The sequence below is a fragment of the Larimichthys crocea genome, chromosome XIII, assembly GCF_000972845.2.
Source record: "Larimichthys crocea isolate SSNF chromosome XIII, L_crocea_2.0, whole genome shotgun sequence".
In the NCBI taxonomy this organism is placed as follows: Eukaryota; Metazoa; Chordata; class Actinopteri; family Sciaenidae; genus Larimichthys; species Larimichthys crocea.
Window position 1 is genome coordinate 3,665,426 of NC_040023.1, and position 72,089 is coordinate 3,737,514.

General features: G+C 39.8%; 1 protein-coding gene across 1 annotated transcript; it reads right to left on the reverse strand.

Annotated features, from left to right (window-relative positions):
- Positions 1-739: 739 nt before the first annotated feature.
- Positions 740-57,220, reverse strand: LOC104928575 (CMP-N-acetylneuraminate-beta-galactosamide-alpha-2,3-sialyltransferase 1). Its single transcript, XM_010742883.3, has 7 exons — positions 56,839-57,220; positions 22,770-23,430; positions 19,959-20,152; positions 8,112-8,291; positions 5,020-5,065; positions 3,834-3,953; positions 740-3,573 (listed from the first exon to the last, which is right to left on the reverse strand). The coding sequence occupies exons 2-7, from the start codon at positions 23,058-23,060 to the stop codon at positions 3,400-3,402; spliced, it is 1,005 nt and encodes a 334-aa protein (XP_010741185.1). The 5' UTR covers positions 23,061-23,430; positions 56,839-57,220; the 3' UTR covers positions 740-3,399.
- Between the last annotated feature and the right edge of the window lie 14,869 nt (positions 57,221-72,089).

Below are 72,089 nucleotides of genomic sequence, written 5' to 3' on the forward strand. Positions count from 1 at the left end.
CCCGCACAACATCTGCATCTTCTGAAATGTATTATTTATAATTAATTAACCTCCCTGACCTTTTCCCCCCACATATTTCAACAAACAAAGCTCCAAATGTGTTTTACCACACTGTGGGAGTCCACTGAACAACTGAATAATGCAAGATTTCATTATCAGTCTCTCCCACGCGTTGGTAAACTTCTTGAGTCTACAGAAAATACACAAGTATCAAACATAGATTTTTCAAAAGGTGCTGCTTTAAATGGGTTTTCTAACTATTCAACAATAAATGCCTCAACTCAATGAAAAAGTAGATTAAATACAGGTGAGTGACAGACATTGTATTCATGTTTAAACATGATCAATCAATACAATTTTATCAGTTAATAAGTCATCCCATCAGTCATGTAATGGACAAATCAAGCAATGTTAATGCTGATACATGTTCTTGTCCACTAGGTGGCAGTGTCCCCTGCAGTACAAACGCGGGCCACTTGTCGCCTACAAGGTGGCTGACAAATTTGAACTGAACAAATGTTGTGGTTCCTCTTCTTAGCAGCCTCCTCTCACGTTGAGCGGAAAGCAATCATGAAGACACTAACAGAGCAAATGTCCCATTATGTTTCAAGGCACATGGAGCAAATCATAGCCTATTAGAGAAGCACCACCGAGCTCAATTTCCTGACGAGTCCAAGATAATATTCGCAACCATTCAGATCAGAGATTTGTTGGTGCAAATGATAACGTAGAGGCAGGATAAGAGCATCTGTGTTTTCTTGAAATCATAAAGCATTTAGTAATTCACACATTCACACATGTACAACACGTTCAGCAAGTGCATCAAGCCTGGAAAAAAACATAGTGTTTCGTCAAAGATGTTGACATACCTAACCAACATGTACAGTATATAAACAATTTTTGGACTTGGTAAGATGGTAATACTAACACTGAATACACAAGAACAACATAAACTTGTTAAAGTGTCTCACAAATTTGGTAACACATAATGATAATGATTACAATATAGCACAATTTGAATCCTGGTGAAATTAAGTCTTCAAAAACTCCCATCAAAGGCACTTACCACCGACTTTTCACGAAAAAATATATGTCACAATGTACATCCAAAATGTATCGTACATCATTGAATTTAATGATAAGGCACCCCTGTGTAGGCTGTAACTTACATTATACATGAAGAATGTCCACAACTTGATAAAGAACCTGGAGCATTTCAAACTTTTCTATCATTTTTTCATAGCACTGAGTGATGAATATCTCATCAATGATTTCACTATAGCAAAAATCTAAATCCAGGTCTCCTGTAGAGCCAATGGAAAGTCCAAAAATCAATCTTAAAATTATGGTTTCTCATGAGACTGCTTGCTTTGTAATGAGCTATGTAGTTTATAATCTGTAATCCTTCTTCTGTAATCCTAATTTCTAAAACAGTATGATGCTACCACTGCTTCAGTACAGTGCTGATAGTCACAGCTACTTTCCAAAAACAATTTGAAATGTAGACTTGTCATATCATAGTACACCTATCCACTTTGTGTCAGTCCAACTCAGATGAACCCAGCGATGCTTCTGGATGTTGTTGATATATGGCTTTCACTTTGCATTGTAGAGTCTTAACTTGCATTTGTAGAAGAAGAACTGAACTTTGTTCACTCACAACAGTTTTTATGAAGTTCCCAAGCCCCCATGGTAGCATCCTTTTATATAATTGTGTTGGTTTTTAATTCAGTGCTACAGGAATCTAAGGTCATTGGCATTCAGTGTTGGTTTTGGAAATTGTTTGACTATTAACTATTTGCCCACACAGTTTTTCCCAAAGTGCTGGACCTTGCTTGTGAAAGCCTGAACTTTGACCAACCTGCAACCTACAACCATTATACTATTTTAAGCATTCTGCAACTTTCTCAGTCTTTTGTTTCCCATGTCAACTTCTTTTGTAATGGTAGGCATAATATTCAGAATATTAAAAAGCAATGAAGTTGATCAGTTTTCAATAAATTATTACAATTCATTCTGAATGTATATACCAAATTCCATCGCCATCTGTTCAATAGTGAAGAGATATTCCAGCCAAATCCACAAATGTCAACCTGCTGGTGGTGATAAAGGAAAAAGTCAGGGATCAGGAAAGTTACTGAGATTCATCCAATGGGGAGCATGAATGTATGTATGAATGCAGAAACTGACCAACCAACATTGCCATCCCTATAAAAAGTAGACAAGGTGTGTTTGTGGGGACTGGTTTTAGTATTTTTGGACTGAATATGTTAAAATTTGAAAACCCTCAGGTTATAAATAATGGATTTAAGATTTCACCACCAGAATGTCATTTCTGGCAATGTGGAGAGGACTTTCATGTTGAGAAATATTGAGGGAATATTCTGTAATAAAATAAATCAATTAATAAATGAAATATGGTCAGTTTGAATAATTTTAGCCACTTCATTGTTGGTGCGTGGTTAAAACTTTCTAAGTGGGGTCGATGGTGTGTTGGAGGGACCTGGGCATTTCTAAAATCCTGGCTTTCGCTCTGTGGGTGTAAATTATAGCAAAATGTGTTCTTTGCGAATGATTTTGGATTTTGGCCTATAATTTGCAGCTGCAATCAGACAAGCAAGGTACGAGTAGCTTTGTAGTGCAGGTTGTTTATGAGACTTTGAACAGAATCGTTCAGTGTGATGAAAAAAGAGCTGATTTTCTCTCATACCTGCGATTATTACAATGTAAAACTCCTTCACTGAAGTGATATTTACATCATAATCAATAGTGTGTTTTCTGTGAAGCTAATTAAAATGTTTGCTGCTGCAGGACGCTCCTCCTGCATGAATGACAATGATAGACGCTGCATGAAATCCTCCTTACTTTGTCTATACATCAACAGAGCCATTAGTTGTGAGTCATTATGGCATATTGTCTGACTACTCTTGTCAACAGGGCTTATTTTGTGTCAATGACCAATAACACACAAAGCTTCAGGTAGCCACAATGCCAAATATCTATAGAAAAGAGAACAAAAAGAGTACACTGCCCGCATACTATGTAATAGTACAAAAGCTTTTTCTGTATAGCATGCTTGTTGATGACAGATCTTCTCGTCTTCTTTTTCTTCACTCCCAGACACATTTGAGTTAGGATTAAAGATTTTGAAACAAGTGGCAGTGTTGCTTTTGGCTTGTTGATCATTCCCAGGCAAAAGCTCTGTTGGTTTGTCAGTAGGGCGGATGTTTCTTAAACAGTAGATTAAGTGAGGAAAAGGAAACTGGACATACCAGAAGAGTTCAAGCGAGAATGTCTTTGGAAATCATGATAAAAAATATTGTCCTTGCGTAAGAGGGAGGAAAACAAACATTAAAAGGTTAATTTGGTAGGCATCCCACTGCACGTATGGGCTCGGTATCATCTGCCTTTAAACATTTGGATTTTGTGCTTGTCTGCCAGCAGCAGGGTGACATTGTATTCGTAATCTCCGTCATGGACTCCTGTGTGTCGAAACGCTCCGGCCAAATGGTTCTCCTCCCAGTAGTGGTGCCAGTTTCCATACTGGTCTGCACCAAATCCAAACACGCTGACCTGGACCAGACGAGGAGCAAAGGAAGAGGAAAACATCATCATACACAAGCTTTATACACTTCAGCTACATTCACTCATCTGTGGATTTGTTTAATTTTCCACATCACTTCAGATGCACATATTTTGAATTTTTTCATCCTGAAAATGCAACGCAACAAAACATCCAATGAGTTGTCCTTGTAAAGTTATTCCTCTCCACTGAGGGATTTCAGTTGAACTTGTTTGTCAAAGTCATGCCTAATACATGTGGACTTTCTTACCTCATCACATATGTGGATAGCGAGCAGCAAGCTGAGGAAGCCAGTGGAGGGGTATCTTCCATGGCCTTCAAGCCAGGACTCATAAACATATTTGAAAAATGTGGGACTGTAAATCAGCACCTGCAAGAGTCACAGAAATTTCTGCTACTTATTCATTTACAGAGACAGAGATTATATATATTTAATATTATAGTCAATATAAACTTTATACACTATATATATGTAGTTAAAAGTAAAGTGTAGTTTGGAGAGCTTTGGTGTGGGGCTGTTGTTACAGTAACGGTTTGCACTCGGCCACTTAATGCTACAGCAGTGCAGAGACTGATAAGTGGCTGATGGTATGCCACTCTTTTTTAGTAGCATGTGCTGACTGTATGTGGTATGTCACTGCTCTGCTGCTGTTCTACCGGCTTATGGCACTTCAAAACACTGCTTTCCACTGATGGATACCAATTTAACTGGCATATACCGATATGTGTACCACTCTTGTTTTTTATATGTCAATTCTTAGTGTATGCCACTGTGACTAGTGTATGTCATTACTGATAGCACTTCCACTTCCCACCATCAAATTTGATTTGATTCTTACTGGCATATGCCACTGCTGTGTATATGCTTATTGCACAGTATAACTGTTGCTCTAATGATGCATACCACTGAAATTTTATGGAACATGAAGACATTTTTGCATTAATGCCGTACAAAGCTAGATAACGATGATAAAGTTACACCTAGCTGTGCTAGGTGTAAAGTGGCACCCATCAGTATAGGACAAGTAGCCTGCCATCTTTTTCCAGCACAGCAGCAACATACCATCATCAGCAGTGGCATATTCCATTAAAGAATTGTCATATTCTGGCAGGACAGGTATGTGTGAGTGACAATAAGCGATATGACGTTCTGCTAAGTGCCACATACCCCTCGAACTGTAGCAACATAATACTTATGGTATGTGAAACACCCAGTGGTAGAAGAAGTAGAAAGATGAGTCTCAAAAAGATCTGCTACGGATCAAATAAGATGTGCATTCAAAATAAAATGTTCAACAATCACTTGTGTCACGTTTGGGTGTCCACATACTTTTGGCCATGTATATATCTATATATAATGATAAAGAGCATAATGTCCAAACAAAGGTGATGCCATGGTTAATCAAAAGTACTGCACAAACCTTCATATAACTCACCTTATCTTTGTTTGCCTTTATCCTGGATGAAACAGGTATATATGTGCTGTAACAAAAGAAAATACCAGAAGCTTAAAATCTGGCCTTTAAACCTTGAAAATCCTTGAAATGCAATTCTGCTTCTTTGTCTACAATCATTGGTATCACATCTACAATCTCACTAAAATCTGCCCATCCATGATTCGAATCTAATTTAACTAAGGACATGTCTAAAAATAAACACCAAGTGTCTTTCCCTATTCCAACTGTATGAGGCTGAAGCTGATTAAACATTACGGGCAGATTTAGAGGTCATCACATCACATTAACATATGCTCACCATCGAGGCAGGCAGCAGGGGCGCTGAGGGGGCTGTAGCACCCCCTACAATCAAGTGTAATAAAAACCATCAGTTAAACTTATAATGACTTTCTCCTTATTACTGGGATTCACTATATTTGTGTAGTGCACCAGTATTTGTAGTAGAAAAGAGGTTTTATTTTTATCCATTGTAAATCATTGTACTTTTTCTAACATAAAAACAGATTTAAATAATGTTGACGCTACACTGACTTGTAATCACGTGAATGGTGTCCTCTACGTAACTTTGTTCCCCGGGTATGATCACCTGGAAGAAGTATGTAACACTTAAACTCAACTCAAACTACAGATACTGTTAGTTAACATTTGCTTGCTTTGTTAGCCAGGCTTCCTAGACTCAGAGCTTTGAGTTCAGAGCACCAGGCGGTGTTAGAGTTTGTACCACTGGTGATTTGGAAGAGGAGGCTTTCATGCCCGAGGTGTAGGGGAATGTTAATGGGGAGCAGAGCTGGTGTCATGCCAGAACCGGAGCCCAGTGAGCGGGCATATTTACCACAGTGGTATTGCACTCTGAAACCGGGGGTGCTAAAAATAATAATAAAATAGACACAGAGACAAAGACTATAAGAGAAATGAATGACCCTGGTCATTTGAATGAATGTAAAAGCAGGATTTTGTATAACGTCAATGAAATGTTTCGCTCAATACCCCCAACTCTGACTCACTTCCAGCATAAATTCTACAACACGCTTTTGCAGACTTCATGGAAAAACATAAAGAGATGGCATACTAATGACTGAAATGAAAAGTAATGACTATATGGTAAGATACAATCCAGACAAATGTTTCCAATTAAAGTAGGGTTTATCAAGGCTATTGCCTCTGCAGCAATGAGTCTCATTAAAATTCAAAGATTGTACAGACTGGTCCAATGCCGTTTAGAAATGAAAATGGCATGAAACTGTACAAAACGGCGAATGAATATGAAAATAGCCTGTCAATCGTCTGGTGCATTATATTATTACACTACTTTATACATCCTAATGTTAGAAAGCAAATCCTTTAAGATACACAGGGTTGACATTTTTGTATAGAGAAGTGTTTAAATTTAACCATTATGATTCAACGTCAGGAGTGTGAATGTAGTCCAAGAACAGTCAGTCCTGCGACACCCATATTATTCAACAAGACTAGAAAATGTATCCAAATAATTCACAACACATCAGTTAAGAGCTGATGGCTGCTGGTCTAAAGCTGATATTACTGCCAGTAAAGTGAATTTTAATGATGCAGAATGATTGCTTTGGCAGAGTTAGAAGACAACTGCGCATTCATAGGAAACATTTGTTTGGATTTACTCGTCCTTCTACCATCTAACATGTTGGCGTGTTTGAGTTATTGGCAGTGGCATGAATTGGCAGGGGGCTTCATTTTTTTTCCTGGATGTCCAGTAATCAAGCTAATGATTACGGGTCATTGAGAATGAAGCAGCTGAAGGTGAAATTTACTGGAAGATTAAAAACTGAGTGATTATCCTTGTACTTACGGCAATCTGACAAATAGGAATACTGAGCGGGTGTGATTGTTATGACAATCTGGTGTTTGGAGAGTGTAAATGAATCTGGGAGTGCGACATATGCATGATGAATTGTAATGCGTTCGCACATTATAAATTTAGAGGAGAGTTGAACTGTAGTTTCACTGAGGAATGATTAAGTGGGATATTTTTTATTTTGTCCGAAGATGATACGCCAAAAAAAACTCAGTGAGTCTCTTGTATTGATTGCAGAATTTATATTATTTGGCAGAATGCTAATAGAAATTCATATAAGAGTGATGTATATTTACTTTCTGCTTTAAAACATACTGCATAACTAATGGCTACAGAAACTATGCTTATGTATCCATGACTGTAAAGACAATTAAATTAAACAATGTCATTTATAAGCGCACATCGTCCTTATCACAATTATTACGTACGAACATATAACATAACAACATCTAAAAGTTCCTTGGTTGCAACAAGTACTGCCCATCATACTTCTGAGAAATATAAGATAAGATGGGGGCAACACAAGAATCACCTTGTATTTGCAGTTTGTTAAGCCAGGCCATCCTACCCGAGTATAAATCTCACAATGGTGAGTCAGAGCTTTGAGGGAAGCGTGATAAACTGTATTTATCATATGCAATGCCTGAGCAGTGACACGCATCTACAGAAGATCCCCATAATCTAATATTGGTAAAAATGTGGCAGCAACAAGTTACTTTTTTTTTTTTTTAGATCAAACTTGTTTCTAAATAGAAACCTAATTTAAGCCTCAGTGTTTTTTCACCAAACACCCATCAGCATGTGGCTCCAAAGTCAGAGAATCATCGATCAGAACGTTAACCCTTTTTAATGAAGTGAAGATGGCTCGTGTTTGCAAACAGTTCCCATTACACATCCCGCAGACACAGGGCAACATTAGTATTCATTTAGAGTCATGTTTCTGGCTATCTAGTCCAATATCAATTTCAATTATCAATCATTTTAGCTCGCTTGGTGTTTCAGTTGCTTAATGCTCCACTATGTTCACCGAGTAGTTGCTAATCTTGTCTTGTCAGTGGTGTGGTGCTGGGAAAGTCTCTGTAAAAATCTCTGTAAAGCTGAGGTGAGCTGCAGACTCAGGTGATTATTCTTTGTGCGTTTGTCACTAGAAGCAACATTGTTCATATTACACTATCAATTCATCCATTCCTAATATAAATTATTGATTAGAACAGCTTTAACATTTCATAATTACACTTACTGTTTAATGGTACCCGTGGTCAGAGCACTAATGATCCACTGCAGGTCCAGAGTCTTGAAAGGAATCAAGACCAGACTGGTGGTGTTGTCCAGGTCTATGGCACTTTCAGGATACATGACATGATGTGTTGTTCTTGCACCCACGTCCTCTTCAAAACCAGTGGTCGGAGCCTGGTTCATTCTGTGGGGACAAAGAAGCAGAGATTTTTTTGTTTGTTTCTGGTCTATTTTCCTCACATCCTCCTGCCATCTTTATCTTCTGCACAACAGCTCAAATTTAGGTTTATTTCACCCACGTCACAAAGATGGGAAACAATTGGCTTTAGTCGTACTAATAACCACAATCTACAAATAGTTTTTTGTTAAAGCCCCAAGTCAGCTAAACTACATGGCACCGAGACATGGAAAGCCAGACGATGATCACTATTTTAAGACAAAAACAGAAAACACAATTGGTCCTGCTTCACCATGTTTTGGACATCCAAACACCCATTCAGTACAATCCAGTGTCCATTTGAGCCCAACAATTACCGGCTGGCAAGCTAGGTGAAGGGTCCTTATTATAATGTCCAACAATACTCGCTCAAGCTGGAGCAGTAATTGGCAGGAACATAGTTTGACAGTGGAAATTGGTTTCGGTCACTGGAAGGAGGTGACATAGAGAGGAAAAATCATGAATCTGACCCCCCGTGTGACTAGCATCACCTGTTTGGGTGCTACGGTCAGAGCAATATCATCTTCCTCATTACCGACTGTGAGATGACAGCTATATAACAACTTGACATTTTCAACCTGAGCCTGTCAAGACTCAAAACGACCTCCTGCAGGAGGCATTTTGTAGTTAGGCCTAGTCCATTTAATGAGATTTTTTTGTTGCAACTGTAATATTTTCTCTCGGGTTTAAGTAATCACCATGACCTTGAGCACTTGGAAATAACTGTTCCTATTAATTAAATTAGTCAGTCACCGCCGAGGCTAAAAACTTGTTGTTGAGGTGCAGCTTCTAGGCTATAAAACACTTACATCAAAGAGCAATAAGAAGGGTACTGTTGTATATCATCAATAAAATCATGTCAAGTATTATTTATAAAGGCTATTGGCAATTTGTCTCAGATGGGCACCGCAATTTTCTAATTATAACAGCATCTAACCTTGGACTGTATTTGGATAAGACTCCACATATCACCTATATTTTGTCATTTTGTAATTAAATCTGCATTTAATTATTTCCTGGCCACTTTGAGGGCAAAGGAGACAATAAATACAACTCTAACATTTTTTAAAGTTTTAATACATGGTATGGGAAATATACAGTGTTCTTGCTTTAACTGATTTAGTTTTAACTGATCTTGCTTTTAATTGTGTTTTAACTGTGTTTTAATTTGATCTTGTTTTAACTGGTTTAACTGGTTTTAACTTGATCTTGTTTTAACTGTTAACCATTTGGGCTATTTATTGTATATTGTTTATGTTTGTGAGCTATTTGCTCAGTCAAGGTTTCCCTGAATAAAGAACGGAATAAAACATTGTAGGAACTAGCAGCTAATGTAGCTGTCAAGATATTGCCTATTCACTCGACCAGCATATATGCAGCAAAATTAAGCTTCCACTTGGAGTTTTGTTTCTTGTTTCGATCCTCAACAACTGCTGAGGGACATATATATTTTTAGCTCTTTAGATCTACTGTGTTCACCAGCTAGTCACTAAATTTTCTGCTTTTTGATGCTGGACAAAATGAACAATGTGTTTATCAAAGGTTTATCAGCGAAAACAGCTGTGTGTGCTGAATCTTGAAAAAGAATAGTACATTTGCAGGTGATAAAACCAAAACAGTGAGCTGAAAGTTGCTAAAATGATGAAGGGAATTGTAGTTCAGTGACTCTTTGGGTTTCATATGGACATCATCATTTTACCCTCTGCTGATACAAACATATTGAATAAGGCGTCTTTAAATCTATAAAATACTTAATTTGTCATGGTTTTGAGTTTCTTCTTTAGTGTTTTCTGTTTTATTTTGTATTTCTCCCCTCTGCGTCTTGTGTTGTTTTGTTTCCCTTTGTGTTTCCCGCCAACTTGGATCGTCTGCTTCAGCCTGATTAGTTTCACCTTTGCCTGATTAGATTTCACGTGTGTCTTGTTTTTTTATTGGACTTCTGTTGGATTTATGGATTTAGCTTGTTTTTGTCTGGACTCACCACCTGCCTTCTGTTAATTTTGTGTTTACCTGCCGTAAGTCATTAGAGTCTCCCTTTTTGTTCACATTCCAGTCTGCTAAATGAGACATAACTATTTTAAGTTGTTCATTCAGAAGGTTATTTAATTTCAGTGTTTCAAGTCAAAAATATATAATCCAGTACCTAATAGAAAACAAACTGAGAGGGTGTGAGCTCAATCAACAACTTAAATTAAAAACATATATCAAATCAGCTTATTAAAAAAACACACACACACATGATGCACAGCTGTCTTTATGCAACAGATAACTGAAGCAATGCTACAGCTGTGAAATGGTTGGCGGGGCACTTAGTCCCAGAGGAGATAAGTGTTGTGTCACCACTAATAAAGCTGCAGCACCAGATGCAGTTATTAGAAACACTGCACTGATTATTGTGATATTGCATCTTCAGTTTTAACATTCAGGGGGGAAAAGGAGCCGTACTTTACAGAATAACAACTTGTCATTTTATATGAACAGACTGTTCGATCCATCAGACATAGAGAGAAGGAGGAGAAAGGGCAATTGGTATACTCTCCTTTAACAAGTAATGTGTACCATTTCCTTCAGACCAAACCAGGTTCATGACTTCAGCTAAAACTGGAAGACGAGAAGTATTGGCAAGAGGTTTTATGGTGCAATATCTCAGCGGAAGAGAACATTTTTCTGATAGAACTACGTCTGTGGATTTCTCTTTTAATGGTAACTATGGCTCCTGGGAATTTAAGAATTGCTCAGCAAATGGATCCCAGCCGTCCAGAGCAGATGAAGAAGTATGGCAACGAGGGCAGAGGAACACCACGCCACATATAAAATAGTACAATGTGAAGAATCCATCACTTTTGCTGCACAATCAGAGATATTCCACTGTAACACCACATTACTCTGCGTTAGTACTTGCAGGTATAGACTACAGGCTTTGATTGATTTTGATGTGATGTTCTTCTCAACTCACACATGGCAGAGAAACAACAACTGCCTTATTTTCTTCTTCTACTGTCCAAAGTATAAGTCATTTGAGACTGTACACAACAGCGAAGAAAAGGCAAGACACTTCTCTATTGTAGTACAAAACAGGCTGGATTTCTGTCACATACTTGTGTCGTCCTGCCTGTTCTTTCTTTCTACCTTTATTTGTACAGCTCTCCTGGCCTGTCTTTGGTTTGAATGCATTGAGCACAATAAAAAAAACACAAAACAGAGTCAGGCTAATTTTTTCGTGTTACTCAAATCTGTATGGTTCAGGCCATTATTCAGTACAATGTGAGGGCACTCGCCAAGTTAACTTAAGTTGTTAAATGGATTCAGTGGTCTGCTCGTTCACTTAATCTTGCGGGGGCGTGCGATGTCAACTGCTCTACAGAGGTGAATATTTCAGATTGGTCTAATCAATATTCAACTTCTGCTCCAACTCCTCTCTGGCACTGGAAATTTACACCAGATGGACTTGAAACAAACTGGAGCAGATGTATCGAGCCTTTGAAAAGCCCATTTCACCAATGAGATGGCAAACAAGGCTTTAAAAAAAATCTGGTATAAGAAAAATAGAGCCAGAGAAGATGAACACTTGAAATATTTAAGTGGAAATATTAGGATCAGTATTTTAACCCATATGTGGTTTTATTGTGGCTCTCTAATATAATACAGGTGGAGAATCATAAAGCCTATAGAGGGTCTGTAATACCCTTCCAGAAAAAGCTTTACGCCGCGACGGATGACTCATTTTCAGGAATGGAGTGAAATTCAAGTGGAGGTCTTTTCACTGATGACAGATATCTTGACCAGTGAATTATAGCGGGGCTGTATGGAGGCTAGTGGAGGAGAAGTGTCAGTACTGTGAGCATCAATCAACTTCACTCAACTTAAATGACTCTTAAAAGCTCAAGTTGAAGCTTTTCACTGCAAAAAAAAAAACAAACACTGTTTGTGTGTCTGTGGATATTTTGAGACATCACTGGGTAAAATCAAACCAACAACTCTGAAGACTCAGACTGGATCAACTGCACCAAAAACATCAATGACTTCATTAATGAAACATCACTGAGGCAGGTATTTTAATTGTCTAACAGGCACGAGCACATCTGTCAGTGCGGATCATGGGCTGCTATTGTGATGTCCATGCAGTGCTTCATCTATTTCACTGACATCCGGCCTCAGGGCTTGGTTTGTTATAGATAAAATATAACAGCCAGGGGAACCCCTAACGGGGACTACTCTTAGCTCTTTTTGACAGGAAACTCAAGAATTTAGATGGATCAATGCCCTCTTCAAAGCAACCAGACTCCTCTGACAAAAACATTAATTTTACCGAGCAGAACACAGGAGTAGAGTTTGGTGTTTTAAAAGTTGGCCAGCAACTCCTGTGTTTACAAGGTAAAAAAATATCGTTTTTGTCAAAGGAGTCTGGTGGCTTTGGAGAAAGCTAGGAGAAAAACCTTTGGTTTCACTCAATGACAGTATAAACAATGGACACAGCAAGAGTGAGGTCACCAGTAGGTTTACCTAAGCGCTGTTTTGAAGCCAAGAATCCATGTTGGATGCACTGCTTCTTCCGCCTCCCGGTTAATTTAAACATCGCCAAAGATGTGGATCATCGGCGGACCAAAAGTGGGCCAAATGACGCCTGGATGCTCTAATAAGCCGTCTATCAAACGGCAACGCCTGATTGACAGGAATTACAGGAATTACAGTTTTTAGCCCTTCCGAATTGGTTTCTTTTCCCAGCATCGGAGGTTGTCACTTGGTTTTACTTTACTCCTTGTAACTGCCACCACAGCTTCCACGTTAAATGAAAATGGAGGCAGTAGGATGGATACGCCCATCGCTATTGATAGCAATACTAAAATAGCCCCCATCCCCTATGCAAAATGTCAAGCTGAATAATTAAAGTCGAAACTAAAATGGCAATGCAGTTTGATTATCAGGCTATTGATCGGTGGGTATAGGTTTAAAGATTCTGTAAAGAAGTCTGTGTTAATTAGTGAGAATTAGTATCTTCATTCAAACAGATTGTTAGTTTTGACATTCAAATATTGTTGGGCTGACCTTTTTGTTTGCTGGTTGAATTCTCTCTCTCTCCCTCTCTCTTGAAAACTGAAACTGTGATGCTAATAAATGATTAATGTTATCTTTAATGTCATGGCTGTTCGCTTTTGCCTGTCGGACATTATTTGTCTAATTATTATTCATTTGTCCTTAAAAAAAAATGCCGTGAAAACCATGAAACACAGTACTCCATAACGTGGTTCAAGGTGCAGCCGGATCACGCAGCATGACATAGCCAACTAACACTTTAAAGGTCAGTGGTATTTCAGCACTGTCTCATTTCTTCACAGCCTCACTAGTGCGCTCCTGTTACCACTACTCTCCTCTGTAAGCCAGACTGTGTGTAAATTTTCAAAATGCCTACGGTGTTCCAGCTGACTAATAGTCATGATGAGGAATGAATGCTGCGTACATTTCTATCAGGTAAGTGAGGCAGTGGGGCCAGAACAAAGCAACAGATGAGATGAGATGAAGGCACAGAGTCCCAGGTGTGGTTTCAAAGCTTCAGGCTTTGTAATTAACAGGGCAAATACTAAACATGCATTCAGTGTGGCACTCAAAGTGGTTTTGAGAACAGTGTGGTTATCCTGCAACCACGGCTGACGTTATCCACCTGGTTTTTAAGTGTGGGCTGATGAAATACCAGGTCTGTGGACCAGGAGACCAAGAGAAAGGTCTTGTTGCGATCAATTCTTGATCTCATAAGTATCCGGTGAAGAGCTGGAAGAGTAAAACCATCGAAAGTTTAATGCTCAGCTCTTCCCCAGACTGCCAGCAACAATGAAATTCCTTTGCTGACTGACTGATTCCTCTTAATTAAAGCCTCACCATGCCTTACCTCGCACAGCTCGTTAAAGGATCTCGCATCTCGCACAATGTGGGAACACATAACAAGTACTCCTTTCGCACTGTATATCACATTCGGTGAGCGTTCGCTTAACGAGTAAGCCGGTAGTTGTGTTCACACACGCACTTTTGCTGACATTTTGGGTGCTCTCACCTCTAATTTAATCTCCAAAAAAAAAGTGTTTTAGTGCCCTGCTGGACTCACTTGTATCTACAGTATGCAGCTGGATCTTCAGTAAAATCAGCAAGCTATACAAAAGGCTAATTATAATTCAATATTTCCTTTAATAAATATTTGATTTCTGAAAATTTGCACTTGCTAGTAATCCAACAGGCTGCCATTCATGTTCTCTTTTATTCTTGTTTGACTCTGTGCGGTATGAAAAAAAAAAGAAAATCTAATTAAAACAGATAATAATTCACTCACCAGCAGGAGCAAGTAAAAAAACACTCAGCAAGAAACAACCTTCACTAATACATTTTAATCTTTCTCATTATTATGTTTGTTAGTTGGGTGAGCAGTTAGGTCAAGGTAACTGTACGGAAAAACAAACAAAGGAAGTGCAAGTAATTTGAAAAAAACATCAATTTAAATAGGTGCTAATTTGAATTCATATTACAAGACAGACATTCAATAGATGCTCTTAAGTCGGCGTGGGTAGCTCTGAACTCCGTTTTTCTTTGTGGCACAACAACAAATAGGTGAGCAAAGGACAGAGTGGATTGCAAAGTGGGTCGAAAATGAAGCTTGCATTAGAGATTTTAGTGATGGTGGATCTTTGAGAACACCTTTTCTGTTGTGCTGCAATGATAATAATGATAGTAATAAGGAGGAATAATTCAAACAGAAGCTTCAATACTTTAAGCTTTAAGGCACTGATTACAAACACAAAATGCAGTCCTTACTGAGGCTGTTGATGATAAGAGGTACTTGTAAGGAGCGCTCCGGTCTTTCGTGGGCCCCCGGGAACATATCATTATGTTAATAACACTCTCACAAAGGAAGTAAAAATTTCATTTTCTGAATCTTGTAAACAATTTTAAAAAGGTACATCATTACTGGTTGCTTGGCAAACTAAGAGGACAACCAAAGCTAGAAAGCTTGCGTCTTATTTGTGTGAAAATCATGATTCTAATGCCAGTTTCAAGCTGGGTCTTTGAGTCACAAATGTGCTGCGCCTACCTATTACATCTGCTGGCTTTAAGATCCATCTTAATGAAGTTATTTGCAAGGGCTTACATCATCGTGTCGAATATAAGCTTGACTGATCCTCAATTTAGCAGAGTAAATATGAATGATGAGACAATCATATATCCGCGACAGACTACTTATTTTCCGATCAAATGCGTCGGCGTGCCCATGGAGCATACAGAAGAGCTGAGGGGGTGCGATTGCATATGATATCAGATATTCTGTCCTCAAAAGAGACGTGAGTTATTATACTTGTGAATCCGTCTTTGTCTGAATTTCATAAAAATATATATTCTGGACAGTTTTTGCCCTCAAGCATGTTGCCCAAGTTTTGTGGAATATATTCAACACCTTAGTGTGAATCTTCTTGTTTCAGTGTAGCTACGGTGACCTTTTGGCTTAACGCCATGGCTTCCAACCAAGCATGACTCTGAATATGATGCTCCGACTTGAATAACTAAAAAGAAAACAGCGTATTACCATAGCGCTTCTGCGGGCAACTATTCCGGTAATAACTCTTGGCTTGGTCCTGTTCCTGCCATCCGATAATTGAATTGGTAGACAATGCCATGCTGCTGTCACAGCGGGAGCTGGCAAAGAAGATAAGTGCAGTAATGTGCCTTTATACAGAGGCAACATGTCACAGCAGGTTGACAAAGCCATGCTGTGATAAATTAAGAGCCATGCGACAATACTGCGTGATATTTGCTTTTGGATATTTAAGTGGCGCTCTGGTTACTCTTGATAAGATCTTCGTGTCAGCCACATCATCATGAAGCCCGCTTGCCATCAATCTTCCTCACAGTGTCAGCTCTGCTCTGCGACGATAGAATAGGCTCACTTTATTTATTTTTTAACTAAATCAAGCTGAAAAAAAAAGATTTAAATAGTTGACAACGTATTTAAACCTGCACTCATTCCTACCGATAGCAGCATGAAGGACGAGTACAGCATTTTGTTGCCACTTCCTGACGAATTTCTCCATAAGGCTGCATGTTAAAATGTCCAACTTCACAGCAGAAATACAGTAAACATGTTTACAGCCCGGTACAAAAAACAATTTTTCTGTCTCTAAAGCTAATTTCCCCGTTCATGACAACTGTGCTGAACCCAATCAAATTATATTCAGGCTTAATGTGATGCAGAATTAACAGCGTTGCTAGTTTGATTGACAGGTGCGTGTCATTACAGACGGCTCGTTTGAGCACCCAGGTGTCATTCGGGGGCCCGCCTCAGGTCCGCTGATGGTCCCTCTTTGCCGATTTCTAGATTAGCCGGGAGGCAGAAGAGAGGCAGGGCTGCCAGCATTTTGAGCTTCAAACTGTAGCTCTTCAGAAGCCTAAGGTTGCTTATTATTTACTTACTACAGAGAGATGTTCACAATTCCGACAGAAACAGCAACACTGCACAAACAAGACAAGTGACTCGCCGAGCCTTCAGATCGACATCTTCTTTCACAGATTGTTTACGTGTGTTTCCAATCAGGGAACGCCTATGGAAACTGTGCTATATTTGTGACAAGAATTTAAAGTACTCTGTGTGCACACAAGCAGTCACTCGCATATTCTCTTTGTTGTTTGTCTATTATAGTGCTTTATTTAATTAAGTCCAATTAGTCTCTGCTGCATTATTGATGCTATATTTAGACACACTTTTTGCTACTCCCTACATCTTTAAGTTGCACTTTCCATTAGACTTAATTAATCATGATGCAAGACAAGCATCTACCGGTCCAGTTTTGCTTGTTGTTTGGTCCAAATTGCTCTTCCTTATCTCCACTATGTGTCCGAGCTACAGGAGTAAGTGTGATTTCACTATCTCTGTGTCTTCAGCTCCATAAATGTAACTTTATTTTCACATTTCCTAGATAAAAGCATCGACTTTGTGTCTAAAATGTGCTTTTTATCTGCAATCAAATACTCGGAATGGGTATGGTGTGTACTTTCCCTAAGATAAGATGTCCAAAAAAATGTGCTTTTGGCAAGCGTACGCATTGGCCTGTCAATTAGCATGCCTTAGAAGAACAAAAACATAATACAAATCGAGTTTGAATTAATTCTTCAAACAGCACATCTGTTAAAAAGAAAAATAAATAAATAAATCAAAAGACACAGAACTCATTTTGTCCGTCAAAGGCAGGCACAAAGGCTCTTTTTACGACTCAAATCTATTTTACCATTTCAATCTGTTGAGTAAACAACAGGCTTTAGCCCATAGGCCAATGGTGCTTAATATTCATAGTCTAAAAAAGGAAGCTATAGAGGATCTGGTCGAATCACATTGTGGATCTTTGTAAAGCATTGGTTTTCAGTCCCCGTTCACACTCACTGGACTGTGTTTCCAGATAATTTCTGAGCTGATGTCCTATAAATGTCATTGGTTTGAAGCCTTTAGTTTAAAAATGTGTGTTGCTCACGATAAGTATCCTCTACAGCCGTTTACATCATCCTGCTGCCTCCTTAAGGCCATATCTGTGCAGAAACAATCTTAGGATACTGATTGAATTTTTATTTGTTATAGTATACTTGTAGTGGTTATTGCGTTCTCAGATTGTAACATTATTTAAAATTGTCATATAACATTCTGAGGACAATTCAGGGAAATACCGCTTTGCATATTCTGCTCCTGCAGCCCTTAAACAAATCCTGGAAAAAGACAGCCAAGACTCGAAATTGTGACTTGTACAGCCTTGAGATATTGCCTGAACATTGAACTGAAGTCTGAGGGAGAATGTTTGTTTACCCTTTGACATCTAAATTAGCTCAATTTTAACTTAAAGTCAACAGCTTTGCAGCAAAAAGCACAAAGCACAAGCCTTCTGAGAAAATCTCCTTGTTGTGTTTTACATCAATTCATTCTCTGCAGAGCTGCAATTTGGTGTGACAGATTACAGAGAGTGACAAACTCCTCTCTTGTTTCTTTGGCGCCCTAAGGCACGGGGAAAAGCATTTGAATAATCAAACCCTATTGTTTTTATCTTGCTGCTTTGTTAGAATAATTCTGAAATGTTTATCGAATGCAGAACAAGGGCGTGTGGAGTGAAATCTCCAATCACACGTCTGAGCTGAGTGCAGGCTGAGATGCAGCAGAAACAAAGGTGAGAGAGAGAGAGCAAAGTGAAAGCTTGTTCCAGTGTCTGTGACTGAATTCACTGATTATTAAATAAAAGAATATATTGTTCTATACATATAATATGATGGATATGTTGAATATTTGTTTTAGAACAGATCAAGTACAAAATAAAATGGAAATGAAAAAAAAAGATAGATAGATAGATAGATATACTTTATTTATCCCAAGCTGGGAAATTATATATATATTATATATATATATATTAAAGTATATATATATAATATATTATATATATATATATAGATATATATATATATTATATATAGAGATAATCTAGATAGATAGAAAAATAGAAAATCACACTCACCTAAACCTTTAAACTAACACAGATGGACACAGGTTGAGCTACACATCTGACATAGCTCATGATTAATCAAATTATATAAAAATAAATCAAAAGATTAACTCATAATGAGAAAATCATTAGTTGCGGACATGGTTTATTAGGAAGTGGGTCTTATTTTTGTAGATTTAACCGTGTAACATAAATGCACTCACAAAGAAATCTATAGTGTATGAGGCAACATCAGCTTTTTCACTCCCACGTTAACCCACCGCTGTTACATCCACATACATCCTGTTGTTGCTCTCTTCCTCTCCTTGTGTGTTTCTCCCTCTCTCCTAGGGGCGGGCCCCAGTCGCAGGCAGCTGCTGCAGCACACACCTGAAGCTCATCTGGTCATTACTCCTTCTGCTGAAAATACACCGCTTCTCCACTCACTCTTTGCCAGATCTTTACAGATTCCCCCGACCTCCAGCCTGAGCCCTTCCCCTGTTTTTTTTGTGTGTGCATAAACTCCGTACCACTTGTGAACCCAGCGTCCGCCTCTTTGGTCCGCTTACCACCCGTTGTCACAACTGCATTTGAAAGGCGATTAGTAAAATACCAAACATGCATCACTGTCCCAGTTCAGCTTTGACTTACTGTACTTGACTTACTGTAATACGACTACCGAGGACGCGACCCAACCCACATTGGTGACTATCCTCTAAAAAATATCTCATATTTTTTTCCACTTTTTCTAGATTGTAGCGTACAAATATTATATCTTTTACATTTTTCGTATTTCTGTTCCATTTTATTTAGATATTGAGTTTAAACAACAGCATAATGAGCCTCGGACATGACTCAATGGTGACTACAGCCCTGAATACAGAATTGTTAGTGAGATTTCAGGTGCATTCACAGTCTTACCTCCAAATAAATCAACTTAATTGTTTGTTTATCTCAGCATTTACTTTGGTGGGGAAAGTGTCATCATAACTTACAGATTTTTTTGCCAAATCTAAAAAAATAAGTTGAGAAACTAAAATTCCTTTAAAAGACAAAAAAAAAAGTCCAAATGTCACAGCAAATGTCAAAAGTGTGTCACTGTGTTATCCTCAAAATCAAACCACAGACTGAAATGCTAACTGACCTTATGATGAAGTCGCTGGAGTCGATGAGGCTGCCGTACTGGGACCCCTTCAGGTTCCCAGAGTTCCCCACCACGGCACAGGTCCTGCAGCGCTCGGGGCTCGCGTCCATGTAGAGCACCTCATCAGGGATGACTTGGAACAGCTCCTCCACCACTCCACTGAAATTGGCTGGCTGCCTCTCTGACTGCAACCACTGGTGACACAGCAGAGACAGGCCTCAGAGAGAGCCACGGCTCCAGGGCCACTTTAAGTAGAAGTGATTGAACAAGGGCAGCCGAGCTCGAGACATCGAGCACATTTCTGAAATAACCTCAGGGACGGCTTAGCTTCATCTGCTGGGGCTCTTTTGGCCTGGCCTTCTTCTGGTGGCTTTGAACTCGGAGTGACAGCAAATAAATGCAGGAATGTGTGTTCACTGTAAACTCGCACATATTGTGCTGTGGCAGCTGGGAACAGATCGGATACAGAATGTTCTGCAACAATCGCTTATTTCAACGCAGAGCTTTAGTGACTCATGGTATAAATATCATTGTGAAGGTTATTCCACCTGATTTTTGGGAAAACAATGTAAATTTCATGTAGCATTGAAGTTAATATTTACTAAAATATAGCGTTTAATGATAAGACTAAAACCCTGCTTCATTACAAACATTACAAAAATCCCAGATTACACATATTTTATTCATTGAAGTTACATTTCATGGTATATAACACATAAGCTCTGACATGGAACAAAGAGCCCAGCTATACCTGAAAGGTCATGCCCTTGCCTTGCAGCAGCGCATCGCCTGAACCATCTGTCCTGGCTACTGTTGATATGTGACACTTGCCTCATCAAGCTCCCTGTGAGAAGCATTTCCTGAAACGACTAGTGACAGGAGGCAACCTTGCAGTAATTTTTCTATTCTTGCCTCTAATTGGACATGGTGTGAGGTGAATGTGGGAATACCTAAGGCGCTGGATGCCTTCCAGACAAAGATAATTGTGTGACATAAATTTTGTGAATAGGCTTTTCTAAATTAGAGAGCTATAATGGCAGTTATAGAAAGCACAGTATGTATTGGCTGGATAGAATTAAATTAGGGCTGGTACCTAATTAGTTATATAGCTGACGTGAATTATAATTTACAAGAAAGTGGATTTAAACAAGAGATCCTCCATAAAACACTTTAACAGCTATTGTATCTAATAATTCTGAGTTCATTTTTATGTTTGGCGCGTTTTTATGATCCCTGTGGATGACTGGCCAAATGTAGGTGGAATTACATCCATAAAGATATTTTCAGTGAAGCTGAAATGGATGGTTTGATATGAGGAAATGTTTTAACAGTAACAGTGAGTACTAAGCTTTTGTGCCAGCCACTCTGAACCCAAAGGTTTTCCCCTCAAGCAGCCATTTAAGAATGACATTTAGCAATCTTACAGGTGACAAAATCCATCATTGAAGAGTCAGAGACCACAATTTCTGCAGTGTCAGGCAGTCGTGTGAAAATATAAACTAAAGTAAAATGAGTTTGGTTCTGGATATTTGTCAGATATACTTCTTGTTACTTTAATAACAAAACAATACAGCTGAAAATGCATTAACATACTAGCTCTAATTGGAAAGGATTGTTTTCATTAAACCATACCATCAACTCCAGAGTACATTACATATTGTTCAACATTTAAATATAATAATATGTTACGACTCTTCCATTAAGTTGGGAACAATTTATCACAATTTAAGCAACAGAGGCAGAAGATATTCTCAGAGACAACCTGACTTTAGTCCATAGTATGGATCAACCTCCTAAAACTGGATCCTACACTTCCCATAACGCAACACAAGCATCTTCTCTTAGAGCCTGCGTGACTAATAAAAGCTCACCTCTTTTAAACTCCACATCCCTGGTTTATATCACTGGCTGAGTAGCCTTAACCATGACGACTAAACTGATCTTGATGTGTAAACGTTAAGTGCAGAGATATACTGCCTATTCTTGTTCATTAAACTCAATAGATCAAGAGCTCTATACATCGATATTGCAATCTTCTTAGTATGATGCTAAAGCAAGCAGAAACTTAGCTTACCATAAAGACTAAGACGCAGGTGGAAACAGCTGACCTGGTTCTGTCCAGAGGTAAAAAATACACCCACCAAAAATACGCTGCTACCAACATCAGTTATTATATATATATTATATCATCGGTACAATCTTTAATTCTTGTTGTTACCATGAGGTTACGAGACAATACGATTTATTTTGGGGGGCAGAAGAAAGGCATTCCAGGAAATGTTGGTGAGGCAGGTGGGAAAGTGGGCAAAGTAGAACACTTCATGCATAACTGAACATTAATAATTTGAATTAATGATCATACAGCTAGTAATAACTGTAGTCAAAGCATGACACGTGGCATGTCTGCAACAACATGAATAATGCACATCGCAAAGAGCGAGAGAATGGTTATAGTATCACCTATGCAAGGAAAATAAATCTCTTTATCCATAGATGTGCAAACGATGGTGAAACTAAACATTTTCCATATCCACCATCTCATCTTCACATCAAAAGATGAACAAATTGTGTGTGGGAGTTTGCTTCACAACCTGATCCTGGTGAAGATCTCTTGGATTTGAAACAATCAATGTGGCAAAAACAAACACTTCTTAGGAGCATTGCAGCAGTGTGTGATCGCCGTTCTTTATTCATGATCTCTCTTTCTCTCAGCACTTCATCTGCTCTCTAAAGCTGAGCGTGCATGATTCCTCTTTCTTTTCAATCCTCTGTAACACCACAAAACCCATAAACACATCCTGTGGATCTTACCTGCCACCATTTAAAGGTTTCATCAGAGAGGACGCTGTTCTCCCTGGTCATGAGAGGTTGGATGGACTGATTGAAGCGCTCAGCAAACCATGGGTCATCCTCCAGCTCGATCATGCACTGTTGACAGGCGCACAGCCCTTTGGAGAAAAAGTTATCCGACAGGTGAAAAGCGTACTTGAAAAAGTAGAGCGAGGGGTCCCGGAAAGTGTAACTGAACAGGAATGTAGTGAATGTAATGGCGCAAAATAGAAGAGCAAAAGTCCTGATTTTCCTCCGCTTGAGTAGAGACATGTTGCCACAGTCAGAATTAGTTGGCTGGGAACTTTGGGAGTGCAATGGACAAAAATAGCATCATGATAAATCTAGAGTCCCAAAGGTGTGAGAAAAATGCAACCCTGTTGACCACATGGTGCAAGAGGCTCAGGCTGTTGTTCTTATTGTTCAGGCGACACAGGGTTTGGGTTCACGAATGTCCCTAATGAAATCCATCCATGTGGTTTCTTTGCAGATTCATCAAAAAACAAAGAACCGTAAATCCACTGTGTGACTCTGTCAGCTCGATGGCTCCCGGTTAAGCAGATACAGCCAGTTTCACTGACCACTCAGATGTTGACTCTGTGGGGTCAACGACTGATGTGCCATCCATTCTTTAATGATCCACCTAGAGGGCAAATAAAAGGACATTTTTGTGAAACATGTACTGGGAAAACAAAGCAGCCAATAGATCTTCTGTTTGATTTTGAAGACATAAGGGAGGTTTAATTCTCCCACCCAAAATAAATCTGTGCATTCCAAGAAGAACATCACACATACTTTCTTGGCTCTCGAAAAGACCATCAAACACCAAAAACATGTCTCGATTGATTGCGAAATTATTATGAAACAAACAGACAGCAAGCTTAATCAGCGTACAGGCCGACTGTTAAGAATATGTCAATAAGTGGAAACAGCTTTTGTTAACCGAGATAAAAAATGAAAGTCCGAATGCACGCATTCATTGACAGACTGGGATAGTACCAAAATGAGTCATTGATCCAGTGTCACATTCACAGATGTTCAAGAAATTGAAAAGTGTACATTGGGTAAAGAGTCCAAACATGTTATGCTGTTGGGTTATAACTTTTGCAGAACTTTTATAACTTTCTTACTTTGGGTACCGCAGATGCCAGGGGTATGTGGAACGATTGTAGCTCAACAAATTTAATTCATTAAGTATATAGGAGTAAAAAACAGAGCAAAGTGGAGATACATAATAAATGTAGATGCTTCCACACGGTTGCACTGCAATTAAGGTGGGGGTCACACAACACAATAGGTGGTGTTCATGCTGGGAATGACAACAATGAAGTATCTTCGAGCCACCAACCCAAAGTGTTGGTACCTGTCGTGTCTTCGAGCCATTTTATTTCCCAGTTATGTTGGTATTTGACAGGCCGGAATGAAACTCAACGATCAGACATCTTTTTCCGACCTTTAACATCCAATCATGCTGTGCATTATGTATAAAAATACAGAGCAGGCCCGGTTAATTCTAATTTGTATCAAGATGGGAAGAGAAATAGATGTACGTGACCTTGTAAGAGGTTTCACCGTTGGTTGCATGTTTCAATAGGAACAGTGGCTAAGGTGAAATCTTAATTTAGATCTACGAGAGAGGTATCAGTAATAGGGTTGAAAATTGTGGTCGACAGCGTACATTTGAAGTTGATGCTCGTGCATTAGTGCGATATGTAAAGGAAGAACAGAAGAGCAATTCGGTGATGGACGTGATCAGACTGTAAGCACACAACACAGTCCATGGACAATTACATAGAGAGGAATATCATCGCCGGGCTGCAGTGCAAAAAGCCCTCATTACAAAGATGAATGCACTATTGAGAGTTCGGTGGTGTAAAAATCATCGACAAAGGTCTACAGAGACATGGAAAAAAGTGATGGGTTCAGATCAGTCATGATGGAGGCTGCAAGAGACCATGTTGTTCATGTTAGTGTTGGCAGATTCTCTTAGCATTTTTTCCCTTTTAAAATTTCACACATTTTAAATTATGAATTGGGTTGACTTAACTGACAGGGCTGTGGGACTAGATCTAACAAGAATGTACCACTCTAGTCTAGTGGTATGATCTGTGTTTAAACTACTATAGAGTCCTACGATAGAGTAAGTCCTGCTGAGTACAGAATTCCCAGAATAAAACAGAGTATGGACCTGTTTTATTTTGTTTTTTTTTGTTTTAGTCCCTGGCTTTTCATGAATGACAAAGTAGGCATACCTCCTGGGGTTCCATTTTCAACATGAAAGGCCACCACTGCTTTTTAACAGGGCCCGGGTTTCATTCTGAAGTGCAGCTGTGTTTAGGATTCAACAAATGCTTCTATATTCTATATTTAGCTATCTACGTTTGAGATAAAATGCTTATCATCGCTGCACAGCGTGAGAAACATATCTGAAAAATGAACCCAAGAAAACATGCCGCCTGCCCTCTGCTCTTAACAATTTCTGAGTTAGTCCTCCATATAGAAGATTTGTAGGGAACTCCATTACGACGAGAGAAAGGCTTTGGGTTTTTCCTGATTAGAAATTGATCAGGTCATTCAAATTCCACCCTGGAGGGACGCAAAGAGGATTGAGTTTAAAACTGGCTGGGAAAGACTACGTGGCGACACAGCTTGCCTGTTGATTTCACTCTCACTATCAGGGCAGAGTCACTATCACACAAACTGTACAGCCGTTTATCAGCAGCACTGGCACAGGCCAATGCACAAGGAAGGCTTATAAGTGATCCTGTCTGCTGTTTGGAGCTCCTTAACTCACAGCAGACTGCGGATTTGCATAGAGTCCAAGGTTGGTTATTGTCTAAGGCAGCAAGTTTGACAGGGATACCTGGGGACACCGATAATGGACACTTCAATGAACAGGCCTACTTCAGTAAAGCAGCCTGTTGACTCCACTCAGTTTGAATCCCCTTGGCATTAAAGGTCCAGGTAGATGTGAGAGCAAGCGGAATATATTCTCAAACAGGTGGCAACTCCCCACTTTTGACAACACATCGACCATCATCTCGCTCCCCTGACCTTGTTCGACTGAAGGCTGGCAACCTTGCGCTGATCAAAGTTCGCAAAGCTGAGACAGCAAAGCGTCTGTTCACACTTCAGAGGGGAGGGAGAGACGGGCGGGGGGGATAGAGAAAGAGAGGGGGGTGGAAAGCAGAGCAGCAGTGTGTGCGAGCTGTGATTTTCAACCTAATCTTCATTTTTGAGACGTCATCAACTTTGCAGGGTGTAGTTACAGTCAAGTGTTTTCAGTTTGTGTTGTGTGGAAATTGTTTTTCTCCCCAGCTTACCTCTGCTACTTGTGAGCAATTTGAGAAATCAGAATTCTGCAGTTTTGAAGACTCCTATGTATTATATACTTGAGAAAGGTATTTCTGCTGAGCTCAGAGAGTGTGCTTGCTGAGTTGAACCAAGCCTCTCAGCGGGAGTTATCTCTTAGAAATAACCTTGATACCTGACACACACAATGGACCTTGATGGATAAATGGAATCAATCAATTTAACATGCCAGCGTCACGTCTGTATATGCGCATATATGAAAGATCACACGAGCATTGTGGCTCTGTAATGATCCTGTTATTCATAAGTGGGCAGCAGGAGTAACAGATTACTATAGAGTTGGATAATCTGGACACAAAAGAAAAGGTAGCGTAGGTAGTGTAAGACGTAATCAGATTACAGTTCTAATTGTATGTTTCCATACGTTTTAAAATAAAGGATGATACACCACCTTACACATGTGCAGTGTCACACATTACAGTCATATACAGTCGTGGCCTCAAGTGAAAAATGTGCAGAAATAGCAGAAAAGGAGAGCAGCAGCATTACAGCAAAGAGCAAGTTATGCGCTCCAGCTGTGAAAATGGTCGAGAAGCAACTGCCTGAAGTCACTTAACGAAAAGCAAGTTTGTCTTTAAAAATATACTGAGTACAGGACTCATTTTAAGTGCTAACAATTTCCCCATTTGCTTTTCTAAGGTTACATTGTTCTGTTATTTTATACAATATTTAAAAATCATCTTACTCCTTTTCTCTTGGCTTTAGTTGCATATGTGGTTGCTGAGTGCATTTTCTAACAGGTAATTGGTACTTGAATCGGATTGCATTACACAATTTAATACACTTTTAATGCTATACATTTGGTCATTTTTCTTGGTTCAGGTGCTTCCAAATATGCTTCTGTATACTTATGTGTAAATATGCTACATTCAGTTTTGTCTGTTTTTAGGACCAGCAGTTTGCACAGGGTGTGAAACACACTCTGTGAAACCGTGAAAGTGGCAACATCTGGTGCTTCATGTGATTACACACTACAGAAAACAATAATAATATTATATTCCACATTCAAACAGACCTTCTTTTTTAATATGAACATTAATATGCAAAAGGTATGAATAAAAAAAACTTGAATCTTTGATATCATCAACATTTAATATCTGAAACTGCACCAGATGGGATGAATAATAAAAAATGTTAAAGGCAACACAGAAGAAATCCAGAGGGACTTTCTGTGACATTTCTGCTTCATAACTAATAATATCAGTCAGAGAATAAAAAATTAAAAAAAGCTCCAGATTTTACATGTGATGGCATCACATCTATGACTTTTCATGCTGTAAGCTCTGGCTTTGGTGAGGAGTATTTCATTTGCACAGTGTAAGCTCTGGCTTTGGTGAGGAGTATTTCATTTGCACAGTTATTGACTCTCAGTCAGTGCTTTATTTTGATAAAAAAAGAAAAAAGAAACGGGAGGCATGGTTATGTTTCTTGCTCAAACACATACAGAGGATTCTTTAAACACAGAGATTGAAAGGTGTGGGCAAGGTCTTCTCACAAGATTGAAATAACTGAGAAATAGTTCAGAAATCAGCTTACACATACAAACATACTGGGGCAGCCATTGAAATGAAGATGGATTGTATGAAGACACATTGCTAATGACAATCACTATTTAAGCTCTTAAAACCGTGCAGCTAAAACCATGTTCATGATAGAAAAGCATCTAACAGTCTTTTTTTTTTTTATTATTCAATATTTTTCAAGCAAAGGTTTATAAGGTTTTCAGAGAGCTGGAAACAGTGTGTGACCGCAGGTTTTATGAAATCCTTTCCAAATACAGACAATATAGGAAATGCAGAGTGGTCAGATTTAAAATGCAGCTGACATTTCAAAGGTGAGAGGTTTCATGTTTGCATAAACAATGTGTTATACATTTTTAAAAACCTGGCATGCTGCGCTTTTCTAGCTATTGATGTTTGCAAGTACTGACTTGTGTATGCGACCAGCATCCTTGCGCAGGTCATCCAAGCAAACTGTAAAAAAAAAAAAAAAAAACGCCATTTGTTCTTGTTTTAATTGAGGCTGGAGAACACTGCGGCAGCTAGTAAAGACAAAGAACAATAAATTAATCAAGTATTGTCTCTGGATCAAAAGCCTCGACACCTTCAGAGCTGTATTGTTTTCCCAAAAAAATAACAATACAAAAACTATGCAGCCATGCCAGTGTTTTTTTTTTTGAGGTTGTAGTTACACATGGTGGTGATTTAAACTAAATGTTAACGTTTATAAAAACAATAAATTATATTATGTGTTGAGGTTTTAAAGATTTAGGTCTTTGAAAGGATTTATGGCGCCACTGACAGCAAGTTTTGATCATGATTTCCTGACAAGAGTAAAGCTGGACAGGATGGACCTTACAGAGGGAGGTGAGGAATGAAATATTTACTATGCTTCTGAGTTATTGAACTCATAGTTCCAGGCGACATTTTAACCAACAGAAAATTACAAGATCTATAATAGACATGGACATTCATCTGGACATATATATATATAGGTCTATGTAGGTCTAGGTTGTGACCATAACATTTGTTAGATATGCTATATCAAAGGCTGTTATGTCGGGAAAGTGCTGCACTGTAACTTAGCAGCCAGTATTCATCACTATTTTTAACATTTTCATTCCCCCCTGCTTCTTTTATGACCTTGTTATGTTAGGTTTACTGTTATTAACACAGCCCTAATGGACTTCTACTCATTTGTCCTGGCTCAGCAGCTCATTATATCTCTAATTTTATCATTGCAAAATTATATTATCCACCCACTTTGACATTCTCTCATTGCATTTCCCCTGATTACTGCAGACTGTTATTCGTCACGTCCTTCACACCCATCCATGTACCTGTGGTTGCCGGGAGCAATAAAGTTTCCCTGGTGTGTTAACTCCCTGTGAGGCTGCCTAATTCACTTCAGGCTGGTGTCAGTGAATACAAGTACAGAGCACTGCAGTCTGAGGTGAACCTTCACACTATTATTCGGAGCAATTCCCCAAGCGCAGACCCTTTTAAACCCCGTAACATACAGTTATGCCCTCTGTGTAGCTTTAATTTAGGAAAAACTCATCTCATTCCACCCTGTCTGACAGTATTATATATACTTGGGAACACATTGTTCCACCTTTTAATTGAAGCTGTATGTTTACAATAACTGATCTACTCAAAGCCAAGACAAGCCTAGAGAAAATATTCAAATACCCCCAATTCAGTCTGACATGTTTGGCATATTTGAATACTGGCATCCCCCCTTTCTATTAAATAGTCATTTCAAATTGAATTTAAATGGAATTCTGTCAGTATCGAACAATGTTTAAAGGTGCAATATAAGGTAATAATGACTGACCACGTGCTGGGGCAGTCTATCCAAAATATAAGATATGCTGATCTATGATTAAATGTTTAATTCATGCTGTCAAGGTAGAATCAATGCAGGTCTACTATCTATCTTACAGATTCATTTAAAGAAATATGCAGTGATATAGAAAATATCAAGGAAATTATGCTCTGTGCTGGGTATCATCTGAATATCAAAGTCATGATTCGTATAATTTTCAAATCACAAGAACTGCGTTTTAAATTAACAAGCTGTAGCACCTGAATGCTCAAGTCAGCAAATGTTGATTTTTTTTTCTCCAGCTGTAATGACAACTGCTGCAAGCAAATGTACTCAACTGTAGTTAATTAATGCCAACTCACCAAAATGGTGAGTTAGCAAAAAGCAACACGTCTTTGATTGTTGCCTCCTAAATTTGTGCTCTGCGCGCTGTTTGTGCATTTAATGGTTTGGTGGAAGAAAAAGCATCACGCTGTATCATTTTTGATGCCGTGTCTTGTTGTATGGGAGAAATGTGAGTTGTCTCATGCCAGTTTCAGAAAACCTACCAGTTAGCTTCACAGGTGCTGACTGTATATGAGATGTTGGAAACATCATTATACATTACTATTTAAGCTTATCGCCTAAAGCTCAATCTGGACCGTCAAGGTTCGGAACTGTGAAGCAGCAAACATTAACTTAAAGCAACTTCATTTTTCAGTCTATCATGATGTCTATAGAGGCTGTTAAGCCTCGTTACATTGCCTGCTTGCTCAGTCAGTTCTGGTTCTGGTATAACTTGCCAACTAGGAAACGATCAATGAGTATAAAACCAATTATAAATTGACATGATTGCCATGTATTACCTTTCATGTGAGCTAAACTGGTTATACAAGTTTGCCCAGAAGTTTATTTGTCTGACTACATGTATTTTATCTTATTGCGTAGGAACAGTTTGTGATAAATTTGTGCGTCACAAATACAGTCCTCTCGCAGTATCGATCATAACATCTACCGTCAGATATTATCCTTGAATTGTTTACCCATACTCGGTGGTGTACATTTAACAGACACAAGGAAGAACAAAATAAATTAATGTAATGAAACCAAGAAATGAGTATATTACACATGACATGAGGTAGAGGAGGCACGGTTCGTACAAACCAATTGCTCTACCCAGTTTAGATTTCAGATTGGAAAAGCCCCTGATGTAATAAAACTCAGGTATAGGTGGCTGCAGTTCCAGCCTCCCTAGGAAATGTGTCTTGATGTTACTCTTGAATGAAAAATATACAACCATTCTGCACACAGTTAAATGTTTTTTTTTTTCTTCTGCACTTCCGCTGATAGCAAGGTGGACAGAATGCCAAGCAGCTCTGATTATTGATGTGTGTTGTCAAGCACGTTCTCTGTCCAAAATGAGACGTCTGTCCCATTAATCATTAACAAAGCGGAAGATGTGGGATGCCTCTGATGGAATGAAATAGGTAGTCCATTTGCACATTTGTCAACACACAATATGTCTCCATGATGCTGGTGATTTTTTTCCCCTTCTGTTTCCTATGTTTTGTTTATCTCTATTTTTTTTGATGAGGCCATTTTGCATGCAGACAAATGTTTTTTCCTGCACTTCCACTGATAGCTAGATGCAGCCAGGAAGCGAATGTAAAACAGACTTTAGTATTAATGTGTTTTGTCAAGGAAGTTCTCCATCCAAAAGGTAATGTCTCTCCCATTAATCATCCCCAACAGGGAAGGTGTGGGCAGACTCGAATGAAATAAAGCAGCCCATTTGCATTTTTCACGACATAAATATGTCCACCATGATGCAGATGATTCTTTATGTTAACTGTGTTTGATCTAAGATGGTTTCAGGCGTTTTACACCAGAGGGATGCATTTTATGCTTTATGTAGATGTGAAAATATGAGCCACAAAAGGAGATCAGAAGGAAAGACGGCATGTTTACTGAAAGCCAACAACACATGGTTAACAAAATAGCTTACAGTGTGAAAGAATCCTCCAAGGATTGCAGAGGTTTGGCACACAACTCGGAAACATGTTTCAAACAGAACTGTTTTCCAAGTGCAAGCTGTCCTAAACATCTGCATTGCACAAGGACGCTCGCTTTGTTTAATTCCTGATGATCTTTATTCAGATTTCTTACAGGATATCAGATCTGTCAGTCTGGTTCATCTACTTTTTTTTCTGCATTGGATGATTTCTCTATCAGTGTCAGACAGACCAACAGAGGAGTTCAGTCTGTCTCTGATCTTGTTCCAGATCCACTTTTGCATTTGAAAAAATATCCACTTCTGTCAAGAAGAACATGAAAAGCATGCTGTCCTCTCCAGAGATCAGTAGCATTGGTTGTTTGTTCAAACTTTAAAGAAACTATGTTTATGTTCAGTACCATGGCACAGCAGTGAAGTGAAATTTAAATGAGTAGAAGTCTGAGCGGATGGTATAAAGTGTTTTACATTAACACAGAAGATATGACTTGCATGTAAGATGCTTCACATCTTCTACCAACACTATAGTTACATTTAACCATGACCACGATTTTTCCCTATAACCTTAAACTGCAGGGAGAACAGATCAGAAAAAATCCCATGGATTGAATTGTGTCGTTCATTTACTTGTCCGAAAGCTGACTCAACTCTAACCTTCCACCTGACAGTTACAGGTTTAATCAACAGTGACCATATGACTTTATATCTGCAGGGAATTGATAGCATTGTTGGTCAATATCAATGACCAAATACCAAATATGTGTCTGAGTGCTGACATTTGTGGCTTTCTAGCTTGTGCTCTGCTATGGAACAAATACGCTCTGCCCCCAGTGATCCCAATCTTCTTTCCCAACCTATAAAAGGCTCCACAGTGGCCGACCACTACTGAATGGATTGTCATTTGAAATTTGGGAGACATTCATGTCCACGTCGGCATGAACCACTTCCTTAACTTTACATCTTGTATATTATCATGTCAAAACTAGTAAATGTTAGCATACTAAAATAAGATGACAAAGACAGCTGCTACATCGGCATGTTCATTGAGAGCACGTTGGAACATTGATGACAGGATTTAACTTTTACAGTGAAAACCCACTGGGCACGTCTCTGTCATGTCATGCCACAAAGCTGTTTTGGTCCGATCTTCACGTGAAGCTGAGCGTTTTGCCTGCCAAACTTTGTTTACTTGCTCAGATTTGGTCATTTTTCCGTGGTTTATGTGCTCCTAAATATACTTTTAAATATTTAAATATGCTACATACAGGGTGCTTGTCTATGCTGTTTCTGCCGCATATCGGCAAAATGGATACCAACATCTGGGACACTTATGAAACAGGCTGTGGTGCATTCGCTGGGTTTTGAAACACTGACTGGAGCTCTGGTGGCTGTAGTGCATACGAAACACATCTGTGCACAGTGGAATTGAACCTTTAGTCTTTCATATCAATGCTGAATCAAATAACTGTATCTCCGACACTGTATTGTAGATAATACTGCTTTACTTCTTTAACGACTCCGATGACAGTCTTCACAACAACAGTGAATACCAATGAACCAAGTGGAAGCTATGGTCTGCAATCCTGCCCAGGCTAAATACTTGGGTCACCCAACTAGGCAGTCAGAACCTGAAGAAGCCTCTTGGATGATGGATCAACAACCAGGTCCAGTTGCACCAGATTTAACCCTTCTTGAAGAAAGATGACCTGGATGACTGAGAACCTTCACAGACTTTGTTATACGGTAGTGCTAGAAGATATGTCTGATATAAATATGTCTTAATCCTTATCAAAGATGATTGACTGTATGTTTGACTGTAAACAAAAACTGTCCACCACAAAATTTCTCCGTTGGACTAAATCTACACATGCTTTTTAACACATGTACCTCAATGTTTTTTAAACTCTAACCAATTTAATTTTGCTCTGATGTATTATGTGGCTACACTTGATGTTTCACAACAAAAGACTTCAAGGGAAGTGACAGTATTTTGCCAGCCTTTAATGTGAAACTGGCAACAGCAATTTGACATGGCAACTAGCTAATAATATCCTCTCTCTAATTGATGCCCTATAGTAGTAGCTGTGTTTCTAGTAAAGGCCAGTTTCTCAGTTCAAGAATATATAGTTTTCAGTTTTTCGTTGAAGTTACCAACACTCTTTGGTGGGCTTCACATGCAGTGAGCTGCTACTGACTTCGTGCCACTTATGTTTTTGTAGCAGTAGACATGCATCACCAAGAACAAGCTCTCAAGCCAAAAATGAAAAATGCCAACACAGTCACAGAACTTTACATGCTGTTCACTAGAACTTTTTGGTCGGGTCTCTGTTGTTAACTAGCTTTCTCGTCTCTGTTGTGAAAATTATGTGTGCCAGTAACAGAGGAGGGAGGTACGGGGGAGATTTGTGTAGGAGGAGATATTTTCTCTCAGTGTCGTTACAAATGGTACCAGTCCCCAAGAGACACAAAAACATACAATGATAAATGGACTTTAAATATGTGCTATATATCTTGAGAAATCACATTCAATTATTGTTACTTCACTGTGACATTACCATCAGAAAAAAAACACATAAAACTATTTAAAATTCTCCTTCCATGCTGTCTTTTTGTATCCTCGTTCAAAATCAACTACATCAAAAGGACCTCAACAACTTTTATTTTTAAAAAAAGTTTCTGAACTTTATACATTCAAGAAGCCTATGTGAAGGAAACAGATGGGCTTTTTTTTGGCAGGATTTTCAGTTACAGTGTGTGGGATTAAGACAGGCTGCATTAAATAACCTGAAGCTCCTCAGGAAGAACAGCCAGCTCTGCCCTGTCTAATCTACTGCCACAGTGTTATCGGACCACTGCAGGTTGTCAATAATGTAGTTGGGACTGGGCCGCCATGTGGACTGTTGGATGGACTCTGAGTCTTCCGGCTATGTCAGAAATCCTCCAACAGCCAGTTTGTTTCAGTCCCAGCGTGGTGGCAGTGACATCCATTATGACATTTTTATCGACCATTTCAAATCACAGCAGCATTATTACATCTTATCCCCACTCTATAGACCACTCCGGGTTGAGGCAGAAGTAAACAAGCTGCCATTGTTGCTGTGGCATCTCACTCTTACACTATTGCAATATATGTAAGTATGCAGTATGGGGCTAATTTTAACCACCCTATACACTGTTGGGTGGTTTAACATTATAACTGTATCATATTTCATTAACTGAAACTGGGCACTGTTGCAACAACAACTGGAGTCTCTGTTCTGACATATTGGTATTTTCTTTTCCTGTCTGTGTCCTGGAGAAGAGGTGCAAAGATCGAGGAGGTTCATTCACATGAGGCAGTGCAAAATGAGTTGTTGGTATTGTGTTGTTGGAAAATAAATGTCTGTTTCTGCTGCATTGTCAGTCAGCTGCCAATCAAACGCTGTCCAAACAGCGGATGTGTTTAAATTCACAAGTCATTTTTAATGCAGCAACCGCCGTAAATGAGTCCGCGTTGATCTATGAATGATTTTTTACAATATCTGTTGTTCACAGCTCCTTTGTACAGAATGAAAAGCTTCATCTCTGCAGCGATCTGAAGGCAGCAAGACACATGTTGATAAATCTACAGCCTCTGATTTGTGTTGCACCAGAGTGTAGCACCATTATGCACAGCCATCCGCTGTGTGTAACTGGATTCAATAATGTGTGAAGATGATATTACATGTACAACATAACATAACACACACCCCTACGCACGTCAGACGGGTTCGTAATGACTCAGAGTTGTGCATGTTCATACGGGAGACGTTCTCGCACTCGTTAATCCTGTGCGTCACAGCCTCCTTTCCAACAAGAAAAAAAGAAATGAAATGCGTTATGGTACAAACGTTGCTGTGTCACATTTTGAGATGTGATGCGATCATTCACAACATGAAACACAGAGTAGAATCATCACTGCGAGCTTGCAAAACAGCCTATAACACACACAAAAAAACAGAGCACGCCATCTTGCCTCATCAAGAACGGCTAAATTACCCATCACGTGAACACAATGAAAATGCGAGGGTCATGTCTCAAACCTAACCTCTTCAGTTAAAGTGTGTGAAGTTTAAGATATTGCGCCGCCATGCATCTGTGGTGAAGCCAAGAATAGCATGCATGCTGTTAAAGCGAATTATTTATTGTATTTTTTTTATTTTATTATTTATGATGATGAAGATACAGAAAAACAAGAGGGGAGCTCATGTCTTATTGAGGGAAGCCAAGCTCCCCTCAGCCTCCTCCGTAGTCTGCACCCTTGAAATATGACCGAAATAGCATCAGATTGATCATATAAACTGCTTCACCAAACATTTTTTATGAATTGTTTCCATTTAATTGTTTAAAAAAAGCCACACCATCTGCCTCTGGCTGCAGATTTGAGGTGCTGTGTGTGTTCTGCACCATCCAGACAACAATATGATTTCCTGGAGAAGCCGTTTCTTTATTTGCCGAGCTGTCGTCGCCGTGATTGGCTCAGGTGTTTCACGTGCGACTGGCTGAGATTGTATTTATTAATCACCACACCCCTCTGGTTTATATTCCACTTCATTTAGCCTCTTTTTGCACTTTGCTCTGCTGCACCTACATGAACCAAAATAGCAGGTCTGCTCGCAGGGCACCCACACACCACAACTTTGCAAGTTTGTTATCTTATAATTAGAAGATGGCAAGTAATTTCTGCTCGGTTTAACTCCACAGCACTTTCACACTCATACTTTTACTTCTTCCCTAAAAGCCTGTGTCATACCTAATTTCACACTACTGTTTGGAGTCCACCTGACTTCTACATTAACATATATGTTAAAGATGGCAGCCCAAACATCTGTTTTCACTGACTGGCATTGATCAACTACTATGAAGAAGGCAAAGGAATAAACTAATCAATGAATGATGAGAAGCATTTACCGGTGATAACTCAGTAATTTTATTCTCATACATATTACTGCGCAGGTATGGGCGGGATGTACTGGAATAACCTTGACTCATGCAAAATGCAAGATGTTTCTCCAACCTACACAAACTCACACCTCATCACTATAGCCTAAAACCATTTTGTGCTTACACATATGAAATTCATAAAGCCTCTCCAGGTAGTATTTACTCCAACTCAAACCACTGACACATCAAAAAAAAAAAAAAAAAAAGGCCTCAAATGGACAGAATAAAGAACGATTCTGCCAAGAGTATCCCAGCCTCTCTGAAAATGCACAAATACTTTTAGAACATTCATCTTTAGAGCAACACATATTAAAGCCTGTAATTAGGGCTGTATTCATTATGCGGCTGTACAACCAAAAGGTCATGGTTAATAACAAGCATGATTACTGAAGGCTGTTATTTTCCATTTAGGGACCAAACCTTCAACCACCGGGTATATTTTTAAAAAATTGTTCACAGAAATACTAATTACATTCAATTCTTCTTCTAAATGAGACAAGGGTTCATATTTCTTGTTTGAGTATACATTCAAGGTTGGATGTATATCATCAGCAATTGATTTTATCTTTACAATATTAGATAAAAAAAATAGTACACTTCATATATATGTATGTATATATGTATGTATATGTATGCAAGGCCATAAGCTGCATCCACTGTGGGTGTGTATGTGTTTGGTACATGCTGAATCTGGGCTACAGAAGCATCCTTTGTCTACAAGCTTTTAATCTCAGATCACGGGGTATTTACCAAGACTAAAAATGTTCATCTGATTTGCATAAAGTGCTGCTAAATGTGACCTGATGCTGGTCTCAGACAAGTGTTGCTCAGTACTGGAAAGTGATGCTGCGCAAAAGAAACTAAATGTAACACAAAGTGCTTCACATAAAAACAAGCAAACGCCCTCCGCCCATCCCCAACCCTCCACTCCAACACCCACAGCCAAATCCCAATTCTCTACCCCTGACCCTCCATCCCACCCATCCCATTATAAACAACAGCACAAAATGAGGAAGCGCCATCTCATCGTCGAGCAGCGAGGAAACACTGGAGGCGTTATGTTCATTACTGGTGAAACAGTGAAATCAGCAAAATGTACTTATAGTATCAAGAGTAAATGTATTTGTTATATATATATATATTATTATACAATATTTGATTATTCTGAATAAAAAGTATTTCCCTCTGAAATGTGGTGTACTAGAAGTATAAAGTAGCACAACGTGGAAATACTCAAGTACAAGTATCCTAGAATTGTACAGTACTTACAAATGTACTCAAAAGTGTTTCAACATACTATTTTTTCCCCTCTGTGTGTAGAGATTTTACACCTGCTTCTCCCAGTCATACATTTTCCGGTGCAGCTTGTGCAGCCACAGTGTTCAGCCTGTGGTGACACATAAGCTGCAGCAGCTATTTGGATACATTTCCAACACCACCTTTCATATTTGGTACCTCTAAACGAGAACGACTTGAAATACACCTTCATACTACTTTTTTTCCCCCATTCACCAGCGCAAAAAAAAATCTTCTTTAGTAAGTAAGGACAAATGCAGTTTGACTGTTCAGTGCCTTAAAAAGGGCAGCAAATCCTTCGTAATATATACGGTACAGTATGGTGAAGCTGTGACATCAGCTGCCTGCAGCTTACAATGCAACTGTAACAGCACTATTGCACTTCTTTTCTCGTATATTTGAGGGAGAAGTCACTTGATCTCTATAAAGTGGCTCTTTCCTCAAACATGTCCATATTTATCAGGAGGCGAGTGGTGCCTCCACAGAGACAAATACAGAGAAATCCCACCTGACAGCAGACTTTAAAAAGCCATTCAACCATTTAATTACCAGTCCACTGGATTGTTTTAAACTGTGTTTGACATCTTACTACCTGGATGACTAATATGAATCTACACAGACCTTTCCGAAAGTCATCCTTGTTCTCATCAATGTTGGTTTTTATCGGAGTGCCTTTAAGGTTGGACGACATCCAGCTAAAATCGGAGATAAGAAGACAAACTAGAAAATTTCTAAAGAAATTTGGAGTGTGCGTGACTCTGGCCCCGTTGCCCCCATACATTATTACTGACACTGCTCAGCAAATTCAGTACTAGAAAATTCCCGCAGAAATTTTGAGAGTGACGAGTGGGCTGTTGCCGGGGGTCTGTATTCAAAAAGCACACCTCAAATAGTCATTTTTAACATGTTTATTTAGACACACCTGCACCGCCCATGGCTTACCCCGCTACATGGTAGCAATATGCTGTTAAAGACACGGGGAGAGAATCATTGCAGTGCTATCGCAGTCATCTAAATGTGAGGAGGAACTGTGGAGGATCTGGGTGATGGCATTATCTGCCAGGGGATAAGCCTTGAAGGCAAACTGAAAGGGGGTCCAGGGAGAGTCTCAGGAAGGGGTCTGGGATAGTCCAGGAGAAATGCACCACTGCTCTACAGTCACTGAGTGGATTTACAAACACTCAAAGAATCGATGTTAACCTGATAAAGGGAGGACTGTGGCTGCAATATTATCAGTTTTATCTGAGTAGTTTAATTAGTGAAAGCATTCCAAAGAGTGAGCAGATACAGATGCTAAAAGAACAAAGAGAAACAGAACCAAAAGTTATTCTCTAAAAGTTTACATCAATTACACGAGTCCATTAGAAAGCCAAGCCATTGGATTAAAATGTACACCGATCATGCTGATTCAATGCTGTAAATGTACTGAAGGACTCCATACAACTAGCCGGCTCACTGGGGATGTTCGACATCTCTGTTTGCATTACATTATGTTCTTGTTCTAATACATTATAATGAGAATCCTTCAGATTGTGTTTGGTACAGTTCTGTGAATCAATCACAGCCCTTTTCCAATGCAGGAGCCTCTTTCACTGATTCTGAGTAGTTTCCACTGTTGTCGATGCGCTCCGAGGACGAGTTCCTGGAACTTACACAGAGCACTGCTCAGTGTTCGAGAGCAAATCACAGGTATTTTTAACAGTTGCTTTAAGTGCTGTCCATCACGACCAATCAGCTGTGCTGCGACATTACAAGGACAGAATACAACACTCAGCCAGCCAGAGTACAAGGGAAAGAATAAAGTGGGTGAAAATAGAAAGATAAAGCTTTACAATGCAGAGAGAAGCAAATGGAAAAAACTACTTCAAGGTTTTCTGTCCACATATGAACTTCCATCTGTTTATGTAAATGTAAAACAGAAAAAAAAATGACAATCCAACTCCCAACTGACCACTTCTTGCGCAACTTGTTTGTCTCACAACCGCAGCACTAAGAAAGACAATAACAGGCTGATCTCTTCCATGTTTGTGTCGTCTTTGGTAGAATGAAGAAAAATCTGAAACACCCAAAGATCCATTTCTCCAAATTTGCGACATGGAAGCTGAAATTTGAAAAGATAACAAAATAATACATGTGCATGTGTGACCTTATAGAAAAGCAGCTTTATGTCACTACTAGAGGTAAAAAAAACTCTACAGGGTACCTTTAACCATTATACCCTATTTTGACTCATGTCATTGCAAAGCTGAAGCTAAGGAGATTTGATAACAGAAGCAAAAGAAGTCAAACTTGTGGAGCATATGTAATAAGAGCCTCCTGTTTCACACCGACTCGTTTTAATGAAAACATATCCTACATTCAAAACTGTCAAATCTAAAAGGAGTGACACTTCCACACACATTCTGACGATGAAGACATCTTGACTACAGATAAAGAAACATCAGCAAAGAGATTTGCCAGCGAGCCACTTATACAGTGATATCTCTGCCTCCTCGTTTCACCCAACTTTCTTGAAACCCACACTGTGCTCAGAGAGAGAGAGAGAAAGTACGTTGCATAAATGTCAAACCAAAAAGTCAAAAATAATGTATTTCATTCTGTAGCACAAGAAAATGTGCAAACAGAACACTTTTTATGGCTGAGCTATGGGAAGTTACAGGATACATTTGATTTCTCCAGAGCTGATTTTTTCTTTTTTGGCAGACACATCTCTCACAGAATTGGGAATATGGACAGCGCCGACGCCTAAAAGGCCAGACATCTAAATGTTGTATGTGTTAAAGAGCACCATGTGTGTCTTTTTTACGCATTTCTGCCTTTCTCTTAAAAAAGCAAATGTCCCGTTACTTTGACTAACAAAATTATTCATGACGAACAGAGAGTATGTTCATGTCATATTTAAACGTATCCTTTTTATAAACGCCCTGGATTCTCTGTTCTCGTCCTTTAAAATTTTCAAAGTGCTCAGTGTAAGTGGGAGAACCTCGTGATGATGCTGTGTGCTTTCTACTCAAAGAAAATTCCCGAATTGTTTTATTACTCTGTCATTTTCTTTGCATTGAAACAACTCTTCTAGCTGTCAGGCTGTTCTGCATTGTGTGCTGATTAAAGCCGACAATGCTGCTGTTAATGAATGTGAAATTTAATGAATCGCATGAATATTTATACTGTGTTAATAATAATCTGCATTGTTAGTAATAATAATGATGAGCAGACAATGTGAGTGGCTTTAAATGTCAATCAAAATTCACTAATCAATACCACCTGTAAACGGTCACATTTCAAATCACGATAAAGTAATGTAGAAGCCGACAAACGAGCAAATAAATCACCTGTGTCTATTATTTATCAGCAGTATTAACAAAAAATACTGCAAGCACATCTGCAATGACTGCAAAATACTGCAATTTCTCGGTCTTATCAAAGGATAATTAAGCACATTCAAAGAGTATTTGCTCTGCTCTAATCCAGAAAATGCACCACAATCTGCAGACATGTCATCACACACCTTGGATCAGCTGTAATTTAGCTGTAGCAGCAGCAGCGGTGGCGGCGGCGGCGGCATAGAAATGGTCTGATAGAATAGTTGTGATGGCAACACAAGAAAAAGATACAATCTGAAGTTGAACACAAAAAGAAACGTCTCTCACATTCATCATTATTAGCAACAACTGAACAACTGGAGTCCAATTAACACAACAGAGCATAAGAATGTCTTAGAGAAAAAAACATGAGTGCCCCCCAACCAATCCCATTTTCTTTCTGTGTATCCAACGTGTTGCCCTCATGTACCCATCTACAGCGCACACAGCTGACTACACATGACAGCTTTATTACATTTTCCTTCAGCCCCAGAAATCAAACAATATCCCAGAGAATACGACCTGGCCGCAGGTTTGCTGAGGGTCGGTTAGTTTGTTGTCTTTATTAACCACAAAGTCATGTAAGAAAAACAAGTTTTAAAAACTAGATTTGACTACCTTCTGAGGCCATTAGCAATATCGATTAATGAGTTCATTTTCACATTAACGTATAACATCCAAAATCATGTTTTACAGTCGTTTTACAGCTCCTAGTGGCTCTGTGTGGCTGTACGTTGGCACAGCTTGGAGGTGAATGCTAATGTCAGTATGCAAACACGCCCCCAGTACTAAAATGCTCATGCTCATGGTCTCAGATCAGTTCGTTAGAATGCTAAAATCACCTAATTAGCACTAAACCCAAAGCACAGCTGAGGCTGATGGGAATGCCATTCAGTTTGATAAACCAAAGTATTGGACAGATGTTGACCATTCAACGGCGCTGCATGAAAAGTCAAGGGATAACGTCATCCCATAGTTATAGACAAGACACTTCACACAATACCACAAATGTCAACCTGCTGGTGGCACTACTAGAGGAAAAGTCAGGGGGTCACCCAAGTCATTGGGCTTTATCCTCAACCTTTATGTGGAGATATTTCACTTGAAGACTGAAAACTTGGATCTCTCGGTAGCACTAGAGGAAAAGTCAGGGAATCATCCTCTTGAGACCATGAATGCTTGGACCAAATGTCACTGAAATCCGGCTCATAGTCGTTGAGATATTTCAGTCTGGATTAAACCAACCGACTGACACTGTCATCCAAAGCGCTACAGCTGCTAACACGGCTAAAAATACACATGCCAGCTCTCTCTGGTGAACAAACTATGACACAGTGTCTAAATGTCTTAAATCATTTTGGTATTTATGATAGTTAGTTCATGTTAGTTATCACACACACATTAATACCATTTGATGCATTGGCCTAGCCAGTTTTTGGACACTGACTTAATATTATGCAGAGGGTTTAATTCTCAGCTTAAGACTTGGGTTTGGGGTACATTTACTTAGCATCCTGTCCTCTAGATAAATGTAGATCACAGGGTGGGTGGCTGTCTTTGTTTTGATTTTGATTCGTCACCGTGTGCTGCGCCTGCAGGGGGTGCTATTTAACATAAATCTTACATAATCTACCTTTGAGCTGAAAAGAGGAATTTCTAGGGGATTTCTTTGAGCAACAAAACATCAACTCGGAGTGCAGGTCTTATCCTCTGGAGAAGACAGTTTTAATATTTAGAAGGAAATGTATTTTCACATTTTCTGTCAGCAATCTCTGTCTGGCATGCTGTACCTTCCTGGAGCTCGTATATCCTGCGTAAACGTATCCCTCAGTGTACTCTAAATAAGTAGGCTGCTTTTAGGGTGCTTCAAAGGTTTTTTTTTTGAAGGGAGGGGGGGCGGCTGTGAAGTTTCCAACCCTGTGAGGTTGCTTTCCATTTTTTTTTTGAAGAACAGTTTGCCTCTCTGCTTACCTTTCCACTCACATTAACTTTTAACACAGCTCCAAAAGGTGTCCAAAACACTGTTTAAATCTATATTCTACTGCAGCCCAAGCTTCACGTGTCGATGTACAAGCAACCTCATATAAAAGTTTGCCCCCCCCTATGTGTTTTAAACCCTTGTCAGATGTCCTTTCCTCATGAAATATTAAACAAGCTGATGTATGATCTGGTGTCACATTATGAATCAGTCTGAAAAGGTGAGAAACCAGATTCTGCAGATAAAACGTCCTTGTCAATACGACTGCCAACGCTTCACTGCAGCCAGGCACATCCCACAACACTGATCAGTAACTAGTCATGGGAAACAGGGAGCCTTTGACAGACTTTGATAATGATACAATATTTGTGATCATGCCTCACGCGTGTGAAAATGCAGGGTCAAAACAGCAGTGTGCCTTTAACGATTGCTTTGCTGTCGACGGCGACGGGAATATTTGAGCGACTCTGACAGATGTAAACACCCTTCATTAGTTATACAGTCGGAGTTAATGAGAACATCTAGAAGCACTTCATTGTTTTTGGTCATGTAAATGAATCAATTAGCATCAGCGCGATTTTAGCTTTTCCACGTTGAGCTTTAAATCAGAAGATGAAGAGGCTGAATCTTGATTAATGTCTCCTGCTCTTGCCTCAATATCCGCCCTCTCCGTGTTGATTAGACTGATTACTGATCACTTGATATGTATGTTTTTAATTGTGCAATTACAGCATCTAAAGCCTGGCAGACAGAGATGGTATGATTTTAATCATGGACCAGTTTCGTGATATTTTTTTATGAACTCACCACAATCACAACAATGAAATGTGCGTGTATCTCAAACCTGATATATCTTATTTGTCTGTGCCCTGGAGCTCTGTGTCCAAAAAAACACATCCGTGAGCCAGACACAGCAGTTTATTTTAAATCTGTCCCCCACACATATATACAGTATATATTTATAGTATGTCTAGCTGTTTTAGGAAGTGAAGTCTGAACCCTTTCGGATTAAAAAAATGATGGACACTAAACACAAAAACTGATTTTGTCCATCGCCCATTCGACAAAAGTGTTGTCAGGAAAGAGAAGCGCCTGGATACTTTGAGCAATTTTACTTTAAATGGAAAGCAAGAAGAAGAAAAACAAGACGACGCCTGAAAGATGCTGGACAGATGAAGACAATGTGTTCTGTTCTGTAGCGGCGTTCTGGTTTATTTGTATCACAGCAGTCTCAGCTAAGACTACAGTCTGCCACAACATGTAAAATGTCAAATCAAACAACATTCAAACAAGCTCACTATAGTTTATATAACACACGGCCAGATGAAGTTAAGTATAAATGATCTTTATGTACAACTAAATTGCATATGCAAATATTCTATGCCACCTGGATTCATTAAATTAAATTAAATTTTAAATATGCAGTGCCAAATCATAACAGAAGTTATCCCATGGCACTTTCCATATAGAGGACTACAGTGTGCTCTTTATAATATTATTCACATAGACGCAACAATTCCTGATTCCTTTTTTCTATAAAAAAATAATGAGGAAATGTATGTTGCAAGGTGAATTCACCAGAAAAAGTTATATTAGGTTTCTGCCAAAATATCCCATCTTACCTCCGCATTAAAACTTTGTTATTAATGCTTAGTCATTGCCAGCAGTTAGGTAAGGTTAGGGAAAGATCATGGTCTGATTCAATACATTGCAGTAGCTCTTCATTCAACTGGACAAACGTTGCCTTGAACATAATCATAACTGTCGTGCACCGAGGTGGCAGGTGCACAGCGCGCACAGACTCACAGGACACTACAATCCAAACAAACAAAAGCAATAAGAGCAAGTAATACACCGAGCATGTCAAACAAAGCAGAACGGAAATTTAAACACAACCCTGCAGCTCAAAGACAGGACCGAAAAACAAGTGTGGCTCTGTCTGCTCGGTTTGTCTTAAAGAGGTTGCTTTATGTTTGTCATATTTAAAGGAACAAAGTGAAAGACTTCGTCTGTGACCAGAAACTTTAGTCTGCATTCATCCAACAAATTAAGACATTTTGCCGACGTCTTATGAAAAAAGTCTATATCTAATGTTGTCATATGATGGACAATAGAACAAAAACATTTTATTTTCAACCTCTCCCAGATCACACACTTTCTATCCTCCACTAGAGTCGAGTGGACGCATCCAGTTTCCACCGCCAGAGGCAAGATACCACATTTCAAGTCAGCACAAACTCTGTAGGTTAAAGGTGACATAGTGCTCTGGATGATAAATACCCTTAATCAGACTGTACATACTTAACTTTGGTTCACGCAAAACTTCTGCTGACACAACATCATTTCCTATGAAGACTGGATGAATAATTTCCCAATGATGACTGCGTGATACGGTTGAAAAAATAAATTCAATTCAAGGTCAAGAAAGAACTCTGACGCTCGTATTGCGTGTTGTTTTAGGGTTGTTTTGATTGTAATCAGAAATTTAAGAGCCAATCACAGTAAAGCAGTTAATCAAATGTGAGGATTTTAAGACTTAAAGGAGAGGAAAGGTGCTGATTGATGAGCAGATGTGTATTTATTTATCTGCAATCACTATGCTTCTCAGATTTACTCCACTGATACTGTGACAGAATTAATAAATGACTCTTTTATCATTCAGTAAGCCCCATACATCCTCTATATGTCGATACAGGACTGATCCAATCAATATCAATATATTCACTGTCACTGTTATTATTATACATCATGAAACAGCAACTCGCCCTCGGGTCATGTTAAATCTTTCATGAGGGGGAGACTGCACAGTCAGGGAAAGCTCGACTGGCTGGTGATTTTCATTTTACTTACTTCCATCACATTCACTCCGGTGTATAACTACAAAATATTAAATCTCCACTTTTGATGCACTCGGGAGACAATGGGAGCAATAAAATAAGTTAATTCCAATTTGTAGAGAGCGAAGTGAAAGCCACTGGAGATAAGGAAAAACTCAATAATGGTGGTATTATCCTTTAGGCTGATTACTAGTCCCTATGAAATGTCTAGGTCGAATCTGACAAAAAGATCGTGTGTGTTTACTCGGATGATGAGAAAGTTATAGGTGAGATCCAACAGTGAAGAAACTTTCTTTTTCTTTTCCAAGGACTCGGGTCATTTGATTTACTGGAGGTGAGGATTTGTCTGTTTCATTTCCGTCGCTCTGTGTTCTTTTTCCGCAACTCGGGCTTTGATAAGCAGCATCAGTGACACACACAAATTTAGCTGTTTGATCAATGAAAATGAAAGCCACACAGTTTGAAAGCCACACAGGCACTAGTTTGTGCTTCCATTTGTAAATGAGATGGAGTCTGTCACACTGTGAAACTCGGTGGGTGAGACCAGCAGCGGCAACAGTGTATCAAAGGGAGAGGAACACAGCTGCAGATTCAACTCTTCGTCCTGACTGTTTACTGCATATTTGCATGTCAATTTTTACATGTTCATGTTTTTGAACTTTTAAATTAAAATAATGAAAGTGCTTGATTGACAATTTCTGCCACAGAAATTGAGATCCAGTAGTACTTTACATCACAGCGTGTAAATTACTATCATTTTATCTACTTTATAGAGAACAGACATAATTCTTACTGGTACCAGTGCAAATATGTAAATATACGGAAGGAAGAAAGTTGTACCATTGTAATTTTGTTTTGTATAATTTGTCAAATAAAATACCTGGAAGGTTTCTGGTTCGAACCTCGGCTAGGGCCTTTCTGTGTGGAGTTTGCATATTCTCCATCTCTTCCTCACCTCTCCAGATACTCTTGCTTCCTCCCACAGTTCAAAGACATGCACTTAACAGGTTAGTTGGTGACTCAAAATCGGGCCATCGGTGTGAATGTGAGTGTGAGTGTGCCCTGTGATGAACCGGCAATTTGTTCAGGTTGTACCCCGCCTATCGCCCAAAGTCAGCTGGGATAGGCTCCAACCCCATCGTGACCGCCCAAAGTCAGCTGGGATAGGCTCCAACCCCATCGTGACCCCGATGAGGATAAGCGGTTACAGATAATGGATGGCTGGATGAATTATCCTGTGTAGTATGTGATTATCCTGTGAGCCCCAGATTCACAGCATGTCAATACTTTTTTGTAATTTCACTAATTGCAAACTTGTCAGAGAATTTGCATCAATAAAGTCTAATATAAGCTGAATCCTTGTGCTGGATGGTTTGCACTGAGGGATCCAGCGTCAATATTGAATCAATTACAGTCTACTTACGGGGAGCAAATTCCTAAACTAATACTACACTACCTTGTAGTAATTTTATTAACAGCTTAATTGTGTATTCATAGCATTTTGTAAAACAAAAAAATAATACTAAGACATGGAACCAGTGTAACGATGGAATAATTGAGTCCCCACAACATTTTTCTTACATTTACTGACAGAATGAGTGTTGCATAAACAGAGCCAAGACGAAATGGAGCAGAGGGGAGCCTCTTAATAAAATATGTTATTACACAGCTTCGTTCAATACTAGATTCTGATTGGTCAATATCGACGTCCTACAGTCGGTCATTTCTGTATCGCAGGTCGTTGCCATGGACGCAGTTCTGATCGTAGATCCTGGAGGACCACAGCAAACACAATAAAATTATTTCTAAATCAATACTTTGTGTCAGATTATCGATTCCTCTGGTAAGTAGTGGAGTAATAAGCAGGGTAATCTACAAACAGCTGGCCATTTATGCTAAATAAAGTCCCACAGGGTGATGAAGGAGCCTGACAAGTCAGGGTTTATTTCTCAACAATGACCAGCTCACTGTATATTATTCCTGACATAAAATATACTTAATATAAGCCTGTTTTCTTTTCTCTTTAAAATTAGGTAAAGTGAGGTAAACAAATGGACATATTTGAGAAATTATAGACCTTCGAAATTATCTAACCAACACTAGATTATTGTATACAATCAAGTTTGGTGTATACATATATCTAGCCAAGTCTTCATGCTTTGTTCCCCAGTAACCTCATCCCAGTGCCCCAGTTATAATTAATTCTGAATATAAATTGACAGTATTTTTGAGCCATTTTTCCACAGTGACTATATGATTGTACCACATAATGAAACAGTAGGTACCCGATAGTGAAAAACATATTAACAGGTTTATCTTAATCTTCCAGGAAACCCATATCGAATGTAATCTCTCTATCTGTCACCGTCTCTTCTTTCCTTTTACCTCCATTCTTTACTGATGTTTAATCATAAGATTTGGTCCTGAATACTTTAATTAAAACTACAGCTTCACACATATTAAATGTGTTATTATTTCAAAGGCTGAGATTAAAATAGGGACATAAAAAGAACACAGCCTGAGACATAATAAAAACTATAATCACAGATGGGAGGTAATACAGCAGCAGGATCTCGCCAAGATCAGGAGGTTCCTCTGAGATGAATGTGCAGAAAGAAGCTCATCGGGGGGAAGCAAAGAGGCCAGGAGCAATATTATCGGTATGTACTGTGTGCGCTGGTGTCTTCCCGCTCCATGGATATAAGAGCTCATTTGCATGTTTGCAAGGTTTCTGGGCTGTGCGGTCAGGTGGCAAGACAGACACCACTTTCCCCTAAAAATAACATCCAGTTCATCTTAATTATGCAAGAAGATGAACTCAGAACGATGTGAAAAGGCATCCTAGGGTTGAGCAAAACTGAACTTTTTTTGGCCTTAATTCAGAAGACAATATTGTGATTTCTTTTTATGCATGATAGTACTAGTTCTTCTAATAAATTCAAGGACAGCCTGTATTTGTGTAGTCTACATGGTGTTAAATAAGATACAGCAAGCCTGGCTCCATCCAGAGGTATAAAAATCCGCCTACCAGCACCTGTTTGTTCAGAAACCGAAGTGTAAAAAGGACATGGTAAGGTTTTATGGCATGTTATGTGTCAGACTGTTTCTTTTCCTTTCCAGACAACAGCCAAGAGATTCTTTTTTGTTGCTTTACCACCCCACGTAATTAACAATAATTAACAATAGCTACTGTACAGGTGTCAGTTGTCACTATATATACAATCGAATGTTGTTTAAAAGTTTCATGTTGGCGAGAGACCCAATTAAAAGTGCGATTTGAAAATTGCACTCTTGCTGTTTTAAAAAAATAATCCAGATTTGGAAACAGCCCCTGGGCTTATTTTGTTCCATAAAGTTACTGTTGGTTTGACACCACATATTTTAAACACAATAAAAATAAAAAAAAAGAATAAATGTTAAACAAGGACACACAATGTCACAAACACCAATCACTCTGCACAGTTCAGCAGCCTTGCAAAGAGGAGCTAAGTGAATGACCCTGGTTAGACATTTCAACGACCCCGTAGGACACAGCTATGGAAAAGTGAATAAATGGTTGAGCAAGCTAAAAAAACGATTACATGCAGAGCTACGGGTAGATATTCTAAAAAGAGCATGCATTGATTTAGGGGGTAAATAAACTCCAGTCACCAGTGATCAATCAATGAAGGTAAATGACACTGGTATTCTTCAAGTGTGTTGGTGCTACATCATTCTACAAAGGTGGACAGGAGCTGTGGTAAGAACAGAGGAAGGGGAAGATAAATGGCTAGAAATACCAAGATATTTTGGGGTGAAAATCTGCTGCCCTCTGGAACAAAAACACAGAGCGCCAGTCAAAGAAGAATTCAATCTTTCAACATGACAGAAAACCAAAGCCCGCCGAGTAATCAACCACCAGCTGAGACAAAAGGAAGATCTCTATCCCGGACTTTTACATTAGTACAAACTCTGCGGATTGATTCAAGAAGAAGTGTGCATGTCTAAAGGAAAGGAATGGGGGACAGAAATCCGACATTCAGATGGTAGAAACTCATTGAAAAGGGTCATGGTTGTTACCAAAGCAATAAGTGCAAGGTGTCCACTATTACATAACCAGGAGTTTTCGTTCTCCATTTTTATAACATTGTCAGAAATTAGCCGCCTTTCATTTTTTCACCCTTTACTCGTTACTTAGGTAAATGAAAATGGAAAAAAAGTTTGATTTAATAGCTTTTCATTTTAGCCTTCGAGGCTTTTAAAAACTAGAAAATTAGACAGAGCCTGTAGACTTCTGATATGGTGTATCCACACAGAAGTCAGCCAGATGTACTTCCAACAATGATTACAGAATTACTGAAGACAGTAATTATTCATAACCATTACAGCAAGCCAGCAAGCACGTGTGTGGTGCTCTGATGAAGACCTCCGTCCATTCTGATGTGTTTCAAAGACTTCCTTTGGAAATTTAGGCAGAGTAACCAACTAGACGGAAGAAAATAATACAGTAATTTGACTGTTTTAAGTAGTTCATCCGATCTCAATATGAACAACTGCCTCAATGTCATTTATACGATATATGTAGAGGTATAGGTTCAACATTTTGGTAGCGAAACAAGCAAATCAGTCTCATTTGTGTGTGAACTCACTCACAACATACTATTTATATCTCCAGACTCTTCTATTCCCGGATGTCTTTTAGCTTGTATATATTGTATATACATATTTTTATTTTTATCTTTATTTGTATTTATTTTTATTCTTTATTTTTATTTCATATTTTATTTTATATATATGTTTACATCTTCACTTATATCTTGTATTTTATATTTCATGTTTAGTGCTGTTTGGACAGAGAGAAACGTAATTTCAATTCTCTGTATGTCTTGTACATATTGCAGTATTGACAATAAAGCCAACTTGAACTTGAACTTGAACTTGAACTCTTGATTACATGACTAGATGTATGTGAAAGGTATCTCTGGTGGTGAAAAGAGGATTATAACTGCAGTTCCCCTCAGCACCATTAAGTGTTTTGGGATTTTTCAGTTAATTATTTTGGTTTGATCGCCCACAACTTTGGCTATTTTTGGGTTCACCCTCATCAGCATTGTTTTCAGCCCCAGCAGGTAGCTCTAAAAATGGCCATATGCTATCTGCCTAGCATCAAATGACAAATGTTATCAAATAGCTGGTGGAGCAGTGGAGCATTCAGAGCCAGATATTTCTCTCAGGAGCTGGTTTAATCCAACAGAGAACTGTTCTCACAACTGCCACCAGAAACATGACTCCACATGAATGCCATATCAACTTCATTATGTGATAATACAACCAATTTTGTGTTTTGGTATCATTCCGATACCCCCAATCTCTTTGTCAATACAGGACGTGGTTAGTCTAGCTTGGCATAAAGACTGGAGAGAGGGTGAAACAGCTAGCCAGACTCTGTCTCGAGAAAATAAAGCACATCTGGCAACAAGCTATAAAAATGTCAATTTGTGTTTTTGTGCGGAGTAATGTTTCAGAACAATTTCAGCTGTATCTATCTGTGCAGTGTCTCCAGCTGTACGGCAATCATTGTGCAAAGGTTTTGGATTTGGTCTTAGTACAGGCATGATGGTGCCAAACCTGGCAACTACTATGCCAATAAAACTTTAGGAAGCTGCCCAACTTAAAAACAGGTTCAGCATGTAACTCTGTCTTTGTCACTGTTATATTTTGGTTACAAACACAAAAGACACAACTTGGCAGTTTCATAGTCAGTTTAAAGCTGTTGACATTTTCTTTTCACTTTGGACTACCTGTGTCCTCCTGCTTCCAATCTTTATGCTGAATTAAGTTGAGCTAAATTTAAACATTCCCTAACTCCAGCTTTGTACTATCGATCTTCTCATCTCTCAAATAAGCAGTTCCGGAAATGTTATATTATTCTTTTGACTGGTAAGTGGATTTCTATGTCTAAGCTTCAACAAATCTACAGGAATGCACAGCTGAAAGCTACATTGTTAATACCTCACTTTTAAAAAAGAAAACACTTTCATTGAAGCATTAAAAGCCTCTTCCTTTTCACCACTCCTGCTTATCTCATTATGTCTCTAAATCTGAAATTTGGCTTGTCTCAGGTATTCTAAGTGTCCCAGGCAGTTAAACAAAGAGGAGTATTTACATTTCTCCCGCTCATTATTCCTGAAATGACCTCCAGAGCAAAATTAAGCTACACACTGTGGGTCCAGTCAAGGAGAAGTCCTTTTCACAGAACAGAGCTGCTGTTTCTCATAGTATGTTTAATTAATGAACTGTTATTAATGACGGTAGCAGTGAAGCATTAGTGGAAGTAATGATTCTACTGTCAGTAATTATAGCAGTGATAGGCCTGTTTATTATAATTAGTCTGTTATGAGGCAGTGAACTACTATTTTTGTTATTCACTTTTATATTGTCTATTAATCTTTATTTCTTTAATTGTCATTTGCAACTTATTTATTGTTGCTGCTGCTGCTGCTGCTGTATTCCTGGTTTAACACGAGCTGCACAGTATATATGGAAAATGACTCATTTTCTCTTGGGTAATGTATTGCGTATGTATACTGTATATGTAGGTAGAAATCAGGCAACATACGCTGCCAGAGCCCTAGGCCTATACACAACAGTTTCCAGGAAAAATAAACTACAACAAATCACACAGATCCAGATCATCCTCTGCTCTGCTGTACCACGTTAACACATTTTGCCTAAGGCTGCTAAACACAACACAGTTACAAAGCGTTTTTTTTTTAAGCACTTCTCTCTGCTTATACCCAACAAGGCATTGTACATTTTCAAATTCCCATTGTGATCAGAGAACAAAAGGAAGCCACATTTGGGAATTAGAGTCAACTTTCGATGCCGGAGCGCCAAGACAATACAGCCCTATTGACTTTGTGATGTGAAAAAACAAAAGGTCTTTTGTACTTCAGAGCACAGAGATGCAAGGCACATTTTATCGCTTTGTTTGAGTCACACGCAGGACACACCTGTCTAGTCTTTTGAAAGGACCAAACATTAAGATTCACATGGTTTTGGACAAGTTAGTCCAGATTTATGAGGGTCATGGGTGATTTTTTGTTTTTTTTCTTTCTCCCACTGCCAAGGCACAACACAACTCTCGTTCATGTGCACATAAAGGAATCTCATACTAATCAGGTTACTCTGTGAGAACCTGGTGTGAGTTTCCACTTCATTGTGAAAAGCAGCTGCACTATCTCCAGATGAAATCGCTGCCTTTTCTCCACAGTTTCCCCGTTCAGTGTTATTACCGCGCTGACTTAATGCGGATTCTGTTTTTAAAGTGGAAATCTTTCGCTTGAATCGATTTTTAAGATTCATCCTTCTCCATGAATACCAAACTTAGCTCACATGATTGTCCAAATCATCCTTGATTTACCTGGTGGTGAAACAAACAGGTGGTGAAACAAACACTAAAAGCCTTTTGGATACAAGCTTTGTTCATTTTCCTGGATTAAACTGATTCTTTTTTCTTTTTTTCTGCCACAAAACACAGGTAAACAAACATGCACGGACTGTGTGCTGCCACATCACATCCCCTGTGGTATTAGAAATCTGAAACAAAGCGATGTGATGTATGATGCTGTGTGTATCAAAAGAATCCACTAATTCTCTGAACCTTTTTTTTTTTAGGGTGCCAGCTTCAAAAGGCTTGTTTAGCTACGTACCATGAAATAACCTTTCACTGCCGTTATGCAGCTCCGCCATTTTAGCAAAAGTTGGCAGGCAACGGTGTCTTTTCTTCTATTTTTCCTAACACACCCCCACCAACCTTTTACTGCCTGTCTTCTTTTAAGAGGCCATACCCACATAATGCCAAAGCCCGACGGTTCTGCTAGGAGCACCTGGTGAGTTAAAGGCTAGGCCAGGTGGCGCACAGCTTTGACTGCCAATTAGAGCGGTGACCATGTGAGAGCTGCCCGAGATAACTTCTAATTAACAATGGACCTCCGAGGCATAACAATTAGCCTTTCCTTCGAATAAACCCACAGAAAAAGGATGCATGTCAAGCCCACTCACTAAAATCCCCTTTTCTCTTTTTGGTTGCCAAATAATACCCTACTGAGGACAAGCAAAGCAACAAAAAAAAACATGAAGAAGTAACACTAATCCCGAGCCAAAGCCTTGTCGAGTTAGAGCTTATAAGATTGCGCACATATTGTATAGGCGAGTCTCTATTTGTGCTAAGAATGATGGTATTTCTCCTGACAAGGTCAGAGACGCTTGCAGGCCTGTCAACACGACTATGAGGAGAATAGAAAGGTACAGAAAACGCTTTACATTGACGATGACGCTTGGGAAAACCGTGCTGGATGGAGCGATGCAACGAGCTCAGCTTTACAGATTGTACCAGGGAACGATGAGGACGGCGGAGGGAGGGGGGGCAATTTGTGGAGAAGCGGCTCAGTTTGACAACAAAGTGATGAAAGTCAAGGATGGTGCATGTGTCTATCAAAATGTGGAGAAAATAAAAAAAAGAGTAAAACTCCTTGTGATATGGAGATGTGCGGTTATGCGGATGAGCTGGCCATCAGAAGGAAGACAACATCTGCTGCACAGTACAGTATGCTTTTACATAATGCACCAGCTGTGGGTTCCCCCTCTCGTCTGCCTCTCCAAAGGCACCTGCCAATAAGCATTATCAGACAGGCAGTCACAGATAAAAAGCCACACAGTAATTTGACAAGCCTAATTGCGGGAGTGATGTGTAGCCTCGACGTCGCCTGATTGCACCCGGGAAAGATTAAGACAGCAATCACAGGATGGCTTTCTTTGTCGTCGTGTTCGAATTGTCATTTCGCATTCATCCGCGATAACCCCACAAGTGTGGGCACGACGCAGCACAAAGTCATTCGGAAAATGCACGCACTGAGTAGAAAGCCGTGTGTTCTCCACGTGTGTTCAGAGTAAGAAGTGTGCTCATGCTTGGGGAGAAAAAAACAAAAAAACAACAAATGGTGCTGAGGTGTTCCTTGGAAAATAGCCAGGACTGTTAAGTGGAAACAGAGGGCAAATCAGAAAGCCAAGAAGAAGCCCAAGGGGAATACTGTGAAGGAAAGAGACTGTCTGTGACTGAGCTGAGAGGCCTGAACAGAAGACACTAACTATTAGTGAAATATACTTGTACATGTTGCAGACACATGCAGACCACCACCTGAGGGACTGGAAACATTTTTGCTCGGTCCCAGACCTTGTTGGAAAGCCGCTTACTTAAAGGGTTTGATTGGGTCTGCGGTGAGCCACGGGGATTCCTCTGTCTGGAGCTGGGAGTCTGGATTCCAGCGTTGAATAACTGATTACAATAAAACCCCCCTGACTTAACTTCAGCCTTCACGCCACGGCAGCTAAAGACTAGAGGATCTACCTCGCAGGAAAGATCTGAAAACTGGAGGTTGGATCATTAGAGAAACTTGCAGGAACTTCCGAGTGAGACGTTAGGCACCCTCGTGGAAACGCTATATGTTTCTGTTCAGCGTGACACGCTTTGAAGTGGAAACGGCAGCACAACTGCGACTGCGGTTTCATCAGACTTTTTTTTTTTTCTCTTTTCTTTCCTTGCAGCATGTCTTCATCTGGCTGGCAGCTGGTGAGGTTTGCCATGATTCACAGTGACTCATTGCTTTCTTCCATCCTCTATTGTTTAAAAAAAATGAGCCCACAAAGGACCTTCCTTTCAAAAGAATCACACAGATCTTTTAAATTACAACGTATATGCAGATGGGAGAGCCTGCACCGAAGACTGACTGAAGTGCATATTATCAGGATGGTACACATTTTTCCCTCAAAATAGCTCCTCTGTCTTTTATAGTGTAACAAATGGCAATTGCTTATGGCAACTACAATTTCCTGATGTAATTGGGTTCCCTGATAATGGATGCCACCAAAGCACCCAATCTCCATCTCTGCCACCCTCCTCTCTAAATACTGCAGCGCTTAGTCCCCCCCCAAGGTCACGCCATCCAATCTGATTGGAGACGTGATGAGGAAGCGGCTGCTGAGCTAATCTATTCTTCTTGCTTATTATTTATAATGGCTAGGCGAGGTTTCAGTGGAAAATTAACCGGCCCGCGCCGCAGACACCTTCATTAGCAAATGAGGTGACATCTCATACAAAATACCCAACAGAGGGGGGATCATTTCAGAACTCATAACCTATAATCCCGGTGTTTACTCACACTGACTGTGATGGACGTTCACAACAAATTCAAATGATTTCTGTAAGATGGACAGTTGCTGTTTTTACTTAATGAAACTGCTTCCAGGACACCCAGACAAACACACACCTACAGTAACGTGCCCGGCACTGATATCTTCCACCGTTCTCTGCACATCTGCTGTATATTCAACAGTTGCTCGAGCCTGGTTCCACAGCACAGTGGATGGTATATAGTCTTTTTGAAGTGAGAAAGCGGAGCAGCCAGCCACCCCCCCTCCACCCACCCACCCACCGAATCTAAGGGCAGGAAATCAAAAACAGTCCTCACAAGGGAAGAAGTTGCTTTTTCTCAAAGCATTATGAAAACATTAGAGAATGAAACCTGAAAAGCAGGGGTATTAATTATGACATTAAACACAAGCACATCAATAAAATCTGCAAATTTAAACATGAATGTTTAACACAGACAAGCTGCTGCTTTCTATGACACATCCAAGTATTAATATTTATGTTTTTTTTTTTTTTTTTTGCAGAAGAAAGTTAAAGTGCAACACCTGGTCAGCGGCTCTTGGAATACTTTAAAATCCTTCATGCGCGCTGCTTCATCCAAAGGCACTGAGATTTAAAAGAAACTAATTAGACGCATAAGGTGAAACTAGTCCCTCTTTGTAGATTTAAAAAGACGCATAAGGTGAAACTAGTCCCTCTTTGTAGATTTAAAAGCATGCGTTGAGCACCGATACTCACTTAAAAGTCAGAGACGGGCTGCGAGTGAAGTCCCGTTATTTCTGCGCGGTGTGGCAGCAGCAGCAGCTTCGCGGAGAAGGAAAAAGGCGAGCGAATCAGCCTCGGTCACAGCTTGCAGGGTCCAATTTAAGGGGAAAACAAGCTCCAAACTGGCAACCTCACACCGTTGGTACCCTCCACTCCCGCCCCTCCTCTCTCTCCTTTTCTGTTTTGGATTGTGAAAACACCGGGAGGAGGTTTTACTCTCCTCCTGGAGCACGCACATCCGTGCGTTTCTGCTTGGAGGAGGAGGAGGAGGAGGATGGATGGATGGATGGAGAGTTTCTCGCGTTCCCCGTTACTCGCTCTCCCAGGCAATGAGAGGCATGCATTTTAATTCCTGTGCGCTGCTGACCATGAGGGGCACAACACAGCTCACGCCCCTCAGCATCCTCACACTCTCACATCAGTTTTTTTTTTAGTATTATTTTATGCATGCGTGGCCAGGTCCTGCTGTTTAGCCTTCAGCTTATTGCTGCAGGAATGAACAGTCAGCTTTATATGGACTAATAAACAATCCATCTGCATATATGGAGCTTTATGCAGCTTAATATCTTACACTTCTGTTTCTGGTCTTATATTATTAAACACACATAATAAGCGACTTAATGAGCTTTGATTGATACATGTAATATTCTACATGCCCCCTATAATATTCCTATGTTATTGTAAGCTGATTCATAAAATATTTGTAGACTTCTACATTGTCTGCAGCTCGTTTGCATACGGAATATTATATCAGAGGTGGACAGCAGTGAGTCCAAAGTTTACTCCATTACAGCCTGTTGGTCAGATTTATGCCTTTGGCTAAGTTGACTGTCTATATTTTGACCCCTCAGGGCTGCTGAAAAGCATTTGTGTAAGATATGGCAACATTTGTAATAAATCCCCAGCATAAAGGAGATTTATTTAATAAGTCTGTAACTTATTCATTCTATCAGCAATCCAAAATGCTGTGAAATGCCTGAAAGAGTTTGAAATGTCTTTGTTGTGAGAGCGAGTGTAAAGACATGCATTATCCCCGTGTCCTTACAAAGCTGCGGATGCTATTGAAGTTAAAGAAAAGAAAGGTGATTTACAGCTGCAGCTTCAAAAAAGCAAACCAACCTGCAGCTAAAGATTTGTGCACACAGAAACAAAGATGTTAGTAATATAAATAAGTTAGTTGAAACAAGTAAGTTGAAAGAATGTGCATGGGTTGCTTAACCAAGGGCCAGACTGTATCTTGCATCAGTGTTGCTTTGCATTGCAGCCATGACGTGCACACAAACACACACACACACACACACACACACATTTTTGCAGCACGCCCTCAGGCCCCCCCGCACCCCAGAGGTCCCTGAAAGCCACTGTTTGCATGCAGATAGGTTCATCATTTGATAGAACATTTCCCCTCTTGTTGAGATTTGCATGCTGTCTTAGGTTCAACAGATGGGTGGGCACTTGGCTGGATGGGGACCTGACAGGCCAGCTGAACATACAGGGTGGAATGATGGCTGCTGGCAGTATGTGTGATTGTGTGTGTGTGTGTGTGTGTGTGTGTGTGTGTGTGTGTGTGAGTGGCTGGTGGGAATAGAGTGTGCAGGGTGGTGCTGACAATATGGTTGAACTGGGAGTACAGCAATGGATGTAGAGCTGGTTCAGAGCACTGTGAAATCTTGTGTTTTCTCTTGTTTTTGGCAACATGTGCGGTGGCGATGGTGGTGGATATAATGACATTTGTTGCCATGGTGTTTTGCACCAAATGTAGCCATTGGCTCGTGACATTTTGCTAACAATATTAAAGGCTCTCATTATGTTTTTTTTAAATTTATTATTATTCTTACTACAGCACCAAGCACACTGCTTCAGCATGTGATGAAGACCAGAGCTTCACAGCCCTGCCATAGTCATAGTTGCTAAGCAAAGACCGGACAATTGCTGTCTAGGGGATAGGCTTAGTCAGTGAAGACACAAAGTTGCTTTGAAGGTTACTTCTTCGAAAGTAAAAACTTAGATTAATTGGTTCATTCTTCGATTGACAGTCTCGGCTGATTTATTTTTCAGTGGCATGCCTTTGTCCCCAGGTCATGAAATTTTAATGTAGGGGGATAATGTCAGCTCGTAATTACAAAAAAAGGGGCAAGATTGGATTTGTGCTCCTTCTGCAGCGCTGCCAATGTTACTCCGGTACAGGCCAATCAATACTGTGAACATTAACAATTCTCTCCAAATGCTAGCCTGGAGATGTTCAATTAACAGTGAATAGAAGATAGATTTTGTGGTCTGAAACTTTGTCAGGATTTGTAACTTCAAATGAGTTTTATTTTTTATTACGTCCATCAGTTTTGAATTAGGAAGCGTGTTTGCCAGAGAAACAGTACAGCTCGCAGTCAGCAGTTTTATTATTTTATTTTGCCATTAGACATCGTAGATTAAAAGCCAAGACAATATTTTTTACTCTTGTCTCAAGTCACTAATGCGGACCAAAGTGGCCCACGGCCCGAGGAATATATCAAATCTGGAATGTATTGGTACTGCATTGACTTCGGTGTGATGAAACCTTGTGTGACCAATCCTTAGGAAAGCTGGAAGTATATATTAAGAATACTTACAGAAAAAAAGGGTTCAAGTTATTCAATTAATTTTATATTGCCTGCAGTTTTTTTTTTCCATGTTTGATGTTGGTAAAGTGACTGGCAGGTTAAATGAAGTAAGTTAATGAATTTCAATAACTGGGGCTGTAATTTTGGCTTCAAAGCGGAAGAAAATCTGTTTTCACTATGAGAGAATGATAACAGATGGAAAATGATCATTTCCACTGAAATAACATTAAATTAAAAAAAAACATGCTCTGTACTGTATACAGTGTGGAACACTTGAATAGAAGACTTTCACAAAAATGTGTTTTTTTTTTGTCTACACAGAGTGCGATGCATGCTGGGCTTCAGCTGCAGTGTCTGTGCGCCAAATAGCAATATCTCCCAGCATGAGGCGTACAGCCCTCTGGCAATATCCTTCTCACATAGAGCCAAGGTCACTTGGCTAACTACGGTATCTCATCTCACAATGCAAAAGGATTACCAGTTTGTTGGGCCACTCTCCGGTGGGGAAGCTTCTTCACGATCGCTCATCTTCAACAGACCCTCGATCATGAAGGGCTGGGCTGAAGTTGTGCACCCTTTGTTATTCAGTGTGTAAAATGCCACTCTCATTCCCACTGCAATCTCCATGCACACCTAATTGCACCTGTGGAGAATTGCACCCGGATGCTTTTTTTGGCTCTTATCCAAACACAAGTCTTTCACCTTCTCCCACTCATCCTTTTTCTCCTTCACTTCTCCATCAGTGTATATTCAGCTGTCGGGTATTAAATCGATACTTATTGCTTTCTCTCGGTATCTTACGTGCAGGTTTCTTTTCCAGCAGTCAAACAAAATGACCACAATTTGAGCCGAGGAGATAAAAAGTCTCTAAGGAGCAAAATCCACATGACAGCCGTTACCACAGATTATTGTGAAGGCATATAAAGCTTTGTTGTCATGACAGTGCAACAGTACATCAGTGATCCGGAGAGCAAAAACTCTCAGATTATCAAGCAAAACTTTTCGTGTCAGCCTTGCGGTGGCAAACTACTCAAGATATGTGGATACCGTAGCAAATAAATCAAAGGTTGTGTCATATAATTAATTGCGTTATTGGCATGTTGCTGTTTTGTGGCCCTGTAGCCGCGGGCCAGTAGGATTAGTCGGTGTGAGATATGGAGAATTGAGTGTTTGCTGCCTCTACCAATTCAGCAGCAGCTCCACATAAGAGTGAAGACCCCAGGAGTATTTTACAGAGCGGATTATCAATTCACCGCTGCCAGGAGAAAAACTATCTCTCCACTGGGGGATGCCGTTATTTCAAATCTTTGTCCAATTATATTATGCTTGCAGAGGCGGCGTGAGTTTGTATGTGTGTGTGCATGCAAGACGTACAGGTTGATTGGGCGGGCTCAAGAGGGGGACACTGAGTACTTTGGGAGGTAATCACAAGTAGTAAGCTTCGCAGTCGGTAAAAACAGTAGGAGAGCTTTGTGGCTTCTGAGGAGAGATGAGAAGCAGCTGAGGAAGGGTGTCGGAATCTGTCTTGTTGATAGACCATCACAATCAAAAGCATTAAAGCATGTGGAGTGAAGACAAAAAACCGCAGCCTGTAGAGTCAATCTAAAACAGTCTTTGTGTCATCTTGTGAAAATTGATTCAGCGGTGCCCTCGCTTTTGATCTCAGTGTAGTTTTTGTTCCTAAAGTCCACTGCTGTCGATTTGTGAAAGCGCCTGAGCACTGGATCACAGCGTGGGCGTCAGATGGGTTATTGGCATGGTGTGACACTTGCCATGCCTTTGCCTCCCTCAGTCCAAATTGATCGTGCACTGTTTGTTTCCCATAGCGGAGAGCAAAGTTCAGGGGAAACTTTGCAGAGGCTCGCTTGAAAGCAATTTTGAAATGAAGCAAGATTAAAAAGTCTAAAAGCCCTTCTCACAGTCTGTAGAGGCTGCAGTGCAAAAAGATAGCATGAATGTACTCGAGATTGACTTCATAAAATGGAAAAGGCTGACCTCGAGGCAGCATGTGATGTTAGAGATGAAGAAAACACAATGAAATTCTGGCATCTTTGGTAGGCGACAGTGTGAACTGTGAATCACAGCAAGAACTCAATTTACAGTTCAACTTCCAATTAACAGCAGCAGAAAGTCTCACCACAAGGTTCATTAGTAACTCTTTCCACGGTAAGGAATGCACTTTCAGTCTCAACCTTGAAGAGGACATGGGTGGTGTTTTGCTTTGTTGTTTAGTCGCTTGTGGTCGCATTTTTATCACCAAATAATATCTCCACTTTTCAGAAAATACTGAACATCACTACCATTTTTTTTCAACAACTTAAGACCTCCATAAATCTGTGTACCTGTGATATTTTTTGGCCTGATGAAGGGAGACTAAATGTCACCCAAAACATTGTAATTCATTCTCTTGGTCACATTAATAACAAATATCCGTGCACCCCAAAAAATGAATTGTTGACTTTATAGGTTGCATGTAATTGTAATAGGTTAGATTAGAGTAACTCAATGATAAAAAAAAACAAAATACTTCCGATCAACAAGTTGGCTCAAATTGGCGATGGAATTGACCTACAGATGGACCTTTGTTGTGACAGATTGACAACACCATGGCCATCACCATCAGGCCCTGCTGCTAACGCGGCAAAAATCACATCACAAGGAGGAGTTTTGTGCCTTTCTGTTGCGCTATGAAATAAAACTGTTAGGGTTTTACCTCATAAATGAAATGTGCAATCCAGGAGATTCAGCCAACATGAGTAAGTTTGCAGAGCAAATGGCCTAAGCAAACACTTAGTAAATTTGCATTTGTGCATTATTAAACATTTCAAGGCTTAATGTCATATTGCTGGCCATTTATGATCGCATTACATCACTGCAGCCTCCTGGAACTTTCCCCTCGCTGTTATTTCGACTGAATGGAATAGCTCACAGTGAACAAAACAAAGAACACACACACACACCCCTCACATACCTGAGGAGCAAACAACCAAAACAACTTTGTGGGGTTTCCGGAACCAGATGCCCCTATAACCCCTCATCCTCTTCACCCGAGTCTCCTCTTCCTCCTATTTTTTTATTTTTTTTGTATTTTCCTTTTTTTCCACCTTTTTTTTTTTTTTGCCTTTCAGTGTCTCTACTTCTTAGCCACAGTGCAGCGGTGTTGCCGAGGTACTAACAGGCTCCTTTTGCCAGATTGCTAAGAACTTCAAAGTGTGTTTGACATGTACACTTGGGAGGCCCGCACTGGGAGCGAGTGTATCTCACACTGAGACCTGAGGACGAGGCTTAAAAGCACCGTGTGTATCTACACTATTAACATTCAAAGGAGCTCGCACTTACTCTTACACAGCTCCTTTGAATTAAATATATGTCATCTCTGTCACAGCAGTGCCAGTAATATACTGTAGCTCATACGGCAGCGTCTGACTGACGAGGCCAAAGGTGTATGGCCCACATATCAATTAAGGAACTGTTTCTGGCATTTAATTTAGCATTTGACACACTAGAGGCACCTTTTTGTCCTGGCTGCCATGTTTGTGTCTGTCTTTTTTAATTTGAAGTGATACCTCTTCTTCTGGGAGAAGCATTAAGCGAGCTTTAATTTTTTCAGACAGCGACTGTTTTAAGGGGGAATGCCTTTTCAGTATTTAATTTAGCGCTTCTTCCTCAGAACATGACAAGGCTGCAGAGAAAAAGCTTTCAATCCTCTCAATACTCTAGAGACCTTTTCATTTCAGCCTGATACGCCAGGGTTTTTCTGGCTTGTCTTTTTATCTTTGCAGCCCCCACACTGACTAGTCACAACACTCAATTTATGACAATGCTCAAGAGGGCTTTAAAATATGAAAAGTGCAGGGAAATAGATTAAAAAATGAGCGAGAACACATGAATGAGTAATGAATTCACTAAACACGTGGATATTACTTGAGTAAAAATAAATCAAGAAATTAGTCCTCTAATGTAAATTTTATTTCACGCTGCATGTAAACCGAAGATTGGAGGTGGGGGGGTGTGGACGTTGAGAAATAGAAGAAAGAGATTGACTGTTTTGAATTTTTCATCTCATAATCGAGTCTGAATATGAGTATGCTATGTTGAGGGAGAAAGTGTGTATTTACTATTTAGACCACAAAACTAGAGCAGTAATGTTTATGGTGAGATTGAGGATATGGCAAATTGAACCAGTTCATTTTAATAGTCAAATAAATCCGTCCCGTTCTGATCAATACAACTGAAATAAGAGTCCAATTAATCTTATCCTCCAGCACCTGGACTCTCCAGAAAGCTCCTGTTTGTGGACTTTAGCTTTGCAACTCTCCTCTCCTCTTCTTCCTGTGCATGAACAGCTGCACGTCCAGTCATCAGTCATTCAAACTCCTTCAGTTTGTGGACGACACCACCCTCATTGGACTCATGTTTGATGGGGATGGGTCTGCCTACAGGTTGGAGGTTGACCGTTTGATGACCTGGTGCAGTCAGAACAACTTGGAGCTCAACATTGTAAAGACAGTGGAGACTGTTGTGGACTTCAGAAAGATCACCCTGTGTGACTCCCCAGTCGACACTGTGAAGTCTTTGGGTCTTTGAAGTCCTGGGCACCATCATCTTCCAGAACCTCAAGTGGGAGCTGAAGAAATGCACAACAGAGTATGTGCTTCTTGCTGAAGCTGAAGAAGTACAACCTGCCAAAGAAAAGGATGGTGCACTTCTACACCTCCATCATTGAGTCCATCCTCACCTCTTCCATCACCATCTGGTACGCTGCTGCCACTGCCAAGGACAAGGGCAGACCGCAGCGAATCATTCGCTCTGCTGGGAAGGTGATTGGCCGCAATCTTCCATCTCATCAGGACCTGTACACCTCCAGGACCCTGAGGTGAGCAGGAAAGCTTGTGGCTGGTCCCCCCCCTCTACTCTGGACACAAACCTTTTGAGTCACTCCCCTCCGGCAAAAGGCTGAGGTCCATCAGAGCCAAAACCTCACGCTGGGAGAACTGGACTGCAGCTGGCTTCATCAAGATGGCCTGGGCTGACACCGACTTTTACCCCCAGAGACCCTACATGTTACCTTAGCGTATGATCTACTGACTTAATGAGTTACATTAACACACTTCTTTTAATAAAATCTTTTTGTAGCTCTTGAAAACGTTTAAATATTCTGCATATCGTGAATTTCTGCACACTACCTGCTCAATACTAACCCTAAATGCACAGCTGCTTTGATTTAAAAAACAAAATAAAACATATTGTACATATATTTATAGTCAGAGTCAGATGCATAGTAAGACATCTGACTCAGTGATGCTCAAATGGGTTTCTATATGTACAACAGTCTTTACTTTTAGCTGTTTACATTGAATGTTAAGTTTTTATCAATCTCAGATGTTGTAGTATTTCAAAAATGTAGAAATGAAATAACAGAAGAGAAACATCTTTCAGCACACAATAAAACACAAGGCGGTTATGAATGTGTTTTATGAGGCTGCTCGTGGTAGCAGAATACTCCTTATCTGAGCTATTTTCTGCCTTATCCACCAGTAATTATTTTTCATGTCGAACACCTGACTCTGGATGACAAACACTGCAGGAAAAATGGTCAATAGACTATTTGGCTTGATCCCATTTTTATCCCCATGAACACAAACATAGCAAAAAAGAAAAAGTCTTTGAGCAAAGAATTTAATGGGATTACTGCAGGTATCAGCAGACAATGGATGTCATTTTCCTTGGAAATATAGCAAAGTAAAACATGATGGCGCTTTGCAGGGTCAGTCAGTTGTGTGAAATCTGCAGAAATAATGGCGTCTTGGTATGTATTTTATTCATTGATTCATATGCTTGTTGCTGAAATTTGCTGTCGAAGCATTTAAAGATTCCATTTGAGATCTACTGTATGTCTGCCATTTGAAAGAGTTTTTTGGGAACTACACAGATTGAGCTGTCCTTGTCAAGTTAATGTCTTCAAATATAAAACAAGTGCAGTAGTCAGTGAGGAGGGCCAGCCTGGTCTCTGCTTACCTTCCTGCAGGATGAGATTTGCATAGAAGCTAATGATGTGTGCATCTCCCTTGGTGTCATGCAGTCCTAATAGCATTACAGAGGGGATGGGGCTACCTGATGACTGCTGATCATAATGGGTTTGGACCAGTGTGTCAACGTGACCACCTCCCACCTAACTAGATCTGAAAAACCAGCAGGGGAAGATGCATAGATTCCCCCTCACAATGTGAAGAGTTCACTCGCAACAATACTATAAAAACATTATCATTAAACGGTGTGGGGTTTGCAGCATAATTTAAAGGGATACGACTGGTATTAAAAACACATCAATGAGCCACACTGGTATGAAATCACTGACACATTTCATTTTCAAAGATGTTTTTAAAGATTTTGGTCTTTAGTAGAAAGGAGTGGCCTCAGGGCTGGTAGAGAAGTCGTAAAATATTGAGACACACACACACTATGCCAGCCCTGTCCTGTAAAACATGAAATCTTCTTGCAAATAAATCACATGGTTTGCTTTGTTTATCACAAATGAGTCCAAATCAATTTTTTAGCCACGCTTACAGGGTGGCTCAAGGGATGGCATTATTGGCGTGTCGGTTGATCCACCACTTTGATCCACTTGAAAATATCTCAACAACCAGTGGATGGTTTGCCATGATATTTCTTTCAGACATTCACAGTCCCCTAAGGATGAATCATATGGCCTGTGTTCAACAACTATTAAATGGATTGCCAGGAAATTTGGTACCAATGTATGCACATGTCCTGCTCAGAATGAATTGAACTGTTGCATCATGATTAGGCCATGAAGTTCAATATGGCAAAGTTAGCCATCAGCCACTAGCCTAAGATAAAATAAGATGTTAAACATTGTTCTAGGGTTGTCATTGTTATCGTGCTGGTGTTGGCATTTACCTCAAAGCTCCACTGTGAGTGTACCCTTAGGCACGGGCTGTAGAGTCAAGCTGTATTCCATAATATATATATTTTTTCAATTCAACTTTGGCTACAGGAAAGCTTTTGTGAATCTTTCAATCAATCAAACATGATTATTATTTCAAGATGTCACATCCTTGGGCACGTCGTTTGAATGGATCTCCTGGAAGTGTGCTGCAAAGATGCCACAGAAGAGTCAACACAAGAGTTTCTTTCTTACTCCATTAAATACGCACACTTTACTTTTCACCTTGAAAGTGTTTTTTTTTTTTTTTTTTTTTTGTAAACACTGCTATGGCGCTACAGTAATTAGTGCAAGCTTTGAAAGGATTCAAGGCTCCTTCCACCACAGATTCCATCGTAGGCATGCCCATTAGTGGTAATTGGATTATTTCTACTCTGTTTATCTCTTAATTCCCCACATCTGTAGTTAGGAGGAAGCAGATTGGATGAAGAAGAAGCACAGGATCTCACCATGGGCTTATTGGAGTATTCTCTCAGCGGGATCTCATCCCTGACATGTCAATCTCCAGGGATCCAGCACTGAACATGTGAAACTAGAAGAAGAAGAAGAGGAAAGACAAGGGCTTATCCATCCTCGATTATACACAGCAAAGCAGAGACAAGGCCATGCTTTAATGTGACTACTTGATCCCTTTGACATAACACAAATGCTCCCAGACATCATTACCTTCTGATCGAAACCAGAGATTTAAATTTTTGTATCTCAGACGTGAGGCAGCCGATCAATAAAGTGTATACTGTGAGAGAACGCAAATTCCAAAGCCATTGATTTTTTTCTGCATTACATTGATCTGCCAGGCTAAGAATAGTTTTAGCTTTAGTGTATCGTAGTCAAAATCAATTCATTTTTTCTTCCCTTCTGTTAATATTTACTTCAGTGTCATTCTTGATGGAATGAAGAATATGTTTTCTTCTTCTTCTTCTTCTTCTTCTTTTTCTTCTTTTTCTTTACCGTGTGGTGGATTTTTGAATACCTGCATATTTCAGCTCCAGGTCCACGAGTGTGAAAAGCAATCCCCTCGAACCGTGTAATGCTGTCACGCTGCTTGACTTCCTTTTTTTACTGGAAGAAGACTACGAAGCAAGACCTTGGCTTGCAAATAAATCGTGGCTACCGGAGTCCCTGAAATATAAATTTACTCACTCTGTCGAGATGACGTTCACCTTTCTCCCTTTCACCTCCTTTTCAGTATTTGACTTCGAGTCTGTTTATACATTCTCTGTCTCTCATTAGTCGCAATTTCCTTCAGCGTTTCAAATGCTGCTAATTAATTATGCATTTAGACACAACTGCAAAAGCAGCCTCTAGATCACAATAATGAATTAATGATCCGCATTTGCACGATTGTCATGTGCGACCTACATTTTTCCTGTGATTGTTTTTTTTTTTTTTTCTGTCTGAAGCTTGTGAGAATAATTATGCTCTAAAGTGTGTTCTTACATTAAAATCGATCCTCGCTGTGATGTGCTGAGAGACTGCAGCAGCATCACTGGGAGGGAAAACTCTGCTTCAGGGCGTGTTGCAAAATCTTTACACAACTTACACACAACAATCCTTTCTGCACAACCGTGACATAAACAGTAGCCTCTTCATCCCCCGCCCTTACCCGGACCTCTGCCTCTTCTATCCATTTCATTACTTAGCCCGATGTAATTGTCACTTATAATAAAGATCCAGATCTGTGCACATCGCAGACCGCTCTGTTGACCTTTTCTCAAAGTGTGCAGTGTGTGACAAATTCAATGCTGCATGATTTCTGCATGCAACGCTGATCTGTAATGCTGAAATTAAAGGAGATCGCAAGGTTATGCGTATTGTCATGAGCAACAAAGAAGTGCGGGAGAGGTTTCTTACATTGGTTCCATCTTTTGCTTTCAACCTTGGCAGACCTTGAAGTGCTATCCCTGCTTGACTGGCAGCAAGAAAATAGTCTTTAGGTTTAGGATGACAGTCTCAAAGAAAAGTGAAAGTGGGTGGTATGTCTTCTCCTCCTTTAATGCATTGCGAGGTAAAGGTTTCACAATGGAAGGACAGGACATGCATTCATTCAAGGGTAACCAGAAATCAGTTTTTTTGCACTTCTCTATTTACAAACATGCAAAGAAAAGTGATTCTTTAATAGTAAGAGACAGTATGAACTCCAGCCCAGGGCCACCGACGCGCTGCACCTCAGTGAAAGCACAACTCGCAGAGAAAACTCAATCCAACACTGTAATGTCGTTCTCACTTATTATAAATAGCTTCTTCATTGGTTCACCAGTGAAGTGATAGTTTGAATTGCATTTCCAGGAGTAGCAAAGTCACTGCATCGTCCTGGTTTACACAGCAGTGAAGAGGGATGTCCATTTTTTCTCTCTCTCTCTCTCTCTCTCTCGCTGCGCTTCCCATCAGTCCCGGCTCCATCCTCAGGCGCCGCAGCTGTCCCCGTCCCCACTTCCACTTTGTCAAAGCGCTAATTCAACACCCAGAGTTGACATTTGGCTACTGCGGTCTGTCTCCTAACCCATCCCTCTCCCCACCCAACCCGATAAAATCTCATTAGCTATCAAAACACTCGATAAACAATGTGAAAGTTAATCCTGTCCGATCCAATGTGTAGCTTTGGCTTGGGTTTTTTTTCTCCTGAAGTGGGTTCCACAGATGGAAAGCGCCAAGATGCATCACGACTGTCTTTGGGTTTTAACACTGATGTGATTCTGTGTCAGCGCTGGAATAAATTCATGACTATAGAGGCACAGGTGAGCAAGACAACGAGAACTGGCAGCATTTCCAAATTGATGTATAGTGTTTGTCAGTGTGAATGAAATCTATAGTTCACGGTACATATTAAGATGGGCAGCACTGGTTTTCTCTGTGTGAGATTCACAATCTATTAATTTTTCTCTCCGTGTGTGGGATATTTATCTACATTGTAGAGCATAGATCTACAATTAGAAATCATCATGACGAAAGTAAACCATTTCTCAAAATCTCGCTCTGCTTCATGTTTATTAATTATAGGCTATATATCCTCGAGCTAGGAGGGGGAAAAAATACAATTTGCTGCACGACAGGACAAGAAATTCATCCTTGCTTGCTGTGGGTTGGGTCTTGTTTGTGGATTCAACGTGTGTCTTTCATTTTTACAGAGAGAAATCCGGGAGGGAGGTGGATCTGAGATTCAATTTACGGACAAGATGGAAAGCCAACACAGATGTCAGGAGTGAAAAATAGTTTCAATTGACAAGTGAAAGAAGTTTGCAGTGTTTGGGCTGTGATGGTTCTGGCAGATGGGTTTTTCTCCTTGCCACTGTGTTACAGCTGACATGCAAGGTCCCTGCTTGGTGAAATCCTGCATCTCAAGATTGTTTACTATGGGATTTTTTTAGTGCTTGTAAATCCTGCAGCACAACAGGTTGGAGGGGGGACGAGAGGAATAATTGATGTGTAGGATGTGCATAATTTAGCTCCCAGCCATCATGATCAAAGCAGTCAATGCCATGCTGTTTTCCACTGCACTGTTCTACCTGTAACAGCCGACCGTGAGTGACGTGGCAGCCTTAATCCATGTCTCGAATCACTGCCTGGAATTCACCGATATTCAAGGACATTGCATAATCAACGCTTGTTCAGCAGGAAATGAATAGCGAGGCTTTTTCATTTCGGTGGAATCAAATAGGCCTTGAACGATTTCCATGAATGAAACAAACATTCTTACGTATTCAGTCCCCTACCTCTTAAATTTCATATTCTTCCCTGTCAGGGTTTGTTTATTTTTAATCTCCTTTTGTTAGCCATCTTTTTTTTTTCTTCTTCCTATCTGGGTTGAGGTGGGACATGTTTACCAGAGTTAGTAACTCGTTCAGTCACCTGAGAATACAATGGAGTGGCGTGGAGCATCAGCCGACGGCTGCAAGTAATACATAAAGATGAGTTAAGGACGCTGTCTTTTGAAGACAGAACCAATAACTTGAGGAATTTTCAGGCGAGACAATGGACACAGGTCATTTCTGTCATCATGCCGATTCTGGCGGAAATACGCCTCATATTATAGCATATAGCAATTTTGTGTAAAGACACTCGCCAAACATTGGAAGGGCGAGAGGAGTGACAGAGACGGAGAGAGAAGAAAGCATGCACTGGCATAACATGAGCTTATTTTTAATGGATTCTCTCGCATCAATGAATGCAGAACATGGTGGCAGGACCCCTGTTCATGTTTTTGTTGTTGCTGTTGTCTGTGCTGGCTTTACCTAAAACACGTGTCCTTGGTATAGTTTAACACGTCTCTCCTGTGGAAATGCTTCTATAATTTCAGCGGCCCCAAGACTAAATTTAAAACTCATGATTCATCCGTTCTTAATCAGTAAGTTGGTTTGGTAAGACGTGTCTGTCGCAGTGAATCATTTCCACTGTTTTGATCCGAGGATCCAAACTGCAAACATCAACCGGAGACTAGAATCAAAATTAAATAATTTATTGAAAACACATGTGGAGGTGTAACTCAGGGGCAGGGTGAGGTCTTGAAAGGAGGTGGTCAAGAAGGCTGCAGGGCTCGGGGTGGGAGAATACATGAGCAGCAGGTGCTATAGGATGAAACAGAGCTGGACATTGCAGGGGAAGGACGGATAGAAGTTCCTGAAAACAGTGTTAAACAGGATTCACCAAAAGTAATATTTACAAGAGCTCGGGAAGGTTGAACCGGTCTTTTCTACAGCAGGGGTTGATTAGATGATAAACAGTAGGTGGTGACAATCAGGTGAGAGGAAGAACACGACACACACATGCACACACATTAATTCTTTTAAAGATTTTTAGCCCCGTTTTGGTTTCTATCAACTCCAGAGAAAAAAAAAAATCTAACTCTTGAGCTGCTAAATGCTCCAACATGTCTGCTGTTTGGTGCTGGACAGATTAGAGTGAAATGGATTTATCAGAGCTTTTTTTCACAGAAAACAATTGCCTGCTGCTGAAAACAAGGTCGATAGTGAACCAAAATAGTAATGCTGCAGGGTGTAAAAACAAAACAACGAGCTGAAAGAGGCTAAAATGTAGAGCTAAGGGGAACTGTGTCAGGTGATTATTCTTTGTGAGTTAAATTACATCTTACACTTTAAATATATATTTACTTGATCTGATGTTAATATAAAAATATCTCAAACATAACTTTTGATATCACGTTGCACAAGTTATATAGGTATATATAGACAAACAATCATTCATATTCACAGCGCATGTCTATACAGATGCAGATATAAACATATCTGAAAGTTCCTTTATGAATACGAGCACAACACTCACTCTCCTTTCAGTTCTGTTTAGACTTTAACTACTGGGAAATAAATCTAAATCTTTAAAAGCCGCATGTTCCAATTTCTTCATTAGCCAGTTGTTAATTCTGTCTTTTTCTGTCTGGTGCTGGGCAGGCAGCATACGGTGGGTTTATCAGAGCTTTTTGGTGAAAGATCTGTCTCCTGCGGCTGGAAATAGGATTGACAACAGTTTAGGTTGCAGGCCAAAAAACCAAACAATGAGATAAAAGCAGCTAAAAAGCTGAGAGGAACTGCAGTGATAGTTCTTTATTGATTTTTCACTACAAGCAACACACATAGTCATTTAATCCACTGTTAACATAAAAAAATATTGGTTAGTGCAGCGTCAGTGTCTCTTTACATTCATAC

Excerpts from the sequence above, each read along its gene's own strand:
- LOC104928575 (XM_010742883.3), bottom strand. The coding sequence starts at position 23,060 with ATGTCTCTACTCAAGCGGAGGAAAATCAGGACTTTTGCTCTTCTATTT. Across the intron at positions 5,066-8,111 it reads ACCACGGGTACCATTAAACA|CACATATATACCTGTTTCAT; the intron begins GTAAGTGTAATT and ends CTTTTGTTACAG. Across the intron at positions 3,574-3,833 it reads CTATCCACATATGTGATGAG|GTCAGCGTGTTTGGATTTGG; the intron begins GTAAGAAAGTCC and ends CGTCTGGTCCAG.